We start from the raw sequence: 72089 nt of genomic DNA on the forward strand, positions 1-72089 counted from the left end.
TCAAGATTAACACTGATTGGCACTGTGTGTGTTATGTCCCCTTTAAGACTTTTTAGGCCTTAAATTGTAGAAGGGGTTAATTAAGACTTTTTAAGATGCGTTTTAGCAGAAACCCTGCATTGGAATCTTAACAGCTCCAGTCCTCATTCATTGTAATAAAACAACCAGTACATTTCTTTAAAATAGCTTATGGTGTGCATGGGAGAACGAAATTCATACTGTTTTTTAAAATTTGAAAATAATTCAATTTTGGGGGGAGTGAATTATCCCTTTCATGTCCCTTACTCCAACACATGTTAAAGTACTATGGGGGTGAGGGCTTCATCAGTTGCTTTCATTCCATTTCTCTTTCATGATTGATGCGTAGTACTCAATCTCATCAGCAGCTTTTTAGAAATGGAAGTCAGCACAATTGATCAGATGCAGAGTGATGGTCACAAGAAAGTCATTAGCAAGCACCCTGCAGAGTGATTTATGAAAAAATATGAACTGCTTTTCCCCAGTGCAAAACTCTTCCTGACATTACTTCCAACTGGCTTTGGATGATGTTAATTGCATTTGGTGCTGAAATGCTCCTAGTGAGTCTTGTGAAACCATCAAATGTCTGCAGATGGCTGTGTGGGCTGATTGGTGGAGAGCGTTGTACAGATGATTTTATTTTTATTTGACTCTTTATCATTGTCTGAAAAGAAATGTTGCATGATTAGGCACCAGACTAGCGGTTAAATAAGATCAGCGGCGTGTAGTTTGTCTCTTTTGGAGCACTACTGTCAGTTAACCTGTTCTTCTGTGCGCTGTGTTGAGTTTGTTTGACATCTCCTTATGATCAGAACGAAAATAGATGTGTGCTTGATATTTACAAGGGGAAGAAATAGCAGTGCGATTTTCCCATGCCATTAGTCAATTTTATTATTTCATTAGTTTAAAGGGCATTTTCGAGCACCCTCAGATAATATTAGAGCTTCTTCGTGCAGGCAGAGAGTGGCACTTTGTCTCCCATATCAACACCATCCAAATCATACTCCTGTCTCCAGGCAACCAGGACCAGATTTAGGAGGATGTTATCTAACTGTTCGGAGCCGTTTTAAGGTGTCTGACAGGACCATTGCCCGATTGTGAACTTTCTGTTCCTCGTAGATCCTCCCCACCAGAATAATCTAATATCATATAAGAGCTTGTCTCATTGCTGGCTATTAAATTTGGCTTTTACTAGCAGTGATAGTCTCAGTAATACTCCCGCAACAGCTTGTTGATCATGGAAGCAGGAAAAGGAATGAGTGGTCTGGGTTTTGAAATGCAATGCCCCTTGTAGTGTAACACTTATGGTGAAGATGGGATCAAAATAACCTTGTTTCCCTCACTGCACCAAAATGGTCTGCAGCGACTGAGACAACATAGAATTTAATCTGTCTAAAGAGGTTAACACTTGGGTTGTATATTGGTCCGTGTCTCACGCATGTACAGTACTAACTTGCTTCTTTTCTCTTGCACACAAGAGAAAAGAACACGCATACAGTGTATCCAACAGAAGGAAAAAAAACTGCATTGAATATTGTAATCCCACAATGCAATACGTTCAAATTTTCTGTAATGATTGAACCAGAAGTTGTATCCACCATGTTTTTTTTTTTTTATTAATCTTTAATTATCAACAATTATTTAAGTGTTTCCAAAGGTTTTACCAAAAATGGATTAGAAAAAAATCTAATAATAATAATAATAACAATTAATATAAACTTTACATTAAACTTTTACATTGTGTCTTTAATTTGAATGTTCCGTATATTTCTGCCATAAGTACAAACTGACAGTCACATCTGATAAGCTATTACTAAATATTGTGGAAACTTCATTTTCTGTAAAGTTGCTTTGCAACGATTTGTATCGTAAAAAGTGCTAAACAAATAAACTTGAATTGAATGTAATTTAATTAAACTTGAATTAAATATATATATATATATATATATATATATATATATATATATATATATATATATATATATATATATATATATATATATATATATATATATTAAATAGCAATTTAAAGGAATGCAATGTAAAACTATGATTTACATAAATGTTTGTTGCATAATGCATATTGCACAGAAATATTGCACAACATTCAGTACATACTGTGCAGTACCCAGTAAGCAGTAGGCCTACGTTAGTTTCCTATTCTGAATTCAGCAAAACATTATTGAGAAAGTGTACTATTGAAAGTGTACTGGATGGAGTCTAGCTCCCTCTGCTGACTAGTCTTATATCTGTATGCGTAATATACTTGTCTTTTTCTACAGTACTAGACTGCAGCACAACTGAAGTCAGCTATACATCACTTCACCAAGCTAGAGAGTAAAATATAGAAAAAGAAGAAAAAACATGCATTAAAGTCAACATTTAAAGTTTGAATACTCTGGGAATGCATTATCTTGAGTTATTTGCTTTGTTTTTAAAAGAATGTATGCAGGATATTGAAAATAAATAACTATTATTTTTACTAGAATTAATTTTCATATTACTTTTTTTCAGGGTAACCAGGTGCAGCCTGTTTTTTTACTCTCTTTTACTTTTTTACACTCTGTGTGTCTCTCTCTCTCTCCTTCCATTTATTTATTTTTATTCTTGTCACCTGACCGCTCCCCTATAACTCATCTTTAACGGATGCTGCTGCATCCTCTTGAGAATGGCTCAGAAAGCACATCCCAGTGTTTCAGAGCTCTGCTTGTAAAAGAACAGCAGTGATTGGGATGTGAGTGTGCTACTATCAACACCGCCTGTCCTCTTTTACTCATTACAGCACAGCCACAGACAAATGATGAAAACAAAATATGCTCTCATGACACAAAAAAAGTATGGAATTTGTAGGATCGTTTGTCAAAAGAGCACTTCTGCAGCATTGCGCATGATACACAGACTGGGCTAGAGAACACTACGGTGAACTGTTGACCTTGTTGTCAGTGTGGGAAAACGAATGTGCTTGATGTCGCAGATATCTATTTTATGGTTTTTTTCTATTTTTCACACTGTCAGCTAAATAAAAATGGCATTTATCATCTCTTGAGGGGCAAATGTTTGCTTTTTGTGTGTGGTTCAGGTTTTACTCACACTATGGAGACCAAATGTCGCAATAAGTATCTACCAACCTATTTTTACTTGTACCTGTGAAATGTACCTGAAATGTATTTTTGTAAAGTGACCTTGAGCTGCAGAAATGTTTTATAAATGTTTTATTTAACTTACATTGTGATGGCATACGATAGTCCACACAAAAATAAACAGTATAGTGAACATAAGAAATAATGTCTTAATACAAATTAAAAAATGTGACGTAAGGTTTTAGGGTTAGTGGATATAAAATATGATTAGCTCAGTATGCAAACAATAGAAATTGACAGAAAGTCCCCACTGAGATTTTCTAGATAGAGACATTTATACTGGCATTAGTGAATAAAAATATGAAAAGTGTGAAATAGACTATTTTTACCACTTTTCCTCCACATGAACAAACTTAATTTCTTGCGCCAGCCAAGAAACTGACATTAAGATGAATAAGAATGCTTGCTTCCCGTAGAACTAAAGACATTTACTGAGTGCATCTGGATAGTACAGCCTTAGTACAGTACAACCATTTTTGGGTGACCTATCCCTTTAATTTCACAAACAGCTAGTTAGAGGTTTGAGCAGTGTGCACATTGTTTTATTTGCTGAAAGGACGAAATCTAACATACAGGACGAAAAAGTGAAAACCACTGTTTATACTGCAGATTCATTAATTATGCTTAGATTGTGAGCTGCACAAAAGACCAAAATAGAGCTGAATAATATGTGCAAAGCAATTTTTTTTTGTAGTTGTGCTATATGTGCAATAAGGTGCCAGAGGACAACGCCTTTGTCTTGCCAGCACTTTTGTGTTTAGGACTCATCACAATGTCATCTGTTCTTCTTCCCAAGCAGACCCAAAGATCCCCAAAAGGACAGTAAAACCAGAAATTACCTGCACTGTGGCTTGAGAAATAGTTTGATGATTCAATGAAATTCAGGTTTATTTGTATAGAGCTTTTCATGGTACAAATCGTTGTTTTTATAATATATTTAGTAGTAGCTTGTCAGTGGTGACTATGTCAAATTGATGTACATAGTCAGTAATTCAGTTATTTGGCGTGATCAAACAGATGATAAACACTATTAACAGCAATGATTAAATGTTGCAATCAAACTTGTAGCAAAATATGGTCATTTATGTTGTTTCGGGGTTGGCTTCATCTGAGGTCCTCTGAGGGGTTTGCATCATCTCTTCTCAGGTGTCCGGTAATCTCATGTCTTTGGAAGGGCTGGATCCAGACTGAAGCTTGTGTAATTCCTAGTGACATCCTGTGGCAGAATCAAATAGAGACATAATTAGCATAGCTGCTGATCCAACCAAGCAAAATGTATTTTTTTCAACCCAAGCTAAGGAGTAATAATTAGCATTTTTGATCAGATATAACTGCAATACAAGATTATGAAATATATTATTTAAATACTTGGCCAAAGAGTCTAGATTTAAACAGAGAGAGCGTGTCTGAACCCCGAACGTTATCAGGACAGCTATTCCAGATTTTGGGAGCCAAATGCGAAAAAGCTCTACCTCATTAGTGGACTTTGCTATCCTAGAGTTTTGTGATCTTAGGGAGCATGATGGATTGAAGTGCGGTAAAAGGCTAGTTAGGTACGCAGGAGCACAACCATTAAGGGCCTTATATGTATAAGTAATATACCTATAGGAAACCAGTGCAGAGATTCTAAAATTGGGGTAATATGACCATATTTTCTTGACCTGGTAAGGACTCTTGCCGCTGCATTTTGGACTACCTGTAGCTTGTTTATTGAAGATGCAGGACAACCACTTAGAAGTGCTTTACAATAGTCCAGTCTAGAGGTCATGAATGCATCAACTAGCTTTCCTGCATCAGAAACAGATAACATGTTTCTAAGATGGAAAGAATGCTAGTTTTGTAACATGGGAAATATGATTTCATCCAATCTTATATATTTTTTATACATTCTGTTAGCTTAGATAATTTATAAGTTACATATCGTCTTGTTGAGATATTGAGTATCATCACTATAACAATGGAAACTAATTCTGTATTTTCTAATAATATTACCAAGGCGTAACAGATATTAAAAATAGCAGGGGACCTAAGACAAATCATTGTGGCTCTACATACTTTACTGGTGACACTGTTCTGAGCATATCAAAGTTCAACCAACTCCTTTATTATCTTTCCTGCAAAACAATGCAAAGCATCAAAAGCATTCTGGTGAGAAATTCTGAGATATTTGAACCACTTAAACATAATTTAATGGCTCATTGGTTCATTGTAATGGCTGATAATGTGAAGAAAAAAAACCTATCAGATGTTGATGACAGTATGTGTTGACAGGTTGCCTGGAGAAGTGCCAAAATATAATGGTGGTTAATTTGGAGGAAAACTGTATTCTCAGTAAACTGTAAATGAACAAATCTGCAGTACAGCTAGCCATTTTTTAGATAATCTTAAAAGAACTAAATTGATTCCCAAAGTGTTAAATGGTTCCATTTAATGAATAAGATTGAGCGTAAATAATGTGAATCATCTTAAAAGTTTTGTCATTAATAAAAAATCATGCTACCTTTAACATCCGTCATCATAGGTATGGAGATGCATTTAGGTATGATTCACTGTGATTAGATGACTCAAATGAATCATTTGTCTTTCATTTTAATTAGCCTTTGCTCATATGATTGATGAATGATGTTATAATTTGTTAACACTGGTAATGTGTAAAAAGATTCAATCATTGATAAGTGATAGAACTATTTTCTATTGATGACAACACAATCTCCGAAGTAACTGCACAAATAAAACAGGCTGTAAAAAAAATGACAACAGCTGTACCACAAGGGGGCAGCTTCGTAAGACAGAACCCATAATCACCATCAACTGCTAAATGTTCTAATTCAAGGTTCATTCGATCTGCTACGTGACAATACGTAATCCACTTGCTAAGCACAATGATGTAAAGCAGCAAAACAGTTGCAAATGCTGCATCAGGTTTCAAAGGCAGCCGGCAGGCATGGACACTCTCCAGGTTTATTGGAAGTAGAGGCTGCATCTATCCAAAGCTCTAGATCTCAGCAGAATTGTGAGTCCTGGGTCATTTAGCTCTGTGTGCACGGGACAGAGGGAGATCAATCAGGGCACTATCCAGCTCACTGTCATTCTTGATTTGCAGTACCAGTGTACAGCTGGGTTTGGGGGGGGGGGGGGGGGGGATAACAGCTGATTGGACTCTGTGGCATTTTGGCATTAGGGAACAATTTATTTTCCCTGTGATGCATGGTCAAAGAGTGTTGGTGTTGTGCCCAATTCTGAGCCCCTGCCAAATTATTACCCCCCTAGTATTGGTAGGTTTAGGAGTAGGTTTGGGGGAGGGGTTAGGATTTGGGGTGGGGTTAGGATTAGGCAATCAGGTAGCGATTTGAATGAGGGGGGGAGGGGGTAATAATTTGGCAGGGGGTCAAAATTGGGAACAATTCTGCCCAATCCTGAGACAGTGCGACACGCTGCTACAGACCCAACACAGACCTGAAAAATAGTAGCTAGACAAGGGAGCATTTCCAAGTAGTCAAGCCGACTGCCAGAAAGCCACTGCAATGATGCACTTTTCACAGATGAGAGAAAGCCGTGTGCTGTTCTGACTGCAAAAGCCTGGGAAAAGCTGAACGTGATTCAACTCATTTCATTTTATGAACCTCTAAAAAGCTTTCCCAGAAATTATGACATAATTGACTGTGTAGTGACAAAAAACTCTTTCACGTAGGCAAAAGAATCTCTATCCAAAGCCAATTTCACATGACTATTTTGAACAAACCATCATGTTGATGGAACTGGCCTTGGAATTCCTGCGTTGTGAATGAAGTATTAAATGTTACTGCTTGTGTATTAACTAAAACAAGACAAATGAATGTATTCAGACAAATTCAAGCAAGCCATGCAAGCTTTAACTGAACTGGTGTTGAACTGAATTCCAAATGGTAAAAACTAGATCCAGTCCATTACCAGCCAACTATACATTTACTACAAGAAGTTCCAGAGTTATTCTAAATGCAGTGCTGCTTTCTATTTACACCCAAGACAGTATATAAAACACCCAAAGGCAAAGTATGGTACACTGAAGAGGCCTTAAGATAAATAGAAGTTTAAAATCTGTGACTTTGCAGGCAGACACATAAATCACCATGTGGCACGATCCCTGCAGAAATATCCTTCATTTACACAGAAGAATAATAATAAGCAGAAGAATGAAAAAGAAAGAAAAAAAAAAACAATGACCTATGCTCAGCATTTTCATAAAAGAACAAAGTGACACACAGTTACTAATGTATGCCTCTGTTGATGTCAAAATGTGTTTTTCCACCTGATCAATAGCGATATGTTTTTTCTATTTAAAACTAGATCTTACCTCATTGTCATGATTTATCACTTAGATAATTTTATAGATTACTAGAAATTCAACAGCTGGCATACGCTGCAGCAGACAGATGTCAGAGCACAGAGACAACCTGTTTTGTTCCCTTCTCTGCTCAAGGGTACATCAGTAGTAGTTGAAATTGCAACAAAAGCAGTCTTATATCCACTCAGATTAAACAATGTAATAATCCACAGTTTGTCTGTTATGCAGCTTTTTTTTAATTCAGGCCTCAATTTATAATACAGAGTCTTTGCAAAGTTGTTTTTCTGCATTCTTAAGACGGATGGTCTTATTTAGTCAGAATAATCCGAAGATAAGGGAGAAACGGAGCAGAGAGTTCATTAAACTACACTAGGCGGCACGTTTGCATTCGTCTAATTGCAGGCTCCTGAGTCACAGTGAAGCCGATTAACTTGTTTGTAGCATTAATATAAACATAACGAATCATTAATAGTTTAATGGCTACAGGAATCTCCACCAAAAGGGCGTAGATTTGTTGTTATCACTACATCATGAAACATTCATGTGCTACTTTTAATTGTACTGAAATATCTACATTTCTGGCGTGGTCTGTTTAATAGTGCTGTGGGAAGGCAATCATCACAAAACCTACCCTGCTACTACAGAATTTACAATAGTAAACAATATATAAATCACCCTGTTTTTAGCTTTTTTACTTCTATAAGTTCATTTTCTGACCACATAAATAAATGTTTTAATTTGTTATTATAATTACTTTGGGAAAAATCTTAATTTGAACAATCATGGCTGTTTAGAAAATAAATGGGTAACAAAAGCACAAGAGTAACTCTAAGTAATGCACACAGTGTCAAACAGTAGCTCAAACAGAACACACTACGACTAATTTTGTCTGGTCCGTGTGTTTACGAGATTCCATTTGTGCCAAAAAGGAGTGAATGCTTTGTACTATACATTTGTTGTTATCTCAGAAACAATTATGTTGATGACTATGCTGTTTATTTATAGCGTCTTGTTCTTTCATTTATGGAAGACTTTTCCCAAAAATTATTGTGTTCATTTTGTGCCAAAAAAGTACTGACTGCTTTGCTTTTGTACAATACGTTATTCTTTGTCTGCTGTATTGCTCTTGTTTTTTCTGTGTCGTCCTCCCTTGTCATCTGTTTGTGTCGTCTGCCTGTGTTGTCCTCCTCATCCAGCGTTTAGCTCAATTTTATGCTTTATAAGTGAATGCTCTTAGTGAACTTTCTGTAATACATTTGATAGATACCAGGACAGGTAAACTAATAGAACATTTAGAAAATAAAATTCTCAGTAATTGTTTTTTTTTTTTTTTTTTTTTTTTTTTTTACTTTTAGATGCATGTATCTCTTTATTCTGTAAACTTAAAGCTGTGGTTCTCATGTTTTATCTCGGAGCTTTCTAATATTATTCAGAGTTTTTGGAAAATGGCAAGAACTTATTAAAAAGAAAACTAAACAGAGATGACAACACAAGCAGTCGACAAGGAGAACATCACAAATAAATGTCAGCAATAATACTAGACACACAATCAACTTTTTTTCTTTTTTTTTTTCTCAGTTTCACATTAGTTACATATTAAACAACACTTGCCCATGCAACATCTGAATACAGAACTGTTGACTGCTACTTCACTTACATCTGCATAAACCCAGACTATCAACTTTTCTAGATTCTGGTCAATTCTGACCCTGCTCCTTTTTTATACAGATGTCTGATTAAATAAAATTGTGTTTTGCTTCATTGAAAAGGACTGATGATGACTTACTGGGTGAATGAGAGCATCTTTTTATCTGTAGCCTACAATGAAAGCTGTGACTGAGTCTGTCATTCTGACAGGTTTTTGTGAACTATTTTGTGAAGATAATACAACTGATGGGACACAACTTCCGTTGCCGGTGTGTTCAACAAAAACTGTATTGATACTTTGAGCTTACAACGGGAAACTATTTTTCTCAATGGTAACGCGTGGCACTTCCAGTTAAGATGTTTTATTGGTAGGTGGGCGGAGGTTTGTTTGCGTCGGCGGTGACGTTAATTTTGTACCTCCCATGATTGGCTTGTTTTTTTCAACGCGGCCTGCGAAAAACACCGCATGCACAATCATATGGGTGGACTTTAAACAAGGAATGCGGATCTGTAGGTTTATCCTAATGATTTATATAGCTAAAATGTGTAACAGCGCGTATGTAGATTTGATCGGCCCTGCCTTAAAGCATCTTTATCCACTGAGGGAAAAAAAGATGCCGTTGTGAAACTTTTCAGTGCTGACGGGAGAAAGGGAGAGAATTGACGCGATGGGTGAGGACGATAAAACGGAGTGAAGAACTTTTCATGAGGCCCTTCGTCGTCAAGGAGGACCAGCATGATTACATAGATACCATCTTTATTGGTTTAAGGAGAAAGAGACAAAAGTTTTGGCCGAAGTATGGCGCGAGAGACCGGAGAGTCTGGAGAAGCGAAAAGTACCAAAGTGAAAAAGCACAAAAGAAGGAAAAGCAAAAAGGAGAGCAAAACAAGGATTGTCCACGCCAACATTTTATATGACCAAACCAAAGGAGGGGATAACCCCAACAAACACTATGCAAACAATAAGATCAAAACCACGAAATACACTCTGCTTTCTTTCCTTCCGAAGAACCTCTTCGAGCAATTCCACCGATTTGCCAACGTGTATTTTGTTTTCATAGCCTTACTGAATTTCGTGCCTGTGGTCAATGCTTTTCAACCAGAGTTGGCTCTTGCCCCTGTGGTTTTTATTTTGTCCGTTACCGCTATAAAGGATTTATGGGAGGATTACAGACGACACCGCTCGGATAAAGAAATCAATCATATGGACTGTCTCGTTTACAGCAGGTAAGCACGTGCGTGAAGGTGCCATAAAGCCATGTGTCTGTTTAGTTTTCCTCGTCGAGAATAGATACAGATTTTACCTTGCTGCTAAGGACCTGTGGGCCTGGCTACCTGTTGAACGAGGAGTCTCAGGATGTGGCTCATATCCCAAACTATAATGCTTTGTCTTCCTAAGCAATGTTTTGAAAAGGCAACCTTTTTTACGCTTAAAAGTTGTAATCCTGGTTTATTTTGTCATCTTCACATTCGTCAATCTGTTTATCAGATTCTGAAATTTCATTCAGTAGGCTACTTTCCTTTCTGAAACGCTGGTTTAGCGTTCGTATTTGCTTATTTAGGAGGCTAGTAATATATGGATTGGACAAATACAGGACTGGGCCACCTGTCCTGTGTACCTGCTTGTCCATTTGCCACGTAAATCTGCTTTTTTCACTCGTTTGACACGTGTAACGTTTCCCTTCAGACTTTGATATAGGCAACATATAAAACTCTCCAAGATTCATATTTAAAGTACATTGTAAGTTTATGATTGGTTGTCTGTTGCTAAACAACTCCCAATTACACTCCAGCATGACATAATGTCTGTATGCCTTTGGCCATTATCAAATTTTCCTGTTGCGATTAATTGCTAATGTTGTTATCAAGTTAAGGTATTATCACGGTATTGGAATTTAGTTTAAAAAGTGTTTATAATACAGTATAACAGGTTAAATAACTTTTTCTTATAACAAAAATAACATTTAAAAACAATACAACTATACAGAAAAAAAATATATAAAGTTAAAAGTTTACACAGAATAAATACCCATTGGTATCACTTTACAATAAGATCTCATTAGTTAACCTTAGTTAAAGCATTGACATTCACAATGAGCAATAGTTACATCTGCTACAGAAGTTATTTATCTTTGTTAAAAAAATACAAGTCTTAGTTCATGTTAGCTTATTAAATAACACAGTTGCAACTTTCGATTTTAAGGTTGTGAATATTTGAATACCTAAGATGAATGAATGTTCAGAAGAATTTTTCATTGGCAGTTTGTTAACAAATGAAGCCCTAATGTAAAGTGTGAATGAACTATAAAGAATCAAAACACTTATAAACAAAATCTAGGGCATGTTGTAGTCCAGATTAAAATGGGAAAAAAAAGTTTAAAAATAAATAGCCTATTAAGTCTATATATTTAATATTTGGCATTGTGATAAGCACTATAACGAATACACAAATCTGAATGGCTATTTAAAAGTATTTAAATATGCTTTGGAAAGTAGTGCAGCAGCTTTATTTATGGGGTTTCCAGGGAAGGGCTGCATTTTCTGCAGTTTAGCACCATCTGCTGTCAGAGCGTGAATGGGAATGTGCTTTCATTCACGTGTTCCCCATGTGCTTCTCATGCATGCTTGTTTACATCAGAGTGCACACACGTCTTTCAAGCATCATACAGCAGTTTTGTGCATTGTTACCAATTGAAGGAAATTATTCAAATTTCTCATTCTGAATAATTTGTAATATACAATTATTCACAATATTTAGAAGTGCCCATGATAACAGTATTGTGCATATTCATTACCTTGATATATGCATTGCCGAATACCAGCACACGTATATAGCTGGGTTTAATTAAACCAGGATTTAAAAATTATGCTCATCCCCTTGAAAATTACAGGTGTGAAACTGTTTTGGATTAAGCGGGAGTTTAAATGAAGTATTAAATCCTTTGGGTCCAAAAAAAAATTTCTAGGTTGGTAACTCACTGGATTTTTGAGAATCAGGTTGGGGAGCGCTATTAGTGTGCTGCCTTTATATTTTGGTACATTTCGTTCACGTCTCACACACAGGACTGATAGGCAAAAGGGAAGGAACAGTGATTGAAATTTCACACTCTGGGTAAATGAGTGCCGTCAGAGCCTCAGTGTCACAGATTTGTTATCAATGAATTCCAGTGAGTTTAATGTATATTTAGGCATGTTTGTCTGAACATAAGTATTAGGTTTACTGGTATTATGCAGGTTATTAAATTGTAGCTTATCACCTTAGTTAATGTATTTTATTCTCGTGTTGAATGCAGGGTTGTTTTAGTAAACTAACTTACTAATACAATTATTTTAAAAAGTACTCATTTTATTTTATCTAGTTGTCAAGGCAAAGTTTTCATTTTCAAATTGAAAAATATAAAAATAAAAACTAATTCAAAACATGACTAAAAGTGATACGGTCACTCTGTCAAATCAACCAGAGGTCCCTGGTGAAATTTTTTTATTTTGCTTATATATATATATTTATTCTTTTTCTAAAGAGGTATAAACATGTAATAAACAAGTGATGTCATGAATTCATATTTATTGAATAATCCACTATTTTGTTGAGGGGGGTAAAAATGTCAATTTTCACCTGAGATTCAGAGCCAAATTATAGGGGGATTAAAAATGACTTCAGAAAGACTTTAGATTTTGACTTAAGCAATCTTTGTTGCTTTTTCTTTTGGATATTCTAAATACGATGCTTCTTTTCTTTTAAATGATTGTCTGAAGAACAAATTGTTGAAACTATAAATGTATCTTGTTTCCTTTTATCAAAACAACTGCATTAAGTATCTGAAATGTGGTTGAATTGACATGGAATGACCCTATAATAGGATCTCAATTATAATAGTAAAATAACACTGAGCATGTTAATCTGCTTATTCAGTCAAGTAATTATTTTAAACTTTAAAAACTTGAGTGAATGGAGTTCAGTTCACATTGTTGGCACCATGTGGCAAACCCATTACTCCTAGTTGTGAATGTGTCCGATCATCTTGGCCTGAATGTTAGTTTATGAGATCAAGTCAGACACCTCTTACATGCTGTTTGAGATCAGTTTTGTCCTTGGTGATAAACACAGTGTGCTTATAGGGTGAACTTGCTGGAACAAACTATTCCCCTCCTTCCACTTGATCTATAGGCACTTTAGCAGATAAAACTTGTCAGGAAATTTCACTGTACAGAAATGAAGGGCGTTGTCATGCTTTCTCCGTTACTGTCAGTTTAAAAAAAAAAGTTTGGATCAGCCCGTCTCTCATCTATGCTTTTGAGGGCTTCACTTGTTTATTTTTTGGAGTCAGAGAGTCAGTCTGGAGACTGTATTTCTTGATGAAAAGCGTCTCTGTCAGCCATGTTAAGGCCATGTGTCAGCTCTGTCAAAAGCCACAGTGTTTCTCAGACTCAGTCTGAGCTTGTACTGTTTCAATGTTGCTCTCAAGGCTGGGCTTGATTGAATCTTCTCAAACAAATGACTCCGTTTTGAAACCTGCTCCTGTTGCTAACAAAGCAACACTGAATTACAGCAGATTGAATTCACTGAACCTGCGTTGACCTTTATTATGATTGCAAAGTTTGTCCCGGAGACTAGCTTGAATTACTAGCCACTGAAAACTTTAAGTTCTTTTTTCCCTTTAGTGCTAATGAATAATATGTCTTAAACATTCCAAGTGTGAATGAGACCAGACACACTTCTTTCTCTCTAGCAACTCCTCTAGGTTCGACAGGATGTTTTTGTATCTGAACAATGTTTTCCATGTGTGCATGGCATTCAGGCAGTACAACTGCAGACATCTGATACAAGTGTCATGTCGCCTGACGTTATGGAAATAAACAAGTGATCTAATAGCTTGGTATAGGAGAGATTTTATACTTTCTGATTATAAAACGTTTTTTTGTCGAACACTGCAGTGTTCTGTTTGGAAGTGATTCCTATGAAAATATTTGGTCAACATTTTTCCATTTTGAATTGTGTTATTGCACGATGTAAAAGTGGTTGAAATGATAAAGCAATGTAGATGCTGCAGAATTTCTTCTGTGTTTCATCATGCTTTGCTTCTTGCCTCATCCATGTATTAAATGTTTGACTGCACACAAACTTCAAAACAGCTGAGAAATTAGAGAAGTCTTTTATATAAAGCCACATGGATAATATTATGGGTTGTTTTAAAATAATTTCACAAGCTTTCTAACTTCAGTTCCTTTGTCATTGTCTTTGGCCACCTGCGTTTGTGTGTGTTGTGTGTACATTTATACATACACTCATTCTAAAGGTATGTAATATTGTTAATGTTTTGTTAGAATCGTCTTTTATGCTCAATGGATGCTCTTCTGCATTTATTTGATCAAATATACAACAAAAAATATATACATTTTATTATCATTCAAAACCGCAGTTTTCTATTAGAATATTTTGAAATTAACTTATTTTTGTGTTGGCAAAGCTGAATTTTCAGCAGCCAATATTCAGTGTCATGTGATCCTTCAGAAATAATATGCTGATTTAAAGGATAGCGTTTATTTGAAACAAACCTTTTGTAACAATGTTACTGTCTTTATTGTGACTTGTGATACATTGAATGCATCTTTGTTGAATGAAAGTATTAATTTCTTTAAAAAGAATGAAAACCTAGGTAGTGTATTACCTAATATTTGTGTGTGCAGTGTGTTTTTATGCTTGTTATTATTTTAGCAACTAATGCAGATCGCTAGTCTGGTTTCAATTCTCCCTTGTGTGATTTCCATATCTCTCAGACTTATAAGGAAATCATAAGTGGCCTAAAGAAGGAGTTTTGTTTGTACTGCATCCGGTCGCCTCCATGTTGAGATTATATGACCAGGCATCTGCTGTTTTCTTTATCTTTTTCCAATAATAAGACATTATTGTTTTTTTATTAAATTTATCAAAGATAGTAGCTAGAAAACTGCAAACAGGGTATTTCTACAATGTCTTCTTGTGTAATATTGTTTCCGTAGCATTATGAAAGGCACTGGTTTCATTTTCTAAAGGTGTCTGTTGGTTAGGAAGGCCAAATGTAACTGAATCTTATCCCCGATTGCTCATTTTTAGTTCAGGCTCACAGCTCACCGTCTCTGTGCTTTGTGAAGCATTATTGACCTGTGTGTGTGTGTGTGGGACATTTTGGATTTATAGGAATTAAAAGAAAATCAACCAGAAGAATATCGTTATTTAGAGATCAGCCTCTGCTGAACAGCTTGTTTTCTCTCAGTCTTGTTGATGGTCCGTTTCCACATTGTGTCTCTAGAGGAAATGATTTTAAAGTTCAGTTCCAGACAGTGGCCTTTTCCCTCTAGGACTGTGCTCCAGTATCAATCCATCTCCATTCCCAACTGCATTTCTGTTCATATTACTTTCTTAATTTGTTGGTGTATAATATTTTTTGCTCCTGTTGGATGACAGTAGAAAGGGGTTTGTAAGATCAGGATACACACTGTGTGGATGATGATTCGAACTGCCTGGAAATGTGTTTTTTTTTTTTTTATTAATTTTTTTTTAAATGTAGCAGCAAAGAGCAATTGTGAGCATTGCAATGGGGACGTTTTCTTTTTATTCATGAAAATTGCTAAAACCTTCATAACCGGCCTCTCTGACATGGCCTATTGTGTGTTTGAAAGCACTATCAAATGCAACTCGCAAAATAATGCAAGTAATTTTTCAAGAGAGACAGAGGGATCCAGAAAACAATAGAATTGTGTAGAAAGCGAGTGCGTCCCCTCCTTTCCTGTGTTCAGCGGGCAGCAGCAGGATCAAACGACTTTCTATTGTGTTTCTTGCTGCTCTTTTCAAATGCTTACAACAAAAATCTTGCGTTGTATTTATGAAAATCTGTGTACAATGTGACATGGTTTCCTGGGGGATTTTAATATCAATTGTCTTCAGCGAGAGTTGAGAGAGGACAGAAATTCAAGGAATATAGAGCCATTGCAGGGTGAGATGGTTCACACACTATCAAAAAGCTCAGGTTCACCTAGAATACTTATAATCTCTGGTACAGTTTTAGAATGGATATGTTTCATAGAAGCCCTTAATAGAGGCCTTGACTGTAGTATGAAGTTTGTTTTTTAGTTATTAGATTTGTTTCAAATAAATTCTTGTTCATTTAATTTGTTCATCAAAGATCCTGGGGGGAGAGGGGGTCATCTTTTCCACAAAAATGTTAAGCAGCACAACTGTTTTCAACATTGATATTAATGAAAGATGTTACTTGAGCACCAAATCAGCATAATAGAATAATTTCTGCTGATGAAATGCTGAAGACCAGTGAAATCGCTGCTGAAAATTCTGCTTTGCCATAAATTTAATATATGATAACCTAGAAAACAGTTACTTGACATTGTAATGACATTTCACAATATTACTGTTTTCACTGTATTTGATCAAATAAATGCATCCTTGGTGAGCGTTACGGTTTAGGTTATTTTATGCATGTATGTATGTAGAATTCATTTCAGAAGCTAAGGTTGTGTTTTAATCTTTTATACATTTACATGAATCTTTTACTCATACGTCAATGTATATAATTAAATGTAAATCATACACTTATGTGATATGTGATAATACTAAATATTTACAAAATTTAAAGGAACATTTTTGACTGAAATGACACACTGTGTAAATATTAAAAGCCTACATCATTGTTTATGAACTAATATTAGAGTCCTGCAACTAATATCCACGGATACCTGCATAAAAGTGGCTGAAACGGGTGGATTTTGACATTCCTAAAATTCACGGGTGGGGATGCGGGCGGATAATTAACTCCTTGCGGGCGGGTAGTGGTGCAGATGAAAAATATATGCAATATTTGTATCTCTAAATTACCATTACACATATGCAACAACGATATGACATTTTGACCTATCACATCATCACCATTGCTACAGCGCTGCGAGAGAGAGCCTTTTCCACAGCTGGATTTGTAATCCAAGAACGGAGAACGCAATTTATACCTAGGACTGTGGACGATATCCTTTTCCTGCACAGTAACCTTGAGGGAAAGTAAATGCATAGTTTGTGAGCTTCTTCTTGTTTTTTTTTTTTTCTTGTTTTTTTAATAGGTCTATTTGCGTATAGTTGTCAGGTTCCATAGCCTAATCAGGTGCCGATTGTAGGTTACTTGAATGGCGCAAAACAAAGCGCATTGTCGTTAGCACATTAATGACACTGTCGGGATGTTGAGAGAGGTGCGAGATAAAAAATAAAGCACTTTAATTGGAATGATTTTAGCGTGTGTGATTTATTGCGGGCGCAGATCGGGTAACGGGCAAAATATTAATGGGTGGGTGGGTGCGGTCTGGGTGGGTGCGGATTTAATTTTTATATTATCACGGGTGACGGTCGGATTTGGTGCTGAACTTTGCAGGTACGGGCGGGCGCGGGTCTCCAAAAATGGACCCATGCAGGGCTCTAACTAATAAGATTATTATTAATTAAATATTAAAGGGGTCATATGATGTGATTTTCATTTTTTCCTTTCTGTTTGGAGCCTTACATGCTCTTGGTGCATAAAGGGGGTTCGATTCCCTGGGAACACATGATATGTAAAAAAAAATTGATAGCCTGAATGCACTGTAAGTTGCTTTGGATAAAAGCGTCTGCTAAATGCATTAATTTAATTTTAAAGAAGATCTGTAAAGTTGCAGAGACTAAAGTCTCAAATCCAAAACGATATTCTATATAAAAGTTGAGACTCGTCCTCACCCCCCTAAAAAATGGCTCCTTCTAACACTACCTTACAATGTGGGAAGATTTGCATAATGCCGCCCAGATGTTCATGCAAAGAAAGGCATACCTTTTATTCTCGCTATAGTATTGTAGTTGCTGCCGCCATGATGTATAGACACTGTGTGTTTGGTTGTGAAAGCGAAACTACTTTGTTTGGCCTTCCAAAAGAGGACGATATCTGCTTCGTCATGCCTGGAGCTGATCCGTGCTGGTCGCTAAGGAAATACATCAACTATTTACTGTGGATCGCCGAATCTGCTTTCACCATAGACGAAGCGGAGTCCAGTCCGGGGTCATCACATGTGGTTGTGGCAATCTCCTTCGTAGAATCAGCTGGCCGTGGCGTTCTCAAGCCGGCCCACCTCTGCTCAATCAAGCCGGCCTCCACTCTCTCTAGGCCGTGTCTCACTCTAGGACTCAAGGCTTCGTTGAGAAAGCGAAACTATTTTGTTTGGCCTTCCAAAAGGGGACACAACTATAAATTGTTTATATCACATTTATAATTGGGTTTAATGTTTATGTCTTGTCGCTCCGGTCAGACGGGATAACAATGTTAAGGGGTGTAACATTTTCGTCACAGCTTGTGGTATTTGGCCAATCACAAAACACTGGACAGCTGGCCAATCACAGCACACCTAGCTTTTCAAAATGAGGAGTCTTGTAAAGATCGACGTGTTTCAGAAGGCAGGGCATACAGGAGAAACAATAATGTACAGTATGTGGAAAATAATAAGTTTTTTTTTTTTCCACCTTAAACCGCATAAACACATTTCATTACACCAAATAATGTTCTTTTTAGCAACATCATATGACCCCTGTAATAAAGAATGTTATGCATTATTTTAAGTGCATTATTTAGTAGTTATTGATGTTATTAAAAATATTATTGTTTGAACTCGACTGACTGACTCCTTATTATAGTTTTGTTACAGGTTTATAAATAACTTATCAGTTTTTCTAACCGCCACTTATTATATTCTTCCTTATTCCACAAGTAGCCATAATTTAGAAAAATAATTCTTAAAATTTTTCATTCTCCCTCTCTCAGAGCTAATTAAGCTGTGTCCAAAATGTGAGCCAGTGCACATTTCTTCAATAATTCAATAACTCAAATCATTGATCTGGATGTGTTGCATACACACTCTGTCCTGCCAAATAGAGTTTATCTTCAAAGCTGTTTGTGCTGAAACTTCTTGGACATGTCAGCTTAACATCATAATGTCTGTCAGCCATCGGCGATAGACGGTGCCATCGTTCACTCTACTACTACTTATTGCATGTTTCTAATGAAGAAAAACAGACTGGGTGTGTCCGAGACATTTATAGGATGCATTGATAAGGAGCCAAAACTACACTCAGTGCCAAGTGATGCTGACATAGTTATGGCCAATGATATTGGCACAGATTCTATGTAATAAACAATTCTTTGATTGTATAGTTCTCAAGTTGGAAAAGATGTTTAGTTTCCAGTTCAAGTGAACCTTTGTTGCCAGGACATCTATGATGGATTAAAATGCTGATAAAGACATAAACGCATGACAGATTGACCGAAATGTCTGATAACAGACTATCTTCATAACGCTTTATTTCTGTGTGACTAATTTTCAATCCTGATAATTCATCATGATCAATATATCACTTATTCTAGTGAAACATTGATGCTTTTGGATTTAAATCTTTAACAAAGCATGCAAACAGACGGCCGCTTTTATCATGTTCGTTTTGTGATCGCGCTAGTTCCCGTGACCTATTTTTGATTAGTTTTCTGATAACTTCTTTCTGTTGGTGAAATGATGGGCTTGCATGACATAGTTTCTGAGAGGTGTGTAAAGGGCGGGTTTTAGTGAAGCGCAGCAGAGCAGTTTTGGCCTCCAAAAAAAAAAGACATTCCTGAAGGACTATTGTCTGTCAAGAGACTGCTTGAAACCTTCTGGTGGCCATCTTTTCACCTTTCCTCCTTTGCCATCAGGCGACTCCTTCTCTTAAACCATGGAGAATTAGCTCTTCCTCTAATTTGTACACATCTCTTGAAGCTGAGTTTGTGTAAGAGGTTGCCCCACATTCCCATGTGGCAGTAAAAAAGCTCTCTTATGTGTGGAAAGGCGGGAAAAGAAATAGAAGGAAGGTTTGTTTAGCAGCAGCGCTCCGAGAGCCAGAGTCCCTGCAGCTATGTTTGCCAAGGGCCTTTAATATTATTTTGTCCTCCTGAAATAGGCGTCATGTTGCCCATCATGTTAGGCCAGCACCATGAACACTAACCTCTCAGTTTTGACCACGGTACTAATGTGGTGTGTTTCTTGTTCAGTCCTGTGTGGAGTTTGTTTGGTCTTGTTTTTCCACTTTTACGGTTTACGGATATGTTCACTGTTAATGCAGAAAACAACACAAGCAGAAGAGGTTACAAGCAGCAAAGTGTCCAGATACATTTAATATTAAATGAAGCAAATTGTGAAAATTGTACATGGTTTTAAGTCAGTATAATCTTTCCTGAATTGTTTTCACCAACTTCTGGGGATGTTTTGTGTCTGTCTCTCCATCAGTGAATCTGAGACTTCTAGAATATTTCCATCCATTCATCTGCCAATCTCAACATGGAACATTAAGATTCAATTTAATGATTTGAATATTTAATATTGAAAGGAATGTGCCAATAGAATACAGTGGCTTCTGTGAAATAACAATCTTTTTTACTTGGCGACACGATTATGAGTAAATTACATTTGTTTTCTTTTGCCCTTTGCAGAAGTGAGAAACAGTACGTGGAGAAATACTGGAAAGAGGTGCGGGTCGGAGACTTCATTCGTCTGCGCTGCAATGAGCTTTTGCCAGCGGATGTTTTGTTGCTCAGCAGCAGCGACCCGGACCGCCTGTGTCACATTGAGACAGCCACACTGGATGGCGAAACCAACCTCAAGCAGAGGCAGGTGGTGCGCAGCTTTATCGACCTGGTGAGTGTTCAGGACTGTGGTGTGCTTGTTGTGAAATCCCATAAGTTAAGTAAAGAACTGAATAGAAGCATCCTGGTGTCAAGAACAGTTAATGTGATGGTTTGTGTATTCAGATGGTCTATGCTTGTCCACTGAGATGACTTTTCACACCACTCACCAAAGTCAAATATTAATTTCCCTCGCCGGTGCTCACCCTGTATGTGTAACATCTTAGGATGTCAATAAGAGAGTTGACAACATTAACTGAATGTTTAAGAGTAGTTTACCCCAAAAATAAATCTCTGAAAATGGTCGTGCTGCTATTGTTTTATACAAAAAGGCACATTAAAAATAATAAATAAGTCTTGTTCATTATATATTCAAAGTCTTCTAAAATCTTAAAAAGATTTGTATTAGGAATAAATTGACATTTTGCAACATGAGCTTGGTTAGATGATGGCAGACTTTTCATTTTTGGGCGAACTGTCCATTAATTATTCAGTTTAAAATATTTTATTTATCTTGCTTGAGATATGTAGTGTTCCGATCCAGAATTGCAAATCTGTTTTTTTTTTATTCGCAGGACTGTGAGTTTGACCCCTTAAAATACAACAGTGTTATTGAATGTGAGAAGCCAAACAATGACCTCAATAGATTTCGCGGATACATGTAAGTATAATGCATTTTTATGCATTTTAAAGGCATTTACATGATTGCTTAATTTATGACCCAACTAATCATTTGAAGAAAATTGTATTCACGATTAACCTCAACATTCTTAATGCAATGGAAATTTCATAGCTCTTCACTTATTCAATTTTGGTATTGCAAATAAGTTTGACCCTGTGTGCATAGCTATTAATGTATAATGAAATTTGTATTCCTTCATTATATTCAATGATTATATTTTCCATAAACCATTTAGACAAAGCAGATCTTTCCACTATTTTGTTTTTCCGGCAATGATTAAAATTCCATTAGCTGCTGAGATTCAAATAATGGGATGGATGGTTATTTTGTGACCCACATAGATCCAGTTTAATGTGGTTGCAGTGGAGAGGCAGTGTATATTTCTCTTACTCGAGCAGTTTTCTGATGAATTTTCAAGCCTGTTATTTTACCTAATTATTCTGCTGTACCTTATACCACCTCTCACCAGCAGCGTTCTCTGTTGGAGGACTATAGGAATGGGTCTTTTTATTTGTTAGTGTTAGGGTTGGGAGAGGCTATAAATAATGCTGCCATGCTGCTGCTGAAGTATGTGAAATATTTTTCCACCTTTGTTGTAAGCTGGATAGTTTAGATGCAAATTTTTTTTAAAGGAAAACACCACCGTTTTTTTTTTCATTTTTCACTATGTTCTTCCTTCAACTTGATAAGTTGATACATACCTCTCCCATCTCAGTGCGTTCACTTAATCACTGTAGCATGCCCTTTAAGGGCCATTCTAAAAACTAGGGCAAAAAATGGTGTTCCTTATTAATATTTATTGAGTGTAACAATAATTGATGCCAAATTTTACTAAGTGTTACTATAGACTCTTCTAAATATATCCATAAAAAAGCACAATTTTAATCTACTAAATACAATAAAAAAAGGATAAAATCATATTTTTTTCTAGAAGTGATCTCTTCAATTATAAGTTTGTCTTGGGGTAAGATATTGGTTAATTATCATGCCATAGTATATGCTATATGATAATTTAAAGTGGATCTTCATAGAAATATCATTTATTCAATTCTTGACCTTGACTGCTCGTAATGTCAAATTAAATTGTAAAACTGTCAATAATTTTACTGTCAAGCCTGTTACCTTTCTGACAGTATAAATTAATTTATGTAATGGGATGTTTAAAATCTTACAAAAATGTTCTTTGAATTATTTTATAGAATTAGTAAATACTCCTGTTTCATAGAAAATGATTGTTAATATGGTATATTTTAAATGATTGTTAATCATCATAATCAATCTGGAATGTTTAGAAATTCAAAGTGTGGATTAAGATTATTCTTTGTTTGCATTGCAGTCTTAAAGTCTTTAATGGTGGCTCAAGCATACAGGTCAAACACCTGAGATTAGCATACATAATACATTTGAGCAGGCTGCTGTAGCAGTAGTAACACAAGAACTTTAGCCAAGCCAGGGCTGTGTAGGTTGAAGTATATCTCCTGTGTTTTGATGGAAACCTGCTGCACGTGGTATGGTAATGAAAGCAGGGCCAGTGAGTGAGCTGACAGGAACCAGAAGGATTGTGACATTTATTTCCCTGGATGATGGAGAACAGATGTTTCTGTTGTGATGCCAGTATTTTTCGTCCAGTTACCACAAAATGGCTTACCGGAGCAAAAGTGGGAACATAATGCATGTTGGGCGCCAAGGACTGTGTCTTGTTGGAGCGACAGTTTATTGCATTAGGATATCATCCCAGCTGGCAAATATATGCTGTGCAAACCAAGGAGATGATACCTGGAGGGCATGGGCATGTTGATTTGAGCCATTCACCTTACTAATGTGCCCTTCAAGTGGAGTCAAAAAAAAATAAATAACATTTTGACCAAATGAACGACCAAGCAAATTCACGAGTGAGAAATTTTGAGTGTGTTTATTTTTACAAGCTGTATTAAAGTAAATTCATAATTTTGAACTATTTGGGCTTATTGTTCACAGCATAGGTCTTTTGTTTATGCGACTTCTGTGTTATGTGTTATAATAGTTGTTATAAAAAATCTGCTTTGCCATCACAGGAACAAACAGCATTTTAAAATCTACTAAAACAGAAAAGTTATTTTAAATTGTAATAATATTTTACAATATTTTACTGTGTTTTGAATATAATATATATAACAAAAGCCTTGGTGAGCATAAGAGATTTTCTTCTGAAGCATCTTTTAAAAAATCCAAACCTTTGACTCGAAATGAGGATTTTATTCCATCAGAGTACATATAGTATGTATGAATTACCTTAAAGAAAGATGCTTTTTTGCAAGCATATGATATACATAGGCATAGTTATTACATTTAAGATCAAGGGCTAACTGCACCATATTTGACAAGCCATACTTTGACCCCTTTGTCCAAGCTGACAAATATGCAAATGACTCTGAACTGAACCAGAACTGTGATTTACAGCATGGGGTCTTCAGACACCATAATATAAGGTCTGGGTACAAACAAGGCTAAAGTTTAATGATAAATGCACTACTATGGGATGAAAAAGACTTGCTGGAGGCCTTGTCAGATAATTGACCAAGGAAAAGTTCAGCTAACAGCTTTTTAATTAACAGATGTAATCCTGAAAAGCTAAAGCTTACTGAGCTCCATCCACAGGTGTTTAGCATTCAGTGCTCATTCAGTGCGAGTTAATTTGCATTTGACGCCATTTTTATCAGGAAACTTAGTCCTGGGGCCACATGAACTTTTTCCTGTTGTTGGAATCCCAAGCAACCTTCAGATCGGAGGTCTCATTGGATTTAAGATTTCATTCCTTGCCGCTCCTCAGCTCTCATTTATCCTGAGAATCTTTTTACTTTGTTCAGTTCTTTTATGACATGGCTTTGGGGTTTCACAAAAAGTGCTGCATTGACTAAACGTGAGATCCAGTTGGCCTCAGGGCTTTACCTGTATACAGAGCCGTTTTAGTGAGGTCATGGCTTTACTATTGATTTTGTGCAGTGAAAGAGGGATCCTGGGGGAAACCCTGTGGACTTTCAAATATGATGGATCGATGTGGTCAACAACAAGGGAGGAAGAATTAGGTAGATATCCCTTGGCAGTATCCACATCATATGGTTCTAAAGCCCAATCTAATATAGTTGTAGCAAACGATGGAGGAATTCAGAATAGAACTAGACTACAGTATGTTCTCACAGATATGTTGTGTTACAAGTGTGATGAGTGAACCTGCATGGTGTGTATGACAGAATTCATCGCAGTGGAAGGAGAGACGGCCTGTACAAAGACAATCTGCTGCTCAGGGGCTGCACCATCCGCAACACAGAGGAGGCTGTAGGAATCGTCATCTATGCAGGTACACTGCCGCCTTTCCAAAACAGGACTGGAACTGTCCACTGCATTTCCACCACATCTCAAAGTATGTGTTGTTTAACTGTGCGCTTTTATCTCATTAAAGTAATTTTATCGCCATGTCAAAAATGTATTCTTTTACATTTTAAATATTTACACTGCATAATTGGCAAATAGCTTTTTTGAAAATTACATAATTTTAAATATTGTTAAAAATAAATTTTACCTTGATTTGTTCTTTTTTTACACTCTTCTCATCAAGAATGCAGTTTACATACATTTTCACACAATATATATCACATACATTATTACAAGAGTAAAAGAGCTTTACAAACAAACTTAATAAGAAAAAATAAAGGTGGGGATACCTAGAATTAAGAGAAAAATAAAACTAAATCACACATTTTGTGTGATTTTGTGATTTCATGTTTACATACAAATACCATGATTGACCAATCCCAATTTTGAAGAAATTAAGAGAATAAATACAGTTTTACGACTCTTTAATCTGTCGTGATGGATCTCTTCCTCTTTACTAGTTATAGCACGAAATAAACCTGAATGAAAATCAGAAGGTATCTTGTTTCAACCACTGAAAGAGGTCAATACACACTTTTTTTTTCCAAGTCCACCAACGTTAATCGACTCTACTTTCTGGTTTGTTTGTCGGACAGAATGGCAAATTCTGCATTTTAACTGGTCAGATGACCTGTAAATCAAATTACCGGTAAATTGTTTGTTGACTGGTCATCTGGCTGGTGCAGCTGATATTATCTTTACAAAAAGTAAGTGTTCTGCTTTGTACCAATTCTTAGGTCATGAGACAAAAGCAATGCTGAACAACAATGGCCCTCGTTATAAACGCAGCAAACTGGAGCGGCAGATGAATGTAGACGTGTTCTGGTGTGTCATTATCCTCCTGGTCATGTGCCTCTTTTCTGCCATTGGTACGTAAAACTTTGCATTAATACAGTTTTAATTAATGCTAATATTAAAGTTATTAATGCTTTCATGACTGAATTTTTTTTGAGGTGTGCATATATTGGTTGTTTAAAATAAAAATTTCAGATGTGGCTCATCCCTCGAGTCAGAACTATTCATATAGTATTATTTACTATTGTGTTACTCTTTAAAAGTTTTTTGTTTTTAACTAAAGTGTTACATAATGTGAATCTGTTTTGCTGCCAAATTCATTTATTATGAACTTTTATCTTTCACATCCAAGTCCCCCCCCCAAAAAAAAAAATTAAACCATTTTTCATTGCATTTTCAGCAAAACATATAATATAATGTAATATTTATATATATATATATATATATATATATATATATATATATATATAAATATTACATTATATTATATGTTTTGCTGAAAATGCAATGAAAAATGGTTTAATTTTTTTTTTTCATTTTTTTTATTTTTTTATTTGTATTATTTTTATGCTTTTTACCATGATCAAAAATACTCCTACAGTGATTGATGAATGTATCTGATTTGAGGAAGCATTTTAGAGGAAGCAGTGATTGGACTGTTTTGGTTTCTTTCAACATTTTTAGATTCCTCAATTTTCAGTGTCTCTTGAGAATAAGAATACCCATGATTCCATTTTAACATGCTTTTTACAGTCAAGTTTTTGTCTCTAAAACCTCCTCTAGGACATGGCCTGTGGATGTTTCAGTATGGAGATAAGAGGCCTGTCTTTGACGTCCTGAGCCCAGAAGGAACAGACTTATCTCCAGTGGTCTCAGCCATTTATCTCTTCCTGACCATGATTATTGTATTCCAGGTGAATAGCAAGTGGTGTAAGGGGACTGTTACCCTGTGCTTTAGATTAACATTAATGCTCCTTATGTAGAAGAGTTCCAAATCTTTTAGATTTAACCATTCCATTTAATAATGAGCTGCTTTTGATTTTAAATGAACGGTTCCTTTAATTCCCATCTGGTTGTAGGCTCAGCGGTACTTGAAATGATGACACTGCATGAACTTACAACAAACCTCTCTACTTCTCTTTTTCTCTGGTGCAGGTGCTGATCCCAATCTCGCTCTTTGTTTCCATTGAAATAGTGAAGATATGCCAGGTGTACTTCATCCATCAGGACATGGAGCTGTACGATGAGGAAACAGACTCTCACCTCCAGTGCAGGGCTCTGAACATCACAGAAGACCTGGGCCAGATGCAATACATTTTCTCTGATAAGACCGGCACACTCACAGAAAACAAGATGGTGTTTCGCCGTTGTACTGTGGCAGGAGTCGAGTACTCACATGATGCCAATGGTTAGATTTCTCTGTGTATGCAGTGCCAACACAAGGGCCATTGTAGTTTTTTTTGCACCATTAATAATCTGTATATGAGCAAAATGTAGTATAAATAGAGCTGTCAATCAATGTAAAAATTTGAATCGAGTTAATTACATGATATGCCAATTAATGTAATTAATCAGTTATTAAAAATTAATGGCATATATCAAAAAACCAGCAAATGAAGATCATTCAAAGACATGTAGCAGATTTATTTTTGAATGAATTTGATACTTTTATTCAGCTTTTTTAAAATTTGCAAAGATATTATGTTACAAAGATTCATATTACAATAAATCCTGTTCTTTTAAACTTTCCAGTGGATCCTTTTCACATAATGTATGAAAAGCATTGTTAAAATTTAAAAGGTTTATATATTTTTTCATATATAAACTAGTTAACTAGCTTACTAGTTAACACTGCTGTAAGTGTGTTTCTAATATATCGGCTGTGGGAGTGACACAAAACAAAATCTCTCTTCAGACTGCTGTTATCAACCTCTCTATTTTCTCCCTTTTTTGAGAGTTGTGGTGTTTTTCTTTAGCTATTTGAGCAAATGGGATCCCCAAAAACATATTTGGTGTAGTCTACAGAAGTTTGGTCTATAAATAGTCTATCTGAGAATCCCAGAAATGTGAAAAGGGTCCATTGCCCAAGAAAATTATCATTGGGAAAATGGATTGTGGTTTCCACAATAATATTAAGCAGCACAACTGTTTTCAAAATTGATAATAAGAAAAGCACCAAACCAGCGTATTAGTTTTTTATTTATTTTTTTCATAATATTACAGTTGTCAACAAATAAATCCATCCTTAGTAAGCATAAAGGACTTTTTTTTAAAACTTAAACACACATTTACATGTAAACGTATCTTAGTTTTGGCTTCTAAATTAACATGATACATTGATGGCCCTAATAAATAATAGATATATATTTTAATGTAGTTCACTCTCACTAGGGTGGCTCAGATAAAAGATTAGCATGAGGAAAAGGTGCCAGAAGCTTTAGGTCTTCCGTATACAGCCCAAATGTTTCAAACAGTGACAAACTAAGTGTCTTTCCCACAGCAAGGAGGCTTGCAATGTACCAGGAAATGGAGTCAGAGGAGGAGGACTGTACATCTCATGGTGGAACTCTCCCACGGCGGGACAGCGTCACCAGTCACCAGAGTGGAAAAGTGGTGTTGAGGTCACAGAGCACCAAATCTCACCGTCGCACCGGGAGCAGAGCCGAAGCCAAACGGGCCAGCATTCTGTCCAAACACACTGCCTTCAGCAGTCCCATGGTTAGTAAACACTTCCTTTCCACCTTAAGCTGTTCATGTATCACTCAATAACCCGATGCTTAAAGATATTTGTACTTTTTATTTTATTGGTTTGACAGGAAAAGGACATTACTCCAGATCCCCAGCTCATGGATAAAGTCAATGAGTGTAGTAGTCAGATGGAGTTCATGCGTTTTCACAGTCGGCCCCTGAACCAGATTCCCCCTGACCTGTGTGACATCTTTGACTTTTTCATCGCCCTCACTATCTGCAACACTGTGGTTGTTTCATCACCCAACCAACCCCGACAGAAGGTAGGCAGACCGACCACCAGGAATTAACTGAAACTGACATTTGCAACTTATTTTACATCAGTAGTTTGACGCAATTTAGGAAATTCCGTTGAGAAAATGTCAGAAAGTCAATTTTATAATCGTTTCAATCCTAGCGCCTTTTTTTGTCTGATATAATGCTAACATCTGTTGAGGTCATGGGTATCAATTAAATATAGGTTTAAGATTGAGATTTGTTTTAATCTTCAAACAACTATAGCATCTTGTGTCATACAAATTTCTTAATGTCTTGTGTGTGAGCTGTGGCGTTTTCTGGCCACAGTTAACTTCCTTTGGTGGTTTTCTGCTATGTAGAGGTGGAGCAACTTCCTGTTTCTGTGTAAAAGATATTTATGGCTTATCCTTCAAATGTGCAATGTAGCGAGTTTAGGTATATTGGTGCAGAGCCATTGGTTGTCTTGTAGGCAAACATCAAACCTTTTATTTGATGCGAGCAGCTATTGGCATCCAGTGGAAACTGATGAAGAGAGGTGTGAAGTGGGCTTTCTTCAGCTCATTGAAGATCAATCTCACTGCTACATTCTGAATCAGTTTCAGAGGCTGTATAGTATGCCAAAAGGCCTGCCAAGATACCATTACTATTGTCCAGTAGGTCTAATCTTCCTAATGTTGTATAAGGCAAATCTGCAGGACCTGGCTATTGTAGCGATATGTTCTGTGAAGCTTATCTTATCATGGGTCACAACTCCAAGGTTCCTGGCTGTCCTGTAAGGATTTGTGGTTGACACCCTAGCTGTATAGAGAAGTTGTGATGAAATTCTGGGTTGGCTGAAACCACAGGCAGTTCTGTCTTAGACATTTCTGGTTGGATGAAGGACCATCACCTTCAACTCTACTTTGCTGTCAGGCAGGCTGTGACGTGAACAGCTACCATTGGATCATCTGGTTGGAATGAGAAGTAGTTTAATGTTATCAGCATAGCAGTGATAAGAAAAGCCATATTTCCGAATGACAGATCCCAAAGGCCCCTATATACTTCAAGGGGGCAAAAAGAAGTTTGAAAGGCTGAGCGACGGTATAGACCAACACTACTTTTGCGTCATCGAAGGGTAACGCCCCTTTTTGGGGGGGAAACAAACGGATTCCTGATACAGAACTCGCTCCAGGGACCTTTTGTTTTTCATTGTTTCTGATGTGTACAGGCCTGTCAGACACAATTACAAACATATATTGTATAATATTTATATTGATTAGTCCTAGCCTGCGAATATTTCAAACTTAAAATCAGTTAACAGCCAAGGTAGCATGCCTAATGAGAGCTAACGTTAATCACGTAGCTACTAGCAGCTTCGTATTTCTAACTACAACAAAACTGTCAATAGCTTAAATCAAGTGAAATATGATCCAAGTAAACCACCGACTCCTCTTGACATGGCCTTGTCGTCTAGTTTATCATACTGTGAGTGTGTTAATGACAAAAAATAGGCTACTTGGTGATTCCACGAGATAATGGTAACGTTAGATGTCCATATTTGGCCACTGCGTGGGGTTATTAATCCAGTTTTCGACCATTTCAAAGGGAAACCTCTGTAAACACCGTATCCAGTAGCTTCTTTAAATACCTCTCACGGTCCTCGGCCCGCAAAGAGAGTGTGTGTTTCTGCCATTTTTGCTATCAAGAAATTAGAGCGAGTTCTGTATCAGGGGAATCCGTTTGTTTTCCCCCAAAAAGGGGCGTTAACCTTCAATGACGCAAAAGTAGCGTTGGTCTATAGTGTTTTTGAACATTCCAACACCCCCGCGCTGCTCGTGTGTATGCCCTAAACACAATAACAATGAAATTAAGTGTAGGCAATCTAGGTGTGAGACTGGTACCAATGGTCAGAATATTACAGAAAAAAGAATAATGATTAGCAGCAGTTCAGAGTCAAGTATCATGTTTGCAATAGAAAAGAACCATACCATTTCCATAATCAGTCCTTTATGGGAAGTGTGAATGTTTCATTATTTGAAAACTTTAGCATGATGTGAAAAAAAAATATTGGAGTCAGTTTGTTACTGTTTTTTTTTATTAGTGTTCACTTATTTTTTTAAACTGGATAAATTGTTACACCTTTTTTATATTTTATGTGGTGTCATGTTTTAATTTTGATCAGATGTGGGAGTAAGTCACACATGTGCAAGTCAGAAGTAAGTCTCAAGCAAGTCCAAGTCAATTTTTGTGAGAGTCAAGTCACTGTCAAGTCATACAAATGTTTGATGATTTAACTGAATCTCTTTATCAAAATAACTTAAAACTACAATATTTATAGACTATGGGAGTTTTATTTGCAACAAAACAAAATGGCAATATGCATTTCTACTCACCCTCATGTTGTTCCAAACCCGTGAGACCTCCGTTCATCTTGGTAACATAGTTTAAGATATTTTAGATTTAGTCCGAGAGCTCTCAGTCCCTCCATTGAAACTGTGTGTACAGTATACTGTCCATGTCCAGAAAGGTAAGAAAAACATCAAAGTAATCCATGTGACATCAGACGGTCAGTTAGAATTTGTTTAAGCATCAAAAATACATTTTGGTCCAAAAATAACAAAAACTACCACTTTATTCAGCATTGTCTTCTCTTCCGGGTCTGTTGTTAGTGCGTTCACAACACTGCAGTGTAGTGATGTCCGGTTCGCGAACGAACTGAATCGTTTGAAATGGTTCGCATCTCCAATAAGCATTAATCCACAAATTACTGGAGAACGAGTCAATCTTTCGTTCGTTATGTGGCTCGGCTCGGTGTCCATCTTCCGTTCTCTCTTCACAGCAGTTCAGTCAGTGTACTGTTTGAGTAAATGAATTACTCCGGGATATTGGATTTATTTTAACTCAGAGGGAGTGTCAGACACATTAAAAAAGTTAACAGCTTAAGTCATGTGTGGATTAATGTTTATTGGAGACGCGAACCATTTTAAACTATTTAGTTTGATTTTGTGAACTGGTTGAAAAAGATCCGGTTACATCGTGTGATTCGTTCGTGAACCGGATATCATACACTGCAGTGAACTCTCTATCACAACAGACCCGGAAGAGAAGACAATGCTGAATAAAGTCGTAGTTTTTGCTATTTTTGGACCAAAATGTCTTTTCGATGCTTCAAAAAAATCTAACTGACCCTCTGATGTCACATGGACTACTTTGAAGATGTTTTTCTTACCTTTCTGGACATGGACAGTAGACCGCGCACACAGTTTCACAGAAAGCCCTCGGACTAAATCTAAAATATCTTAAACTGTGTTCTGAAGATAAACAGGGTCTCACGGGTTTGGAACGACATGAGGGTGAGTCATTAAAGACATCATTTTCATTTTTAGGTAAACTAAGTATTAAAAAATTTCTTGGGGTCACTGTGTGGTTAAAAAAAAAATCTTGCAATCTATTATGGAATGATTCACAAGTCAACCTCCCAGTTGGCTGCAATATTAAATGCACACAAATATTTAAGGAGCTTTGTTTTGACACATTTTTCTTGGTTCTTATCAAGGTGCGTCGCTACGAGTTGAAGTCTCCAGTGAAGACCATAGAGGATTTCATCAAGCGCTTCACTCCGAGCCGTCTGACCTCTGGCTCCAACAGCAGCAGCTCCTCCAGTCTGGCCACCAACCGCTCGTCCTCCCATAAATTGGGCTGCAGCATGCTGTCCTCCCCCTCGGCAGAGAACACGCTTACCAAGCTGAACGAGGAGAAGCGTCCAGAGCATGACCTTCAGCATGCATTCAGCCCCGTCCCACCCAACTTTGAAAAAACTAAAGCTTTGGCTCAAGATGAATGTGAGCTCAGATATGAGGCAGAGTCACCGGATGAGGCAGCACTGGTTTATGCAGCCCGGGCCTATAAGTGTGCTCTTGTCGGTCGTTTACCAGATCAGGTAACCGTGGAGCTTCCACACTTGGGCAAGCTGAGTTTCGAGCTTCTGCACACACTGGGCTTTGATTCCACAAGAAAGAGGATGTCGGTGGTGGTAAAACACCCGCTAACAGAGCAAATCACAGTCTACTCCAAGGGTGCTGATTCAGTCATCATGGATTTGATCAGACCAACCACAGGTATGTCAGCATTGAAGAGCACATTGTTCCCACACTTTATTTCTAGGTTTCAAAATTTTGGCTGCTCCAATGCATTTATTAATAGGAACGTCCAATTCAGAAATACTGATCCATTGCATTGTATATTTAGACTATGAAGCTCAGATTTGAGAAAACGTTAATATGCTCACAGTGATGCAGGTTTGAGTTTGGCTTGAGTCATGTTCCTTTCCAATGCACCTTTCTCTTCCTCTGTATCATGTACTGTACATGTTTGTGTATATTTGCATGTATTATCATTCAAAAGATTGTGCTTCATGGGTCTGTCAGATGCATTTATTTGATCCAAATCTTTGGAAAATTATGTAAAAATATAGTGAAATATTATAATTTAAAATAATTTAAAAACTGCTTTCTTTTTATTATACAGTCGTGGCCAAAAATATCAGCCCCCTTGGTAAATATGATCAAAGAAGGCTGTGAACATTCATCTGCATTGTCAATCCGTTAAAAAGAAATCACAAAAATGTATCCTTTCAATGGATAATAAGAATTTAAAATGGGAGGAAATATCATTACGAAATAAATGTTTTTCTCTGATACACATTGTCCACAGTTAATGGCCCCATTTTATTCAATACTTTTTAAAACCTCCATTTGCCAGTTTAACAGGTCTAAATGTTCTCCTATAATGCTTGATGAGGTTAGAGAACACCGGACAAGAGATCAGAGACCATTCCTTCATCCAGAATCACTCGAGACCCTTTAGATTCCCAGCTCCATGTTGGTGCTTCTCCTCTTCAGTTCACTCCTCTCATTTTCTATAGGGTTCAGGTCAGAGGGCTGGAATGGCCATAGCAGAAGCTTGGTTTTGAGCTCAGTGACCCATTTCTGTGTTGTTTTTGAGGTTTGTGTTTGAATTATTGTACAGTTGGAAGATCTAAACATGGCCCGATATAAGATTTCTAACAGAGTCAGTAACTTACTGATTTTTTTTATCTGTAGGTATTTGATGGAATCCATGATGCCATGTGTCTAAACAAGAAATATAGGCGCACAATATTAAACATACAGCTGTATTCATTGTACACATGGGGTACTTTTATCTCTGTGTTCACCAATCCCCATCTTGAGTGTTTGCTGCTAAAAAGCTCATTTTTAGTTTCATCTGACCATAGAAGCCAGTCCATTTGAAGTTCCAGTCATGTCTGATAATCGAATATGCTTTACCTGTAGTTTGTTTTTGGATGAGCTAGGAGAATTTTTATTGTAACCCTCCCAAACAACATGTGGTGGTGTAGGTGCTGTTTTTTTTTTTTTTTTTTTTTCTGAACCCAAGACTCAAATATTGTCTGCAATTCTCCAGCTGTGATCCTTGAAGAGTCTTTATCCACTCAAACTCTCCTTCTCACCGTGCATTAGGATGATATAGGCACACATCCTCTTCCAGGCAGATTCGTAACATTTTATGTTGATTGGAAATTCTTAATTATTGCCCCGATGGTAGAAATGGGAATTTTCACTGCTCTAGCTCTTTAAAAAAAAAAAAAAAAAAGCTACTTCATCAATTTGTGAAGCTCAATTATCTTTTGCTGAACATCAGAAATATATTCTTTAGTTTTTCTCATTTTGATGTTTGATTTCAACTGTTGAAAATCATATTTTTGTGGCAACCATGATATTATTTTCTTTTTAATTTTTAGATTCTAAGATAAAAAGAATAACAATGTAAAAGCTTTTATTGTCAGTTTTGGTCAATTTATTGCATTCCTCCTAAATAAAATTATACAGTATTTCTTGAAAAAGTAAAATAGTTTGTAACCACCTTAAAGGTGCTGTTTTTCATGCTTTTTTGAAGCTTTGATTGTGTTCACAGTGTGCAATATAACATATTCATGTTTTGTGTGGCGACAAACACAAACGCAACTCTTCCTCTTCTCCGTCGGACCGCAACAAGACCACGCCCCCTTTATTGTGTATTCATGTGGGCAGAGTACTGGAAGTAGAGGGATGTAGTCCAAACGGGTCGTTCGTTGTAGGCGAATTCTGTTAAATTAAATATCTTGCTTGGCATTAAACTTTGAGCTCTATAATTTTACAGATATTATTTATACTCTAACAACAACATTGCGTACACACTAACTAAAGTTTAAAACATGGGATCACGAAGAATGGGAACTTTTAAGTGATGCATTTTCTTATTTTCAAATGAAATGTTCATTGTATTCAAAGTTTGAAGCTACTGTTTTGACAGTCTTGTAGCTTCTAATATACACTTTCTATGAATTTCACCATCTATAATTTCAACCATCTGTAACTTTTAGAATTTAAATTTTTTTTTTCTTATGGTTCCCCTTCTTTATATGTATATAAATATATATTTGGAATTCAGAATAACAAACACCTGGCATCCTGTCAACTTCCCCCATATGAAATGGATCAGTTATTCTGGGTTAGTTTATCTTGATGTTCAGTGTTGATTATGCTTTAGAATGCTTGTTGAACATTGTAAAATTTTAATGAAGTCTGTGCTTTTTTTTTTTTTTTTCATGCCCCAGTTAGATGGCGCATGAGGCTTATTCCAGCAGAATTAATGAATAACGGCTCACAGCCAAATGGCCAAAATCTGATTTCTTTAGGACATTGAATGAATACATTTTTTATGTCTCCAAGAAATTGAAAGGGAGTTTCAATTCTACCAAGAGCAGAGAGTGAGACGGTGTGATTTTTCAAGGAAATGTTATGAATTTTTCATGTCTTTGGAGTGCTTAAGTTAGCCTCTGGATTTTGATTTACATTGTTGATCTATGCTGATAAACATAGTCAGCATAGTAAGGGCAATACGTCCCCTTCACCCAAACGCCTTCTGGATGGCTTCCAGATTGTTCTCGGCTCTTGATGTAGCCAAGGGTTTTAGCGGTAATAAACTATCCTAATTGCATAGCTAGACTGGCTTGTTAGTATTCCAGGCAAGAGCTCCAGTAGCAGTTTTCACCAATGCTGTGTACACAAATGAATGAAAAGAAGTACTACATGCACTGCCCTGTGCTTCATATCTAAATGTCAAGATGACAGCCAAGAAAGAGGGAAAACTATGGCTCAGGATAGTTCACAAGCAGTCTGTTTGCTCACCTTTTTGAAGGAAAGAGCAGAAGAAATCAAAATGGGTTTTTTCAGTGTTCTATATTTTCTTTCGTTTTTAGAATTTTTTTCAGTGTAGTATATTACAGATTAGAAAAGAGAATTATTTATCACTTGTTTTATGAAAAACAAAACACAACACGTGTGTGTGTGTGTGTGTATGTGTATATATATATATATATATATATATATTATAGCTATTGAAAAAGTTTGGAAAGCAGGAATGTGAAGCTGATACTTTTGTAAAGGCTGTTATATAATAGTGAACCGTAATATTTGTCTAATTGTCACAGGCTATTGTTCTAAACAGACAAACCTCTGGTGATGCCAGTGCCCTTCCTTTAGGAGGTTTTTTTTTCTTCTTTCTTTTGTCAGTTTCAAATATTGGCTAATATTTTGCAGACCACAAAAAAAAAATAGAGTATTTGTCATGTTTTCCAGTTAAAATATCTAAATATACTCAAACCAAGATGAATTTACTTGAAGCATCGCTGCATAAGATATTAAGAGTATTTCATCTAACTGCACTGACAGATTTGTCCCTTGTGTTGAATTAGTTTATACTTTAAAACAAGTGGCATTATGTTTATTTAAAAAAGAAAGAAAGAAATAGAGAAAGAAACCTCACCCTAACTAAAAAAATAAAAAATAGTTAAAACCGATAGAATAGAAATCCCCGATAGATAAAAGTCCCTAAACAGATAAAAGCCCCCCCCCCAAAAAAAAACCTATTTATTTATTTATTTTTCAAGTAGTTATATCACACTATTCTAATTGTTAACATGTTTAAGTGCTGCTATACATTTTTAAAAGTGTTTTGAAGTTTATAGTGGTGGAATGTCTTACCTCAAAGAATTTCATTGGATGTGCGTTAAAGAGTTGTACGATTGCGATCTAGATCTTGATTCTTTTTCTAGCTATATGGAACTTAAGTGTTTCTAGTGCCATTGCAAGTAGTTGGGAAATTGTGTAATTTCCTCTTTCTGCCATGTGTTTAGCTGGCAGTCTGGAAATATGTTTAGAGACCCCAGGCTTATTACGTGTCCAGCCTTTGCTGCGGTTAGTAAGCATAATACTGCAAACACACACTTAGTCTGTGCCTCACTACCGGTTATGGACTGTTTCATGCACATAGACACACATGCTTGGTATGTATTCCTGTACTTCTGGGCCAGCAGACCAACTGAAGGTACAATAACTCCATTCAGAACTCCATTCAGAGCAGTGGGATGTTTGCCATGCTTGTCCAATAACACAATGCACAAAAAACAGACTACAGGTGCCAGCCTGAGCCACAAAGCTTTCGAATCTTTGACAAGTTAATTGTAACTTTGAAGTCACAACTTCCTTGATATAAAGCTGTCCTGACCAGGCAACCATAAAGATTTGGAAACCCAAACAGTACCTGTGTGTTTCCAGTCATTATGTAATGTGTTGAAATGAAGAACATAGACAAAAATCTTGGAAAAGACACCATATTTTTGCTAGGGGAATGGCAGTCATTTTTTATTTGTCTGTGTAGCCGCCTCTCTGGTTAAATTCCCAGACTAAATTTGCTAGTTATTATATAATACATCAAAACAGCCATGTCTAGACCTTCTGTTGTTATTTGTTTTGTTTGGGTTTAGTTGTTTGTTTGTTTGTTTTAATGTATTTTTGTTTTGTTTTTTGAGGGTGTTTGTTTGTTTTGGTTTGTTTTCTATTTTAGGCAAGCTTTAAAGGTATAGTAGTTTGTTGTTTTTGTTTTTTATTTTAAAGGTGAGGACTTGGTTTAGTTATTTTTTGTTTGCTTGCTTGTTTATCTTATATGGCTCAGTCAAGCTTTCTCTGCACATGCTTTTACTTACTTGTTTGTACGTACTGAAAGATTTCTTCTGTATATACCAAAATACTTTGGTTCATAGGTCATCCCACACAGAATAAGCTGTGGACATGAATGATACCACTTTATTTGTATTGCTAGCGGTTTATAAAATACCCACTTAACCTTTTGAAAACTGTTGCTTATATTATAAAAGACTTCAATACCATATTCCTTTTCACTCTTTGAAGGGTCATGTCAGGGCATGATATGGGGATTTAGTTTACCTATAGGTTTATTAAGAACATTTAATTCCTGAGTCAATACATCAGTCTCTGGAAAAACAGGTCCTGTCGTCCTACAGTTGCAGGGGTGGTGATGAATCATTCGGTGAATATGTGAGGTTTGGCACTCTCGCCCCCTCGTCTTGGCTGACGGTCGTCCATGTTGGGAAGTGATCATCCCAAACAGTTTGCTCTGCTCTTCCTGCCAGGAAGCGATGCACTGAGCAATAACACAGGAGCAATAAACCTCAAAGTGCCCTGTAGCCAGCTTATCCAGTCTGCTTGTCAAAACACTCTGCCATCTTGATTAAATGTAATGGCCTTGCTGAGGAAGCCATTGGCAACATAGAGAACCAACCTTAAAAAGGCTGGAGTGATTGGTTTAGCTGTCTACTTACAGTATGTGATTTTCACACTGTGTGTATGTTTAACATTACTTTAGTAAATCCTACTCTAAATGTTAGAATATTTCGATGGATTGTCTGATTTTCTTTTTGGTTTTCTTTGTGTTTTTGTATTGCAGATGATTGCAAAGGAAAGCGACAAAGGAAAATCTTGTATAAAACTCAAAACTACTTAAATCTTTATGCTGCAGACGGTCTCCGAACACTCTGTATCGCCAAAAAGGTAACACTAACTGTCAGTAACAATTACTGTAAAGTAAAAAAAATTTGTAGGGGTGACAATTTAATAACTACATTTAGATTTTATTGATAACAATTAATTGTATACAAAACACAAAAAATTATTTGTGACCATATTAAATTTCAATAAATAGACCGTTAATGGGCAACACACCCTTTGTGTTATATATAATATATTATAATATACACTTGGACAAATAATGTTTTTGAATAACCTTCATTTGGGGTATATGTGTGTGTGTGTGTGTGTGTGTGTGTGTGTGTGTGTGTTTTTATATATATGTATGTAAATGTAAATGTGTTTTGTACCGATGGTTGACAGGTCTAGATTTTGTTTTTCCTAGAGTGCGCATGACAGATCTCCTCTCTCTCTCTCTCTCTCTCTCTCTCTCTCTCTCTCTCTCTCTCTCTCTCTCTCTCTCTCTCTCTCTCTCTCTCTCTCTCTCTCTCTCTCTCTTATATATTTTTTTTTTCTTTTTGGCATGTTTCATTGCCATTGTTGCTAAATAGTCACCTTAACAGAAGGGAAGCCTTGAACAGCTTGCATACTATTATTTTTCACACGGTTAAGTGTGAATTCATACATAAATGGAGCTGTTAAAAGTTTACTGAGCCTCTTTGTGTTGGTTTTACTTTCTCCACCAGCAACCAGAACACCTTATTGCATTCTCTTTGAATCTAGAAAAACTTTTTGAAACCGTAATACAGTGTGACAACCACTGCTTTATAAAAACTAATTTTTTTGCAAATAATATTTATTGCACTCCTTCAGCTGATGTGATGTGACTGTGACTGTATTTGTTTGGTCCAGGTTCTCAGTAAGGAGGAGTATGCAAGTTGGCTACAACATCACCTGGAAGCAGAGACAGCCATACAGAGGAGGGAGGAGCTGCTATTTGAGTCTGCATTACGACTAGAGACCAATCTCCAACTTCTGGGTAATAATAGTTCCTAAAGCACTCTTATGCCGCGTTTCCACCGCAGGAACTTTACCCAGGAACTAGGGACTTTGGCCTGGTACTTGGTGTGTTTCCACCGCAGAAACCAGGAACTAAATAAAGTTCCGGGTAAAGAAAATGCCCCTCAGAAAGTCCCTGCTGGCGTGGTGGTACTTTTTCAAAGTTCCGGAACTTTCAGGGCCGGGACTTTGGCGCTAAACATGCTGATTGGTTGAGTTCACGCAGCATTGGTTGAGTTCACACACCATTTATTCGGATCATTTTCAAATATTACTGTTATTGTGTCATGAAATGTAATTTTAAAAGTATTTCAGGCGAGAATGTAGTTGTTTAAAACTCAAATCTATGGTTTATTTATAAAGACAGCGCCTATTTAAAAATGTGTTTCACCGATCTCTACGACGGTGAGCTCCACTCGATCAGCGGGAGCTCAGTCCTCATGTATCCACAGAGAGCAGCCTAACCTCGGTTAGACCTTCTGATATGTGCCGCTGGCTCTGATGTGTCTTTAGTGGTTAAACATAAAATATAATTCAGCTGCGGGGTAAATCTAACGGGTTTTCTTTGGTCTGTATTCAATTTATCTATGTTAAAATGAAAATAAAAAAGGGCAAATTTACATAATATTTTGTTTCATTGTAATGGCTGCATATACACATATCCCTGAACTAAGTACATTTCTGCAGCTGTTATTATGCTTAAATGAAAACCAAAGGAGGCAGTGGTATTTGGTATCCTGTTTCGTTTTATTGTAAATATACAGAGAGGAAAATTACAGGATTCGCTTCGTCGCGGACATCACACTCCCCAGTCGAATGCACAAAGTCTGAACTAACTACCGATGATGCACGTCCAAAATCAGCGTACTTTGTTTTGTTTTTTTTGTTTTTTTAAATCAGCGTACTTTGTTTTTTTGTTTTGTTTTTTTAAATCAGCGGTACTTTGTATTGAGAAACGCGCGCACACCTACGTCACCAGTCATTTGCCTAATCTTCCCGGTACTTTACACCGCGGTGGAAACGCAGAAAGCAACAGGTCTGGGGGGAAAAAAGTTCCTGGGAAAAAAAGTTCCTGGTACAAATGTTCTGGGTAATTTCGGTGGAAACGCGGCATTAGTCCATTAACACCAGGTGCAACTTAGTACTTAAAGCAATAGTTCACCCTCAGGTTGTTTAGAACCTGTGAGAGTTTCTTTCTTCCCCTGAACACAAAAAGAAGATACTTTGAAGAATGTAAATAACATTTTTTCATACTATGGACATCAGTGGCTACCTGCAACTTTTTGGTTACCTACATTCTTCAAAATATCTTATTTTGTGTTCAGCAGAAAAAAGCAAGTCATACAGGTTTGGAACAACTTGAAGGAGAGAAAATGATTAATTTCACAGAATTTTCATTTTTGGGTGAACTATTCCATTTAATATTTTGGGATTCAAAACACATGTGCTTAGTACCACACACAAGTGGGTACATGCATAAAATCTTTCTATCTATGTTTTTAAATAGGAGCTACAGGTATTGAGGACAGACTTCAGGATGGGGTTCCCGAGACCATCGCCTCTCTGAGAAAAGCGGGCCTTCAGATCTGGGTGCTGACTGGAGATAAACAAGAGACTGCCATCAACATTGCCTATGCCTGCAAACTGCTGGACCCAGAGGAGGAGATAATCACTCTTAATGCTGACTCACAGGTACACCCAGCATGCACTGCTGCAGTCTCTCCTCATGTGATCCACTTTTTCTCTTCACTTCCTTCTCCCTCTGAATACTGAGTGAGGTTCAGCCTACGTCTAACGACTGTTTTAATGAACAACTGATCTGTTGATTACTTCTGCAGATAATCATTTAATCAGATTCCTCATCTCTAAACAATATGAAGCTTAAGGCCACACTATCACTAAACTGAGTTTGAGAACTAATTCATTTAAATGTGAAATGTTTGAAAGAATTTATTTGCTGAAATGTCTCAGAATTCTCAACACTACATGTGTTTTACATATGGCTTATTAAAATAAAAACTATTACTCTCAGGCTGCCCACTGCAGCTGACAACTTGCCTACAACTACATAGTTTGGAAAATGTTTAATATTAGTTCTCACTAGAGCCTTTTTATAATTCTATTATATCTTTGGAGTAGATACTGTTTGATCTTGTTGATTTATTCTCTGAATTGATTATTGTTCTTGTTTTGATTTTTGCTACCAGGAATGACAGAAATGTCTGAAGGTATTGCCCATAATTTGTAGGCCTGATTGTTCCATTTGAAAACACACACTGGGGTTCAATTTCTCCCACAATTGAACCCCCCAGCCCCCCCCCCCCCCCCCCCCCCCCCACACACACACACACACCACTCATCTACCATATGAGTTTTTTCCACTGTGAGCTTTTTAGACTCCCAAGGGCTGATTACTTTCTTTTTTTATATATGATTTTATTTAATAGTTTTTGTTGTTATTATTATATTTATTATTAATTGATCTCAACACTTTTCCTTTGCTATTTGTTTGTCATGCAGCTCAGCACAGGCGCATAAGAAATTATTTTAAAACAATTATTCTGATTCATTTTCAAGTTTTAAGTAAACATTAAAATAAACATGCTACAAAAATTTATATTAATGTCTTTAAATTAATGTCACCATGAAATCAATTTTTTTTCTTTTTTTAAATATGTATATAAATAAAAATTGCCTTTTTTATATATGTATATAAAAAAAAACATCTTTTTTTTGTGCCCTTGTAATATTTATTCATAACTTTAAATAAAGTGATTTCACATATGTTGCATTTATATCAGCCAACCTGCTTTCTAAGATAACAGCATTAGCCATCAAAAAGTCCTTATAAGGTCAGCACAAATGAAAATATTTAATAAGGTCATTTATTTAGACCTAAAGGGCCAAAAGTGTTTATAGTTGAAAAAACACCCATAAACCAAACTATATGCATATTCCCCTGCATGACATTGCCCACTATTAGATTGTAGGTGTTTCCCCATAGAACAGCTGGACTGGCTTGAATGAGCTTTCATGATGTTTATTTTTGTCTCCTTGAACACGTGAAGCATCCACATGAGTTCGTTTTGAAAAACCAGACTGGCAAAGAGCTGTCATACAGGAATGTCTTAATCACTGACTCGCTGTATTAGTCCAAACTTTTTCCTTATTAAAGGGATAGTTCACCCAACAATAAAACTTGTCATTTACTCCCACTCATGTCATTGCAAAGCTGTATGACTTTGTCTTCTGTGGAACAAAAGAAGATATTTTGAAGAATGTTGGGAACCAAGCGTTTTGGATTACTATTGAACAAAATATCTCAGTGATTTTAATGTTTTAAGGAAGAAAGCAAGTCGGAGATTTGGAATCACATGAAGGTGACTAAATGAAAACAAAATTGTTATTTTTGGGTGGAGTATACCTTTAATAAAAGTGATTAGGTACAGTAAATGTTATATAATTTATACCATAATTGTGATCTGTTGTTGCATTTCTGAGCAGTCATCTTATCTTTTTTTTTCTCTCTGTTTACCAAATGTTGCCTAACCCTCATGAGATTTTTGTGTCCTTTAACGACCTTCCTGAATAATTACTATTTTTTTTTTTTTCTTCAAATGTGAACTCTTACTAGGAGGCCTGTGCTGCCTTGCTCGAGAACAGTCTGCACTACATCCAGGCCAAGTTCCTTTGCAACCCTCGACCAGATCCTCAAGCAGCTAGAGACTATACTGCCATTCACTTCTCTTCTCCGGTGTGTTCCCCGGCCTCCTCTGGCCACTCCAGCCCCTTCCTGGTGCAGCGGCTAGGGCTGGTGATCGACGGCCGGACCTTGGCCTACGCACTGGACAAGAGTTTGGAGGACAAGTTCCTTGCTGTGGCTCGAAGTTGCAGGTCCGTTCTATGCTGTCGCTCGACACCCCTGCAGAAGAGCATGGTGGTCAAGTTAGTGCGGAACAAGCTCAAGGTCATGACGTTGGCAATAGGTAAGTGGTGGATTTGGTTGGTCGTTTTTTTATGATTTATCTCTAATAGTGTTTAGTTAAAGCCCAATCTGCAAACCAGTCCCTTAGTGGCAATAATCATCACACAACTGCAAGATGATACACACAAATGAACTTCAGTGTGTTCCACGGTACTAATGCAGGTTACTCTGTTTGAAAGAATAGCTTGTTTAATATTGAAGGTGGCATCATTACTCACCCTCATCTTCCAAGCCCAGAAAAGTTTTTTCCTTGAAATCTTCTAATATGCCTGAGTTGTCCTTGACTGGTAGCACTGGTATTTAAACGATTCACAAAACTCATCTGAATGATTCCTTTCTGAATCTAGCCCATGTTGGCATCCTTTTTGAAGCTTGAAAGCTTCAGTCTCCATTTAAACTAATTGCATGGAAAAGTATGACCAGAATATGTCCTCAGATGGGTTTAAAAAGACATGAGTGCGAGTAAATGTTGACTGAATTTTCATTTTAGCTTGAACTGTCCCTTTAAGCTATAGTTGGTTCTTTAATTTAAATTAATAGAAACACAAAATGGGTAGCATAGATGTTATGTATGTTTTGTTGTTGTTTCTCGTACTTTTAGCTTGGCAAGTCGATTTTGGAGATTAATGGTCCCCGGTGTTGCCAAGTAAACATTTTAGTGGTGACTGGACAGCACGTGTCTGTCCTTTCCTCAGCGCAGAATGCCACATTTACAAGCCTACGCAGCACTCTAGCTAATTATCCAGATGGCTTTAGGGAGAGAGCGAGAGATGCAAGGTGCATCAAGACTGAGCCACCTGCCTGCAGAAAGAGCTGGTTACCTCAGGTCATATCCCCCTGCCTTAATAAAGAATTTGTATTTCATTTATGTCTCATGCTTAAAACGAACGCTTTCATTTTGGATGGCAATGAGAGAGGGAGTGCTCAAATGACACTCGGAGGTGCTGTAAATAAATTCCTTTGCTTTGAAATTGACAGACTTCATTACAGAATGAATCAGAGCCTTGTCTTCTTCACTGCGTGACTCTAATGAACAGACATTTAAGGTGTACGGACACATTCGCAGCAGATGTTACCGGTTCTCATGCTAAGCATATTTGCTTTGTTGGCGTACTTCAAATAAAGGTGGTTTTGTTGAATTTGGCTGCCGCGTTAGTTTGTTTCAGTAAGGACAAAGGCAACTGATGGTCTCAGTGGGCTATTACTTTTCTGTATACTTCAAAGCCTACTAGCTTTTAGCTGGAAAGTCAGCTTTTGATGATAGCTTGGGGTCAAGTCAGCACTACGCCTTTTGCCTCAGGCAACAGAGGATGATTTTATAAAACATCTCAAAGAAGATTCAAAGGTCCAAGATAAACACCTTTGAACATATTGTGTGTTAACTGAAGTACACCCTTGCCATACACAAGTTTCAGACCGCATGTTGTCAATTACATTTTATAATAATCATGTGATTTTGTTAGCATTTTTATTTTTTTCAAAATGGCCTCACCTTTTGTTTGGCCAACATTTTTGTCTTTGTACTTTTTTTTTTTTTTTTACTTTTTTCTGGTTGAAGTTTGTGTTAAATAGTTTAACAATGTGTCTCATTTAGTTTAAAACTTGTATTATATAGAACAGAATGAAACCAAGCCAAAATATTTGCAGCTCAGACTTCACTAAACTTGAACTGATGAATGGAATGCTAAATTTAGCATGACCGCCCTGTTTGGGTTCCTGTGCGATTTGACTTCGTAAGCTTTTTTTGAGACTATTTAGGTGTGTAGAAGGTGACAATGATGTAAAGTCATGCCACCCTGCTAATGTCATTCCAGTTCATTTCAGAAACGGCAGCTTGTTTCTGGGCTCTTTTGTGTTTAATTTATGTTGTTTATTTTTGCCAGCAGAGCACTTTTGCTGCTGATGCGATGTTTGCATTAATGCAGTCTGACATTGAGCAAGTGAAATGGAATTGATAACTCACTTGCCTCTTTCTCACCCTCTTTTGGTCTTCATCGTAGGTGACGGAGCTAATGATGTTAGTATGATCCAAGTGGCTGACGTAGGGGTGGGAATCTCCGGACAGGAGGGCATGCAGGTAAGGAGAAACTGAAACCATCAAGGGGAAGTGATGTTGACATAGGTGTTTGAAATGATTGTATTCTGGATAATTCTAGAGCCTATGAGAGATTATGAGTCTCTTCTGATAGGGTCAGAAACGGGGAAAACAACTCTAAATACAAATAATGAAATGCTGTCAACAGTATTATTGCATGTTTTTTGTTTGAACATGATATTTTAGAGTTTAGAAACTGCTGTTTATATATAAACAGCTACCACAATAATGTGATTATATGTGCTTGACAAATGAATGCTGTAGGTTCATGATAGGATGGCAAAATCCAATGAAGTTTGGGGTCAGTAAGATATTATTATTATTATTATTAATATTTAATAAAGTCTTCTGCTCACTGAGTTTTCTATTTGAACATTGTAAAGTAATTTATTCCTTCTCAAGAAACATTTCTTATCAATGCTGAAGACTGGTAGCTTATTTTTAAGGTAATTTTTTATATATTTAAAAAAAAAATTATTGACTGTTCAAAAGAACAGAAAATTTTTACTTTTTCACATCATGTGTTTACTATCACTTTTAATTAGTTTAATACATCTTTTTTGCATCTTTTTTTAAATGTCGATTTCCTTTAAAAAAATAAATAAATAAATATCTTACTGGCCCCAAATTTTTGAACAGGAGTGTACGTGTATTAAGGTTAAATTGCTCTCAGTTATAACTTGGATATGAATTTTTAAACTGCTAGGTTTAAAGAACACATTGCTAGAAAGTTGCTAACAAGGACCAGAAAAATGTGATTGGAAGTATACGATTCAGTATTCAGTATTTCATCAATTTTAATGCTTGATTTTGTTTGTTTTTACATTAAAGAATTTTGGTACTGTAGTAACTTGAAATCTGGCTCCTAAAGTAGAAACAGTTGAAAAATGGACTCTTCCCCTGATATATTGACCCATGCCTTTTTTTAAGGACAGTTAATGTAAATGCACTGTATGCAGTGCTAGCAGTTTTGCTTTATTTGGCCGATACGTAGCATATGTTTCCTTAAGCGGTTCATATATAAAGCACCCTCCACTTGTTCGTCTCTGGGAACAGCCTTTCTTGTTCTGGTTTCTCAGAAAATCTCCACTTTGCCCACAAATCGCTTCCCATCCCCCTCTGCTCTGTTTTCAGTGGCAGGCCTACAGAATATACATCCTGTTAAGGTGAGAAGAGAGACAGGAAGCACCATGAGCTCATCTGTTTGACGCTCTGTCTCATAAATCATGCAGATTAATTAATTCAGCAAAAGATCTGGACCTAATGAGGCACCACTCTCCGCTGTGTGCCAAAGTTCTCTTCTTGAGGTCAGCTTTCGGTATGAACAACCCTAATGAGAATCTGTTTATGACTCGGTCCCATAGACCATACATAGTAAGGTAATAACTGATCTCACCTGTTCATTTTTTATGCTTTCTTGATGTGGAGAGAATGACAAAGAGGGTGAAGAACATGGCTGATGCTGCTGTCAGGCCAATTGTAACTGATTTAGATCCCAAATGCCATTAGAGGCAACAAGGCTGATCGATGACGTTAACTGTGTATGATAAAGAATAGATGGATGATTGCTGGAAGATCATTTTCACCAGATTCTACAGTCAAGAAGCCTTTTTATAATTCTTGTATGCAAAGATGTCTTGAAGTATTTTGTCACTAGGCTGATGTTAATCTTTTGTCTTATGAATGTGTACAGATGCCATGTGGTGTGTGTGTGTGTCTCACTTGATAGATCTTGAGCTTTAAGGCAGATGTCGTCAAAATCCATTTTATATAAATGTTTGAACACTTAAAGCTGCGGTAGGTAACTTTTGAGGCTCTAGCGGTTAATAAACAGAACTGCTTGCGTCTTGCGGAAGAACATCGTAGCCGGAACTACTTCTCTCTGTTTATGTCTATGAAGAATCACAAAGGTACAGGGTTACTCCGCGGTACCCCGAAGCAATCTGAAATAGTCCGAATATAAACACTTATTATAGGTGCACCCTAGTGATTCAGAACAAGCCAAAAACACGGTTTGGAAAATGGATTCATGGTGTACTTGCTTATAATATACATTTTTCTACATTTTGAACACAAGCAAAGTTACGGACCTTAGCTCTGATTGGTCGTTTTTTACCGGGAGCAATGGATTTCTGCAAATGGCAATAGGATCACTGGGAGGAGCCAGAGAAGCTTGATTTTTTTTTCACAGATTATCTGTCTCATATTCTACTGTCAGGACATAATGACAGGTTTAACAAATATGTAAAAAAATATATTTTTACAAAAGTTACCTACTGCAGCTTTAACTCAATAGGTCAACGTGTAACGGCATTAAGGAAGGAGTGCATATTTGAATTTTTAACATTATTAAATAATGTTAAAAACATGCTATTACATTTTTTAAAGATCTTTTACCTTTCTGAGTGTTTAACATAGCTTCACCTATTTATGCACTAGTACTGTCCATTGCTTTGTGAAAATAGTTTTAATTTGCACAGAAATTTTCAAACTTGTCTCACCATTTGCTGTCTTCTCTGTTCTGTTCACATTGTTTTCATAGGCTGTAATGGCCAGTGACTTTGCCCTGCCACGATTTCGATACCTGCAGAAGCTACTCTTGGTTCACGGCCATTGGTGTTACTCCCGTCTCGCCAACATGATCCTCTACTTCTTCTACAAAAACGCTGTGAGACCCTGAAGTTGGCTCATTTCCTAAATATACTAACCATTAATATATAGGTTGAAGATGAACTACTGTAAAGGGACTTAAAAAAAACAATATGGCAGGAATAATACATTTAAATGTAGTTCGTATTGCTAAAAATAAACTCTTAAATAGATCTTTATTATGGAGTTTTTGTCTTTCTCACCTCTCACCGTAGATGTTTGTTGCCCTCGTCTTCTGGTATCAGTTCTACTGTGGGTTCTCCGGGTCAGCCATGGTTGATCAGTGGTACCTGATCTTCTTCAACATGATGTTCTCCGCATTCCCTCAGCTCATCACCGGCACCCTGGACAAAGACGTGTCAGCAGAAACTCTGCAGGAGTTGCCGCAGCTCTACATGAATGGGCAAAACTCAGAGGTACATGCTGTTTGGGCAGAAAACACAATTACACCATCTTTGAACTGCATATATTGAATTATAATTGGGACCGAAATGACTATTGAAAGTGTAATGTAAATAAAAACCCATGAACAGCATTTTGCCACATGTATTCACACTTGAGTTTCCTGTGGTTTGCACCGTCAGCAGTTCCTCTATAAGCAGATGAAGTATATTACCCGTGCAGCGGTTGCCACAGTTATTGCTTTGATTGTTTTTTGCTGACCCGTTTCAAAATGGGTCTTTTATTCTCTGCTGAGTTTCATAAAGGGGAAACAACACGGGCAGGAGCTAATATTTTATAAAAGCAACTAATCATCTTGAAAGTGCTGAAATTTTCCAGCCGGGGATAATTAAACTGCAGCGGTTGCCTCTGCTTTGCTAACCATATGCCTCTGCAGAGGTCTTCCTTTACTTTGATTTATTCACAAACCATGTATTTTTTGTTCTTCGACTTAATTAGTGGAACATCTAATGAAATTATAATAAAACATGTTAGTCTGGAATCATGGATTTGTTTGTTTGAATTTCTTATAACAGGAATATAAACCCTACATGTTCTGGATGAACATGATTGATGCCTTCTACCAAAGCCTCATCTGTTTCTTCATCCCTTACTTTGTAAGTTTGATTTGAATATTTTGAGCATTCACTGAAATGTCAGTATTTACAGTTCAAATACACAGCAAAAATTTAAGTAAAAAACAATTCTTTTAAGCAAGACTTCATAGGACATTTAGACTTATGTCTTCTCAATAAGTGTATTTTGTCTGTTGTGCTGACAATTTAGCTTGTTAATAATGCTTTTTATTAAATTTCTTGTTTCAAGGATTTTCTGATATTTAACTGCAAAATTATTTATTTATTTTTTGCAGTGTGCATGAGAAGTGAAAATACTTAAGTAGGGTCTGTAAGAAACCAAAGGTCTTGTTTAAATGTCATATATTTGCAGGCTTACGTTGACTCTGATGTGGATTTGTTTACATGGGGAACTCCCATCACCACCTTGGCACTCTTCACCATTTTGCTACACTTGGGCATCGAAACGAAAACCTGGGTGAGTCTTGTTTTATAATATGCGAAAATGTAATATAGGATGGTGTGATGCAGTGGTTTAAACACGGTCAAAATCACTCTTCATTGGATCTGCTGTAGTACTTTTGCAGTGTAAAGACAGTTGTGCACTTGTTAAGATTGGTGAGGGTCTCTGGTTAAACCTGCTTATTCTGTTTCTTATCTTAAACATTATTTGCAAAAATGCTGTTAAGAGTAGTGAAGTCATTTCACAGTTGTGATACCTTGTTTTATTCTATTTTATTTTATTGACTTAAAAGTGTTTTTATTTTATTTAGCAGCACTGATACTGATTTTGGACTGCTATGGTATTTTATAATTTTCTTTAACGTCTTTGTAGCTAACCCATTTTCTTCCAATTTCATTGTTGCTTAAACTTCCGCTAAAACAATCTGTTAGCATGTCACAAACAATATGTACGAGTAGAGACATCTTGTGTACAATTCATCTGACAAAGTTAAGGATTTGGAAATGATGAAGTGCTTCAGCTGAAATCAAAAACCCATCTCACACACATTTACGAGGAGGTAGAGAAAGCAAGCCTTTCCTTTCTTTCTCAAAGTATGAAATGAGGCCGAACACTGTGGCGAGGAAACCGGGATGATGCTGACACGGCCAGGGACATTTATGCAGGGAGCCTCCTTGATTGGTTTGAACTGGAAGATACTGCACCATCAGGAGCCATACATCAGCCTGACAGCGCATGCAGGCAGCCTCAGTCCAGCCCACTGTGCTCATCTCTCTCGCTAACCATGCTGGCGTATGCATAGCCGTCACACACAGGGTAGCTGAAGCTGATAGTTGTCTTTGCCAACACATGTCCTGTGGTGTATTGTGAACTGCATTTATGCATGTGTGCAGCCCATATCTGATTCTCCTCTATTTTCCTCTCTTTTCGTGAGTAGCTGTTTTAGATTTATGAGCGTGAATTGGATTAGAGCTTTTTCCATTACACCGGCGCTGTAAATTTTCAGCTGACACGTTACGGTGCGTGAAAAATGTCCTCTGCAGCCTCACTGTGTTTCCAGACATGATGATGGCTTCTGGTGTGAAAGAGGCTGTTCTTCACAGTAAATGGTTCAAGTAGAGAGTAAACGTTTCCAATAGTTGGGCTGGCAGCTTCATCGTTCCACGTGCTGCTCAGGAAAATGAACACACGTACTGGAGAGAGAGTGGAGCGTCTTTCAGGTCATTTGAGGTGGAGGCCAAGTACATGCCGGAAGGTTGCCACCCTCTGCGCATTCAAAGTGAACCTGACTTTTTGTGCTCAACCTATTTTAGTTCCATAATATCTAATTCAGCCAATTTAGTAACTCTTTGTTAACTCTGCCTTGCTGGTTTTTAATTCTTTCACAGACATGGATGAACTGGGTGTCGATTGGCTTCAGTATAGCTCTCTTCTTTACTGTGGCGCTGTGCTACAATGCTTCCTGCCCAACCTGTTTCTCTCCATCCAACACTTATTGGACCATGCAGAGGCTGCTGGGAGATCCTATATTTTACCTGCTGTGTGTTGTCACACCTATTGCTGCTCTTCTTCCCAGGTATATCTAACTTACACCCAGTTGGAAGTATTTGATCTAATTCAAATTGATTTGCATGTCAATTTCCATATTTCCATTTCAAATTTTAAATAAGGGTTTATTGTTTTTTCTAAGTTTTTTTTTTGCAATTTTATTTTAGGATCCAATTATGGTTTTGCATAACTATCATATCATATTATATTATAACAGGGTTTCCTAAACAGGTCTTCATTAGGGCACTGCAGGGATTTAATAATTAAAGGTACAGGTTGTATGACCTGCCACTAGAGGGCGCACTATCAAAACAATAAAAATCGCGTGGCTTGATGACACTGAGGAGGAGCATGGAATGATGGGATTTGTTGTCTTCTACCCAACTGCTGACGGCCATCAATCAGACGGAAAGATAAATCATGGATTTAATGCTAGTTCAATGATTTGCGCGAGTAGATTACATAAAAAGTCAATGCAAAGACGCGATCAGACTATGGATCAGACGCGCACTACTGCGGGTCTAGAGACACGATGCCTTGCGTTTGGCGTGTATGCCCCATAATACTAATGTTGTTGATCGTTATAATCGCATACGTTTTCTGTAAAGATACGAATCAAAACAACTCACCTGTCGAGTAAAACACAAGTGAGATTGGCATCTCTTTCTAGTTGAAGTTTTTCGCAAAGCTACTTCCGCATTTGTCCACGACACTGTTGCGATGTGGTTTTTACGTCAGTAAAGGCGGTAACAAAGGGTAACTAACGTCATTGACAGGCAACTGCACTGCCCCTTGTCACTGTTTAGAATGGGGATTTTCTCATAATTTACAAGTAGTTGAAAACATTAGAGATATTGTTAGTAATCAGCTGGACAAAATATATAACACTAGCCTAGTGGTTTTTTGGATATTTTACTGAAAATCTTACAAATTGTACCTTTAATAAGCTAATAATTAATTAAATTACAAAAATAAACTAAATAGATATTGAAAAAATCTAAAGGATCATAATTAAAAAATAAAGATATATGATTAAAATATTCACTTAAAATCTGAATTTTAAAACATACATGTAGTGTAGGTTTATTAATAATAAATACTTCATTTATTTATGCTCATTAATATTATATAAAAATATATGTAATATTTAATTAATTTTAATTCAGAATTGAATATTAAATGTAATGTTAATAAATCAACTCATCATACTAATTTTGAAATGTTAATATAATTATATTAATTATAACATTAATATAGCTATGTACAAACACATCACAAAAATCTGTGTTAAATTCATGATGTTCAGACTGGTGTCTAATGCCAATGTAATCTAATGCCAGAGTTTTTAGTTTTTGCTGACTCTGTTGTTTTCATTTCTCAGATACTTTTATAGAGCTTGTCAGGGAACTCTATTTCCAAGCCCGGTCCACGTGGGAAGACAACTGGACAAACTGCCAGTGGACATGCGCAGGATCTTCCTGAGTCAGAGCCAGATGAAGCTGGGCTCCATCGGGTCACTGTTTGCCCCCCGTACCCCATTATTCCCTCTCTGCAGGCCTTTCCAGAAAGACTACAGGCCCAGAGTAAAACAAACCCACACGAGTGGCACCAAACAGAAAGAGAAAGCTATAGCCAACCCCATCCCATCAAAGAGCATGGAGATGCGGGACACACCTTTAAGCTCGAAAAACTCTGACAACCATATCACACTCAACTTCAGAATGCAGGAAGAAGTTCAGTCCTCCAGACAGGGCTCAGACAGCCCCCTATCTGTGAACTTACACTGCATGAAGGAACCTTTGAGTCCCATTACAGGCACTCTGCCGTACACCAAAGACACTCCTAGCTCCAGGACTATTTTGGATAGCACAGATTTAGAAGCCCCGCTGAGTCCAACAGACTCAGGTCAGGTTGAGTTGCTCACCTCCACTCCATTACTTCCTCAGACCGAGACTATGCAGCCCATGTCACCTCACGAAAGTTGTTTCTTGGGACAAAAGAGGGATGATGAGGACCATTCTAACCAAAAGTCCCTACTGAAACAGGCCGGGGATGTGGATCACACCCAGTCTACTAGCTGCCTACAGAAACATTCACTCAAAACAACATTTCTATGATGCTTTCTCCCTGATTCAAATTTGCACGTTAGCTTTAAGAAATATTATATATTCATGATTATTTTATGAAGATATAGGTTGGTACTACACGTATATGTATTATATATTTTTTAGATGTATGAAGTTTAGAATATTTTTGTTTTGGTTTGGTTTGTTTTTTTGTTTTGTATTTTAGAAAGAGTGGCCAGCATATGCAAACTGGATGGTCTTATGATTTACTTTGACTTTAAAAAAATTTTTTTAATCCATCTCAAAAGTGGAGGAGGTTTGTTTCTCGAAGGCAGCAGCAGTCCAGAGACATTCCTTTATCTGTTTATTTGAACCTGGATGTTCTGGTGCACTTTGAAGAACCTTCCTCTCCTACATTTAGACACTGCAGATAGCACTACATTTGTATTTCCCCATCCCAGTACTAAAAAAAAAATCATGGTACCCTTCAATGTCAGTAGGTACAAAAATTTCAGTAACACTTTACGAAAAGTTTACAAGAGAAGTCCTGATCTAATACTTTGATTTGAATAAAGGCATGAACTAATCAAGAACTAATAGTGTGTGACAGGAGTCGTAACAGCCTTAACATCATGTTAGTAGATATTTGGTGTACTTGTAGTTAATATATTAACACTAAATCAAATAATTTCTATTACAAAGAATGTGGAGTGGCAAACCCTACTCTGACTTTAATTAAACATGCATGAATAACCTTTGCTTCACATTCACATCTGATTTTTTTGTCGAGAACATTATTGGATAATCATTAAAATGATTAATCCCATTTAAAATCTAATTAGGTTTTATTTGATTTGATACTTTAAATAATTTTTCATACAGCCAATCTAATGCATTAACTATCGATCTTATTCAAACATGTTGTTAAAGTGTGCATTATTCACAGGACTTCCTCTGATTCCAGTCATGCTAGCGCTTAATTAGTTCTTGATTAGCCTGTGAGCTCATTCACCATTAGTTCAACTATTTGTTCAATTATTAAAACATGATTTATGTATCTTATTTGTAAAGTGCTAGGGAAATTCCTTAAATGTGCCTTTTAAGTGTTGTTCGATCCCCTGGTGCCTTTAATCAGTGCTATGCAAGAGATGCACTAACTGTTGATTTTTAAGTTTTTGCTGTTCGAAGGCTTATGCATAACTCTTGCATTCCATTATTGAAGCTCTTAGATATCATCCCAACTTTAAGATGTCTCACACAAACATCATTATGGATTTAATAGTCAAACATTATCGTGAGAAATAGGGCTTTCTTGCTTTTCATGCATATACAGCTGGTGCGGGTTCCAGCTCAAGTATATGCTTGTCTCTTTCTTCATTTTCTGCTGCTGCCTTTGTTTCTACACGCATTCCTGCAGGATAGGATTTCACTATTCATTCAGTCATTGTGCAGAGGGCTTTAGGAAATAGAGGCCGATGCATGAAGCTACTTGGTGTTTGTTTGGACGTGGTCTTAGAAGATTTGATTCAGTACATGTGCAAACAGAAAAATGTGCTGATAATGCCACTTTACTCCATTTTCTTTAGGAGTTTTTATGGCCTGATCTGTTGTGATATAAGCTTCTTCTGTTACTTGCTATGATTGTATTTTTCTGCTGTTTATTCTATAAATGATCATTGACCAAAGATGCAAGAAGCACATGACCGCTGGAGCGTTTGTACTGTAACCGCTAACTCGAGCTGATCGTTTTATCAATAGTCACTTTTCTTTTTCACTTTTTAGCAATTCTATCGGCGCAGGGCAGCTACTCTTTTATTAAAGGGGTATTTCAGGCATAATGTTTGTTTTTTTTCCATTTTATTTTCATCGTACACTCACCCATGTCATTCCAAACTTTCTTCTGTTGAATGCAAATAAGATATTTTGCAATATGCAATGAAAGTCAACGAGGTTCAATACAGTTTGCACTTTCACTGCATGGACAATGGTGAGAACACAATGACAGAAATGTAGTTTATGCCTGAACTCTCTCTTTAAGCATCTTTTCGCCCTCACCGCTCAGACTAGTCCATGACCTTGTGACTTCTCATTGTTTTAAAGCTGGAATATGTGTAATGAACGGTTCAGACGAGCACATGGGAGGTTATCCGTTCATTCCGCAAGAGAATATTGCACGCTTCCGCAAGTGTCAGGGGTGTGCCGTATTAAAGAGTCCCCTGGAGAGATGCTAAAATTTATTTATTTTTTTTATGAGATGATTTGTCATGCTGTGCTCACATAACCTCAAGGCCTCACCAATCTGTTCATTCGGGATCTCATTTGGGCAGTCGCCATCAAAACCGCTGATTTATGAACAGACTACCTGGAGGATTATGAGATCTATTGTGTTCATTACACAACGAATGGTGTGAACAGAATGTGCTCAGTCCAAAAAAAAAAACCCAGGGGTGTTACATTAGAAATCTTCTCTATTGTAGTTCCTTGGCACTCATTAACACAAAAACTGGGTTTCTATAGAGGGCGACGAGTGAGAGACTGACCGTCTCAGTATGTGTCTGGATACTACAGTAAAACCTTGAAGAAGATCATTTGAAGCTCACTAGTAGCTACTTTGTCCCGTCAGTTGTTCTTCTGCACAGCTCAGGTTCAGCGCTTGCCGCTTTGACCAATATTCTGTCATGTTTATAGCATCCGAAATGATTTAGTTTTATTTTCATAGTTTGATAATGCCGACGTTTGTATGTGCTGAAGTGCTTTTAGTTAAGCAAGAAAACGGTTTTATACGATGTGGAATATATATTATGTGCCTTAACACTGGAGAAGACATGTGTAGACCGCAGTACGTACAGTGAATTTTATTTACGTGCAGTATATGTAAAGTTATTTGGAGTTATATTAATAAATGAGGTTTAATAAAAATCTGTTTGGTTTTTAACAAATTGAAGAGATTATGCTGTATTTTTTTTTTTTTTCCATACTATATTTTTGTTGTTGTTATTTTTTAGATTGGAATGTGCCAGTACTTGGTCTGTCAAGTTCTTGGCCGAGCATCACATGCTGTAATAGGATCCATTCACAGCTGCTTTCCAGAGCCTTTTCTTAACTTCAGGCCAGATCACCAGCAGGAATGCTGTCCTTCAGAGTTTGTTATAGCACACATGTAAGCTTTGGGTGGACTTCTTGGTACTCAGCATGACTTCTGTCACCGTCACTGCCATGACTCTCGAGTTTCTGGCTCTTGTACTGTAATTGGTGTTTGTTATAGTCACACAAAGGTTGGGTTTGTCTCGCTGTAGACTCACTACATTGCCAGCCCTTTATGAAAACACCTGTTTCAAGTAGTTCTCTGACATTTTGGAGGGGTTTCTTAAATTGTTCACTCGTTCTATATTTGTTTCTTGACAATACACAACTGTTTTATGTCATAAAACTGAAATAAATGGTGAGAAAATGTTTCTTGTGTGCTCTATTCTCTCGTTTCATTTTCTTTCAAGTGTTTTGGAGCCTATATATGTGAGGAAAACAGTGTTATTTAGTATTATTGAGATACTTATTATAGTTTTGATGAATATTTTAATTTTCATTATTATTTTACTCAAGGTTATTGTTTATTTTTAATAGATTTTTAGTATATTTATTTTTTGGGAGTCATTTTTTCCTGGTAACTAGGTTAAACAATAAATGAATTTATTTTATTTCAGTTAACGTTTATTTCAAGTGACAAAATATATAATTTTTAGTATTTAATTTTAGTTAACTATAATATCCCTGGGAATAATCCCAATTTGTCAATAATTAATCATGGAGACGTTTTCTGTATGTTGGAGCTGCCAAATCCTGTTCACACACTACCGGTCACTACCTTAATATTTTTTTTTTTTAAACCTATGATAGCATTTTTGATCAATAAAAAGTTTAAAAGTAGAGCACTTATTTAAAATGCAAATCTTTTGTAACAATATACACTACACTACAGTTCAAAAGTTTAGGGTCAGTTAATTTTTGTAAAAAAGTATTGCAGCTTCCCCAAAAAATATTTGGCAGATGTTGCCAACATTGATAAATCTAATAATGAATAATATATAATGTATATTATATTATATATAATATATAATTATAATAATGATTTCTGTAGGATCATGTGACACTTTATACTGCAAAAATGGCTGATGGATATTCAGCTTTGCATCACAGAAATAAATTATTTTTTAAATAATTAAAATAGAAACCATTATTATATATTGTAATAGCAATTTGCAAGACCACTGTTTTTTTTGTTCTATATTTTTAAAAATAAATGCAGCCTTGATGATCATAAGAGACTTATTAAAAAAAAAAACGTATAAGTCTTACTGATCACATACTTTTGACGCTTGACAGTGTTGGTTCCGATTGTCTGCATAAAAAAAGAGCAGACAGTCTGCAAAATAAGCCATAGGGGTTTGGAACAAGAGTGAGTAAATTATGATTTATAATTTTTTGGTGAGTTAGGCCTATTCCTTTCATCTCTGACTTTCCCCAATATACCTCAGAGACTCTTCCTTATTCTCAAGTCTCCAGGATAGCCCTGGTGTTCCAGCACACTGCTGCCTCACAACAGGATCTGCAGGATGACTATTGCACATGACAGCTGAGTGGGAACACCTCAGGGAACAGCTGGAGACAGATACACACAACAGCAGCGGCTGGAAGCATCCGTCAGCTCAGGAAGTACTTGGTCACCCAAAGGCATGATGGCATTTTGTAATTTGTTAATGCCTTTAAACTGGTGTAGACAATGGCTGAGTTATGACAGTTGATGTTCACCCAGCTTATCAGGGCTCGATGGACAACACCCAGCAGGGCCGTGCACAGACCTTTTGAGGGGCATGTGCTGAAACTGAAAAAGGGCACCCCCCCCTTTTTTATATCAAGATTATTTAGTAAGCCTGCATAAAAGGAAGAAATGGTCACATCTTCATGACAAATTCAATAACACAAAATAATAGTCTCAAAAGCTTTAGATTTATTAACGATTAATAACAACCATAATAATAATATTAGATAATTAGATAATATAGATAAACTGGGTTTTAAGGGCTTCTTTAAACCTAATACAACAGCAACCTTCTGTGAGCCATGTATCTGGCAAAAATGTTATACTGTGGTGGGCAGGGATGTTGGTCTCTTGAAGGTCTCTTATTCACTAAACTTTCCCTAAAATAAGCCAGCAATGAAAAAATAAATAAAAATAGTGTGAAAAGTACAGTTGCAGTGAAAAGTATTTCTGAAGGATCACGTGACACTGAAGAGTACGGATGTAATGATGCTGAAAATTCAGCTTTGATCACAAAAATAAATTACATTTTAAAATATATTCAAATAGAAAACAGTTATTTAAAATTGTAAAAATATTACACAATATTACTGATTTTGCTGTATTTTGGATCAAATAAATGAAGCCTTGGAATGAATCATGAATTACATTCTGTATGATAAAATATAAAGATTTCAGTGATCTTCTGTAATTTTTATTTTTTTTTAGTTACTACTACATTACTGTAGTAAAACCATGTTTTACAACATTTTATAAAGAGAGTATACAGAGAGTATACCATAACATAGTATACTCATGTTATAGCCTAAATGTTAATAAATTAAGTGTATCAGCAATCATAAATCAAAGAAGAAATTTCTTAGAAATATGTTATCTAGGTGAAGAGGATCACTTGCGCTTTGTGTAAGTTCCAGTATGAAACAGCGCGGGGGCGCACCTGTTATGATTTTCCGATGGTAAAAACAAATTATATGTTGTTGTATTACTTATCAATATATCGTTTTTGACCAGCGAATGTGTGCAAATGTGATTTTTTTTTCTGTCCGTCATTAAAACGGCGACGGCGCCTGCCGCTGCGGGCATCACATTACATTTTCATCTAGGTTACAAACTAGTTTTTTTTAGCTATATAGACGGAGCGCTCAGTTTTTCCTGTGGTAAAATGCATTTGGCCAAATTAGCATTTTATAAAAGATGAAATGCAACTGTATGCACAGGCTGTGTTGGCTATGTATTGGCTATGACTAGATGGCAAATGCTAGCCCTCTTTCTCAGGCGACGTCCCACATGTCTGAGTCAGTGAGTCAGTCAGACATCAAATAAATAAAACATTAGCCTTTATAGACAGTGTTTAGTAGTACTTATTCAAACAACAAGATATTTATTTACCCTTCGCAAAACTTTGTTCAGCTCAGATGTTGTCTACTGTGCGGCTGCTGTGGAACTTCAGTTGATTCAATGAATATAGAGGGGGCGGAGTTATCAGCTTACTGACAGCTTGAGGATCCAATAAGATTTACACAAGCTTGTTTTAAGAACTTTCATTTGGTAAAACAGACAGACAGACGTAAAGGGTGACCGATAGCATTGATTAAAAAAAAAAAAAAAAAAAAAAAAAAAAAAAAAAACCACCACCAAAAAAAAGGGCACTTCGGAGTGTAAGGGCAAAAAGGGCATGTGCTCTGCACAGGTTGAGCCCTACCTGTGCACGTGCCTGACACCCAGTATATTTAATTCTTTAGCCATTTCAAAGTTTGTAGAATTAGCCATACCTGCGCACATTCAGAATTGGTTTGGTGTTTTGTTTTTTCCTTTTTATTTCATTGTTTAGTGGTTTGGATGTTTTTTTTTTTTTTTTTTTTTTTGTTTGGATACTCATATTTAATCCGATATAAATAAAACATAAGTTCAAATAATAAAATATAAGTGAAATCAAAGGTCTATTGTAATGATGCTTGTGTATTAGGCCCAGCTTTTCAAAACAACCTGGATTTTTGCTGAACCAACATTTCTCTCATGACTCCAGATTTACTTGGGAGAAAACTCTATCCGGCTATATCCTGAGCAGGAGTTGGCAAGTCCTTTAGAGCTGAAGTTGGAAGATGGATGATATCTAGCCCAGAGTTGCTATTGCTGGTCGTTGGGTGGTGCGTTTAGCATCTGTGGTCCCTCTTCAGGAGTCAGGAAAGAAGTTATTAATGAATTTCCTTTAAGGCACGAAGCAGTGAGGGAGGTTGTGCTGATGCTGCTGTACAGAGCTTCCCTCCAGCCCCTGCCACTGGCAAATTACTCGCCGCCACCTTAGTTTGCACTTTTCAAAATCACCTTCTGTCATCCAGACAAGGAGATAATGATCTTCCTTTACTTGCTAACGCGCTCTCTTTTCACACTAGAGATCTTACCTCTGTCTTTTCCCTTCGTTCTCTCTTGTGCATTGTCCATTTGTGTTGATGAAGTTGGTTTCGACTTAGTTTGCACCCCTATTATTTGTCCCTCAGAGGCCAGCTGTGATATGTGGATTGGAGAGGGTCATGAAGTTTGTCATAAACAGCCACTAAACTCTTAAGTAAGGGAAAATGTACAGGTGGCTTTTTGTTATTTGCAAAAGAAACCCCAAAAGATCGGGACCCTGATGTGAAGCGCAGGTGTCTTTTATTGTTCTGAAGGGGTTTATTTTGAATTATTGACTGGCTTATGCAACAAGATAAAACTTTTTATAATAACTTTCATTTATAAATCATTAACAAACATTATATATATATATATATATATATATATATATATATATATATATATATATATATATATATATATATATATATATATATATATATATATATATATATATATATATATATATATATATACGTATATATATATATATATATATTGATAGAAATACATGATAATGTGCTTGTTAATATTTACTAATGTACCTGTTACAGATTACCTAATGATTAATAGATTGTTATTTAATAAGTTTTTATTTTTAATTGTATCAATATGTGTATAAGCATATGAACTAAATGTAGATTTATATTCATCAAAGAATCCTGTATGGTAACACTTTATAATAACTTTCACGAATAAATCATAAACCAACATTATCTAATGCTTAACAGATCATTAGGTAATATATGCAAATATAGCTATAAATGTCATTTTTTATCAATTTAACGTGTCCTTCCTGCACAAAATTTGGGTTGTTAATAGATAATGAAAAGAAGATGGATGTTGCAGTTCTTCTGTTCTAGAGGTAACTGAGAGTTTGCTGTGAAATGTGAGGATTACATGCAAAGCGATTCATTATTCATCTCTTTTACAGGTGTGAGTCTTCAGTTCCTTCTGCAGCCTTGGAAAACGAGCTACTGCTGCAGTCAGTTTCCTTTCAGGCTGCCTGGAGCTCATGTAGGGCTCATCCTGAGTTCACGGTCAGAGTTTCACTTGAATAACCTGATAAGACATCTCTAGAAATTGCTGATCATTTCATTAAATATGAATTAATTGTTGTCATTATTAAATTATTAGTAGTACATGCTAAGGCAAATCTGCAATTTTTGCTGCAGGTAACGACAGGCATGCTGCAAACCTTGCATTACCCCCCCCCCCAAAAAAATCAGGCAATGATGATATATATATATATCAAGAAAGATGTTTTGTGGAGAAAAAATGAGTACAATTTTTTGAAGTAGAAAGACATTCTTATAAACCATACTCCAAAAATCTGAAAATATTTTAATATATATATTATATTATTTTTTTTCCACCATATAAAAAGCACTATAGCAATTATATGAGACATCCTAGCATGGTTTCAGCAAGGTTTGATGTTTTCCTACATCTCGACAATCACTTCTTCTTAAAGAGATAGTTCCTCAAAAAAATTCATTCAAATCATTTACTTCACCTCAAGTTGAGGTTGCGGTGCCCGGGGAGCAGTTGGGGGTTCAATGCCTTGCTCAAGGGCACCTAAGTCGTGGTATTGAAGGTGGAGAGAGAACTGTTCATGCACTCCCCCCACCCACAATTCCGTCCGGCCCGAGACTCGGGCTCACAACCCTTCGATTGGGAGTCCGACGCTCTAACCATTAGGCCACGACTTCCCAATAACATTTTGGGTGAACTATACCTTTAAGTGGTGGTACAGGTGTTATTTTAGTATAATTTAAATTGTAATATCATTTTTTTATATTTTGAATTCGATGTAATTTTTTATATTTAATATATATATATATATTTTTTTTTTGGGGGGGGGGGGGTTTAGTTAAATGGTTTTAGTTAAATATAATAACCCTGGTACACATAAGCTGCAGTGTAGACCAGACCTTATTGCATTTATTTAATGGCCTGCTACTTCAGAATAGTTACAGAGCTGCACTGCATTGTAACTCAAAGGTGTGCGAGTGCACAAAGAATTGCCTTGAAACGTGGCAGTGAGTATGTTTTTTAAGCTTAAAATGAGATTGCAATTAGACAAATGAGACAGGACACCCGCTAAGTGACAGTCTGCCTCAGGTATGTGGAAGGGAAGGTCTTATTAAGATCATGACACACGCTGACACTCTTCTAATTGCCTCTTTGTCCCTCACCACACTCTCTCTCTCTGTCCCACTGTAACTGTGGCACATTTCCAAAGTTCACTTAATGAACAGAGGAGCTGTTAATATTTTCTAAGCCCTTTTGGCAACCTTCATTACCACTCCCCTGACATACCCCGCCCCTGGGGGTGGAGCATGATGGGCAAGCTCATGAATATTCATTAGATGCATGCAGGGACTTTTGGCTTTTTAGTGTTTAATGTGCATCCTGCACTTGGGAGGTCAATGCATCAGGTTGTGTGATGGGTGTTAGACATGCTCGGTATAAATAATAAATGAAAGTAGTATTTGAAAGGGTTGTACTAGCCCTTCCTCATACGGTGTGTCCTTGCACACTACTAATCAAACAGGCTAGCTAAAGACCTCCGTAAATCAGCCAAGGTACGTCAGCGCTTTTCAAGTACAGTCATCCATCAAAGCCTGTGAAATTAGCTTACTGTATAACTGAGTAACAGACCTAAGTGTGCAACATTATCTATGCAGATCTCAAAGATCCGGTTACAGACTTATGTGGACAGCCCTTTGATTAAAAAGCAAGATTTAGTCCACATTGCAGTTAATTCTTGTCAAGAACTGCCTATTCAGACAGAGAGAGATTATCTGATGGACAAGTAAAGCAACCGGTCACAGTTTGGCTTGTTTCTTTGTGCCAGATTGGTGTGAATAGAAAAGTAATTTAAATAATGCCCCAAGTTCATAATTTTAAGCTTGTTTGGGTGTTGAATGATATTCAAAAGCCTCAATTTAGAGGACTATTCCAGACACCCCCCTGAAATCATTCAGTCTGATCTGATTTGTGATCTGGGCATTGCTAACACTATGTTCTGCTGGTTACGAAATGTATTTACATTTCTGCATTACTCAGGAACTATACTGATTATAATGCAAAATAATTCTCTGTATCAATCAGTACATTTTTCTTTTTTTTTTTTCTTTTTTTCTTTTTTTTAATATGGGAGGGAGCACCTATACTTCTTTAAACTCAAGGATGTCCAAATATGACATACTTTTTCTAATTCAATAAATGAACAAAAATGGCTGCCAACTTTTAAATAAAATTTCAAAGTCAGTAAATTAAATTACAGATCATCATGTTATAAGCCAGACATGCAAGTTACATGCCAAATGTAGTGAGAATTAGTCATATGGGGGCGCTGTAATAAGTGAATCTATGATTTGTGTATACATAGGCTTTTTAAAATCGTAAAATTGCGTAATTATGTTATCAAGACCGTTAAAATGTCACACCATTGGACTGTTATTGTACCTACGGCATCTGTTTTTCCACAGCTGGCAAAACTGTAATCTTCTGCACTTCTCTACTTGGACTCTGCTGCTTGTGCGATTTTATCAAATATTTATTATTTTGTAAAACTATGCTGAACACACACTTCACACTCATTGCAAACTGCATTGCTCACGCTGTTTGAATCCATGTTTTCAAGGACAGACCATGTGCTAACAGCATATACAATAAACCATCATATTTTGCCTGCTGTTTAACTCCAGGTTAGAATCTGCATTTTTTTCCCCCTTTCTTCTACTTTTTTCACCCCACTTGTGAGTCCCATGAGTTAAAGCCTGCATTTGTTTACTTACTTTACATCATATAGTTCATTCAAATAACCACACAAGTTGTAACATAATCTTTTAATGCCTGATTTGGTTCAAAATCATTTGTCAATTTTAGTCATGCTTATTCCTAGATTTTATTTTACTTTTATTCTTTTTTTATTTATTTTATTACAAAAGCTACACTAGTCCAGCAGTCATGTTTCAAGGCTGCACAATATAGTTACTATATGTACGAATATATAAGCAATAACAAAACAAATACAGCTAAATGTAATTATACCATTTTCTCTTTGTTTAAAGAAAAAATAAAGGAGCAATAACTGGAAAGCAGACAATGAGTGAAGGAATGCAGGCGTTATAATGCATCAGTGAGATTACAGAGACTCCCAGTGTTCAGCTGAATAATAGCAGAAACACATGCGTTCTGCAGTTTGATGAAATATGCAAAGGCACCACTAAATTCAACTGTGCTCTGGATATCTATTAATTATGTTCACTATAAATTCAGTTGTGGTCATAGATCACATAAGCGGCCAGCAATAATTCAGGCTATGTGATTTAATGTAGCATGCTGTCAGTCTGCTTCTTTTTTGATTAAGATGTCTGCCTTTGAGCATGTGTATGAGCTGCTGCTCACATCAGGGTTCAGCAGTCCCCACTTTTGTTATGTATAACTCAAATCTTATGATTTCCGTCTTTGATTTAGAGTCTACAGTCTTTCAGCCACAAATACAAATGACAGCTACCTAAACCAAACAGCACAGTGAATGAACAACTCCATTTCCAATTCAGTACAATTGCAGAATAATGCCATTCTCAAGGCCACATGGGAACTGCGTACATCAGCTCGATGAAACCATACATAATTTAAAGAAGAAAAAAAAATCGATTTCAAAGTAGATGTGTTATGTAACTCATCTGTGAATTTTTGTTTGTTTTTGAAAGTGAGCATTTTTGTTGACATGCGATTTATCTCTAAAAATAGATATCACAGATGTTGGTAAAATGGAATTGCATAAAACTATTTTGCCTAGATTAGCCTTGAATAATTACATTATTGATTAATATGTATATATTATTAATTAACCCTGTTTTTTCCAAAATCACAGCTGTGGAGTGTGCCAATGGCCAATTAATTTATTTTAATTTTTTATGTGAATCATTCACATATGATTCAACAATTTTGATTCAAACATTTAGTTTTATAGCATCCTGAAATATAATTAAACATATTCGGTTTACCTAATTTCTCCTTGCCTAGAGGACAACTTAAGTAAAAAGTGTCACTAATTACCCCACTCTATCATATATTAACACAGACGAGGGACACATAAAGAGCAACCCTTTGTGTTGTTTTTTCTTCTTCTTCTTCTTCTTCTCACCCAGTTGATTACAACAACAGTATCGTTGTACTTGCGCAAGAGTTGTTTTCCAATTAGGCCTCTGAGAGAGTGACTTTGATGGCTTCCGTCCAAGATTAAAATGAATTGTTAAGACAGAGAGGCTCAGGGGGTGGCTGATCGATGAGCGTTTCTTCGTTAGTGCCATTTAACCAGATTCTAAAGCTGATGAGAAGGAAAGCACTGAGCGATGAGCTATACTGAAGTCTGCTGCTGCCTCCGCCATGTTAGAAAGCTCCTCTCTGCTCCTGCTTGAACGACGTCAACAATAGCTGTTATTAACGTACGAGTCTGGTGATTAGAACTCTTTAATCTCTTCTGACCTTTGAGTACATTTATTGTTCATGCATAATTTGTCATGTTCAGGTATCAAATGTCAATTACGTCATGCTGAGAATGCTATGAAGCACCTTTTAGTATCTAACCAAGTATGATGATGTCTATTTGTTCTGAGGCTGGAAAACTGTCTTTTTGCTGCAATCATCCAAAAAAATGTACATTTTACAATGCCACATTTTAAAAACAGCTGAGTAGACTGAAAATAAAATGTTCACTCAGAAATTGCTAGTAAATTTGCAAATAACAAACAGCAAGTAACACTGAATTGAACATGAAATTAAATACTACTAAAATATTAAAATAGTACTATAAAATAAACTCCAATAATCTTTGATTTACAGCTTTGAAAATTTACTTTTCACAGTGTAGAAACAAGGAGTTAATCAGTTTATCTCTGTCTTTTTAGCATTGTGAAATATTTTTTAAGTTCAAGCAAGGCAGTAAATTCAGATTCGGATGTCACATTGTAAAGAAAAGACAGAAATATTCTCCAGCACACTTTCTAAACACTTTTTATCATTTCAAAATGATTTCCAAGTCCAGCGATAGCAGCTAGCATTACTCCTATAATGCTGCAGTTTATCACTGTGTTAAACAGGCCTGTTGAAAAGGTCACGGGGAGCGAGGCGCTGAGGGGACAGCTATATGACAAATATAACTATACCTTCTTTCTCTTCCAAAGGTCAACGGAAACATATTCCTTATGCATTTTAAACGTGACAGGAGAGGAGAGCAAGATTGAGTCCCAAGGGTACTCTCTGGAGCGGTCAGTAGGAGTGGGCTGTTTTTCAGTCAGAATCATCTAATCCATTCTCTTAAAAAAAAAAAAAGACATTGTCATTTTTTTCCATCTTGTCACATGCCAACTTATCCTACACAGCTGACCAGATTCTAGAAGCTCAGGCAATTTATGATCCATTGGATTTTATATTCCTGCTTAACTGACATATTGTCTATTTTGGTTTATGCATAATGTTTCCTTTACAGTATCACACAATAATATTAATATTCATTGTTATACTGTTAATATGCATATAAAACAATTTATATAATAATATAAAATGTAAAATTAATATTCCATTCTATTCTGTTATGTTTTGTCATATGTTATATTACTATTATTATTGTTGTTGTTGCTGTTAATAAAAATGATTCAACTCACCGTTTAATATGACATGCATGACATGATACGATACGATATGATATATAACATGATATATGATATGATATATGATAAGATATATGATACGATACGATACAATGTGATAGGATGATATATGACATGATATAATATGATGTGATTCTATTACTTATATATACTTGTTACTTATTATATATTATAATAATAATATATTATTATTATCATTATTATTATTATTAAATAAAATATATTAGTAATAAAACATTAGTCTCTTTTTTTTTTGGGGGGGGGGGTATCTAGAATTTGTGTATGTTTGCATGTTCTGAATATTAATAAGAACATACATAATGTACATATCATACATATAATATATTTGTAAAAAAAATCTAAATTTTTCCCCATAAATATTTCTATATTTTCTGTATATTTGGTTTTGCAGATTACTTAAATACAGTAATATGTGCCAAATGCATGTACTGTATAGCAAACTGTTCCATTTCACAGCAGAAGACATCTTTTGACATATTGATGGTTAAATCACCCGAACTGTTACCACAATGTTTTCTTATTTGTTCGGCCAGCACACTTGCTGCAAATCCAGTTTGTTTCAGTCTTTTTATGTGTGTGGCTCAAGGGTACAGCTTGGAAGATTGATGCTATTTACACACATAGAGAGGTAAAGGAGAGGACCCCATCAGGCACTGAGAATTCACTTACTGTTTGTTTATTGGTTTGTAGGAGCTATAATGTCTCTTTCTCCTTGAAATTAAATCATTCAAGGTATGTAGCCATTCATTCTGCGATGTCCTTTAAGATTACATGACTTTTTTTTTTCCTCCACAGCAACAGAAGTTTCCCCCAGCATTCCATTTTGTTATGAATTTCTTTAAAAAATGTAATTCAACAACACATCGCAGAGTCATGAATTTTTTAGACCTCTGGTATTTGAAAAGGCTGAAGGAATGAAAATTAAATGAATGGATAAAGGACAGTGTTGCATTTATTTTTTTCATCAATGTGAAGATTAACAGTTCTGTTGAGTCTGTTTTTCAAAAGTGAAAAGTTTCAAAGGTATGCTGCCATGTATACGAACACAGGAGTTGGTTTCGAATAAAACTGTCAAATGATTGTGATCCTGCATTTCTAAACCCACAAATCAATGCATTCAACAGCTCCATCACCTTATGCCCTAAATCCTACCATCAGTCTAGAAAGTGAACACAATCTCACTATAGACCTTGAAAGAACGTGAGCTGTGTGTGTATGTGTGTGTGCAGAAGTCCCTGTGGAGGTCTGTGCGCTTACTCTCGGCTGAACTAGACCCCTAGCATGTGAAATAGATTGTTTGTGTATCAAATAATGACCTTCTCTTTCACTGGTAGCTTGTTTATGTTCTGCAGTGAGTGTCCCAAGGCCTTGGCATTTTTCACAGCAATGAAATCTAAATAAAATCATTTTTTTAAGAGTGTACAGTTATATTATAAAATATTATTGCAATTTTAAATAACTCTACATTAAAATAAAAAAGCAGTTCTTTAATTTTAATAATACTTTACAATATTTTACTAATATTAAAAATTTAAATATTTTTACTGTTTTTTTATCAAATAAATTCAGCCTTGTTGAGCATAAGAAACTTTTGAACAGTAAATATATATATGTTTTTTGCCCTTTGGTTAGTTTTGTTAAATTTTACAAATCAAAATTGATGTTTTTTTTGTTTTTTGAGGACAAAATATTTTTCAAATCTTTAGTGCAGGCATCTCATAGACATGTTAGTTTCACAAATATTTTGTGAACTTTTAGTCCGTGTGTTAAAAAATATAAATAGATTTGCCTCTTGTTCTCAATAGAAATGCTGCACAACAACTTTAGATTAGTTCACTCTTTCCATCTCGTAATGTTTCGGCAGATTTGTATGAGTGCGGTGGGATCTCAAACCATGTTGACTCCGAGCTAAACAGCTGTCTATATTCATGAGATCCTCATTCTCCAAAGCTGCATCATCATAAACAGTCACCTTTTCTATTATTCAAGCCCACAAGAGTTTCCTCTGAATTTACAGGATGTCTCTTGTCTCTTTCAGAAGAAAATTGTGCTTTTCTTGCAGGGCTGTGAGATAAGCAAAACACTCAGCGGGATGCATGTGTAATCTAACGGGTGATATTCATGCATTTTACAGTGATGAATAGCTTGGGATAGGAGTCAGATGTTCAAAGATCTATGCATTTCCCCATGTTGCACTGTAGCAGTGCTGACTCTAAAATTTTCCTAGTCACTGCAGTCGTACCATCATGTTATCGTGATACACAGATTTTGTATTCAGTGATGGCTTATGGCATATATGCTTTGTGTTTTTTGTCATGAAATGGAGATTTTTCTTGCACGTCTGAGCAAACTGATGAATCTGTGTTACACTGTTAGATAAAGAACAAAAGCTTGGATCAATAAATGGTAATCAAGTCTTTTACAGCTGCTGCTGCTGCTGCATCTTGCATCTGTAAAAGGCTGAGATGTAAATAGGGTCTTGTGATAGGCTGTCAATACAGGAACAGACTTCAGATTCTCGGAAACCAGTAAATAGTTTGTGTTTCCATTATTCAAGCTGGGTTATTCACAGCTATTTTATTACAGTGCTTGCAAGGCAGCTCTGTATTGATATTCTTCAAATATTCTGCTTAGGTTTTTTTTTTCTAAACCCATAAACATAGGTACTGGACTCCTGCAGTTAATTCAGCCCGAATCATTGAATGTGCAGTCTCTATTCAAACTTTATTTTTGTTTTTAAATAATTTTAGGCTTATTCATTTTATTTTTATTTTTATACATACATACATACATTATATATATATATATATATATATATATATATATATATATATATATATATATATATATATATATATATATATATATATAGATATAGATATAGATATATATAGATATAGATATAGATATAGATACATAATATACATTTATTCATTTAGCAGAGGAGGACAGTGGAAGTGTGACGATCGTGTACCCAGAGAGACACACAGGGAGAGCGAGAGATCCAATTGCAGGTATTTAATAAGGGATAATCCAAATCGTAGTCAACACAGCCAAGGTCAAAACCAAAATGACAGTCCAAACAAAACAAACAAATAAAAGGGACAGGAAAAGGGAACTCGGAATTCGAGATGACTCGGAGGACGAGCAGACAGGTAGAAACTCAGGGGACGAGAAAGCTGGACACACGAAGGGTAAGGAGGACTCCATACAAACAACAGGAAAAGACTATAGGGAGACTAATGACACTAGAGTTCCTGCACCTGGTGCAATTAACAGGAGTGCAATTACTGTGAAGACAGGACCAGACTAGAGGAATTCTAGTGCCTACAGTGAAGTGCGTAAGGGGAAGTGAGCCCACTAGTGGACACCCAGGGAAACAGAGACAAGAAAGCGTGACAGGAAGCAATCAAAAACAACAAAAAGAGCAATGATATACAAGTGCTATAACAAGTCTCAGTTAGGTTAACACAGTACAAGTAGCATGGGATTTTAAATAATATAATAATTAAAAAGAAAACAGATAGAATAAAAAAATAATAGAGCAAGCTAGTGTTAGAGGTCTTTACACATATACACACACACACATACATACAATTGCATAATAAATGAAAAGAAAGTAGAATACAAAAAAGATTAGAAAGGTAGTTAGATTTAAATAAAAAATAAATAAATAAATATACTTATATACTAAGGATGATGACTATAGCTATAAAGTTTTTAAAAATTGTTCTGTGTTCATGAGGGCATCTAGCCTGACTATGTCAGACTTCCTACTTCCGCTCAATTTCATTTCGCTTCTGTACTCAGTCTGATACAGCCAGGGGGCAAGGAACTCGACCGGAAGTTGAAGTCGGGTGGGGGCTGCCATCTTTTAGCAGAACTTCACGTGCGTTAGCATTCCCATTGACTCCCATTCATTTTGGCGTCACTTTGACAGCGAATAACTTTACATCTGAGGCGTTTAAAGACTCTGTTTGTCCATTATTTATTTCTAAAGATACACGACAATGTATAAAGGGCTCCATTACCTTCTATGTTACATTATGGCCCCGTATAAACAGTTTTTGTAAAAAATAGGCTAACGATTGCGTCATAACCACTCGTCTCTCTGTCGCATTACCTTACAGACAGGAGGAGAAGCTCGCAGGCAATTAACTTAATATGGCGTACTGGCGTTATATTTTAAAATACTATGCAAAATAATTAATCAGAATACTTACTCCTGCTCACTCACGACAAAGAACTCCCCGCTCAAGCTCGCTGTCTCTGCAAGATTAACGATGGCAGTTTGCACGCACAGCTACTAGAAGATTTACATCTGTCAGACAGGTTGCTGACGTCGTAAAGCTTCGTTTGAGTCTGCGCGTCAGAAACGGAAGTGCTAAAAAACGCTAAAATGGGCTTCACTTGTCTCAATTGAGTTCCAATGGATTCGCTGTGTCCATTTCTTTTACTGTCTATGGATACAGCTTGCCACCGCTCTGGAAACAGCCGGGCCAATCAACGAACAGAGGGCGGGCTGAGAGCCGTGACGTAGATGCGTAGATTAACTTCGCATAATCTGCAAAAGTCGTTTACAGCCATGTTCACTCCGGTATTTCGCTCGCATCATCATGTGTTTACAACATGTTTACAGTGGAAGTTCAATCATAGATTTGAGTTCGATGCATGATGTCTGTGCTTCGATGCGGCTGTACAGGCGCATAACATACGTCATAACTAAACGTATCTGATTG

General features: G+C 36.4%; 1 protein-coding gene across 1 annotated transcript; it reads left to right on the forward strand.

The window, feature by feature from the left end:
* Nucleotides 1-9578: 9578 nt before the first annotated feature.
* LOC113050341 (probable phospholipid-transporting ATPase VA) lies at nucleotides 9579-56886 on the forward strand. Its single transcript, XM_026213207.1, has 21 exons — nucleotides 9579-10356; nucleotides 20643-20847; nucleotides 21410-21495; nucleotides 24747-24853; nucleotides 25665-25796; nucleotides 26506-26636; nucleotides 26878-27130; nucleotides 28223-28440; nucleotides 28539-28733; nucleotides 32243-32804; nucleotides 38533-38636; nucleotides 39465-39591; nucleotides 41119-41303; nucleotides 43246-43597; nucleotides 45597-45673; nucleotides 48234-48359; nucleotides 48556-48756; nucleotides 49318-49398; nucleotides 49730-49834; nucleotides 51208-51395; nucleotides 52749-56886. The coding sequence occupies exons 1-21, from the start codon at nucleotides 9929-9931 to the stop codon at nucleotides 53482-53484; spliced, it is 4599 nt and encodes a 1532-aa protein (XP_026068992.1). The 5' UTR covers nucleotides 9579-9928; the 3' UTR covers nucleotides 53485-56886.
* Nucleotides 56887-72089: the final 15203 nt, after the last annotated feature.

This window comes from Carassius auratus, chromosome 31 (assembly GCF_003368295.1).
Source record: "Carassius auratus strain Wakin chromosome 31, ASM336829v1, whole genome shotgun sequence".
NCBI classification, from domain to species: Eukaryota; Metazoa; Chordata; class Actinopteri; order Cypriniformes; family Cyprinidae; genus Carassius; species Carassius auratus.

Bases quoted from the DNA above. Each gene is read 5' to 3' on its own strand.
- LOC113050341 (XM_026213207.1), top strand. From the start codon at position 9,929: ATGGCGCGAGAGACCGGAGAGTCTGGAGAAGCGAAAAGTACCAAAGTG. The intron at 21,496-24,746 runs GTAAGTATAATG...TGTGTATGACAG, and splicing joins AATAGATTTCGCGGATACAT to AATTCATCGCAGTGGAAGGA. The intron at 51,396-52,748 runs GTATATCTAACT...TTCATTTCTCAG, and splicing joins ATTGCTGCTCTTCTTCCCAG to ATACTTTTATAGAGCTTGTC.